The following is a 72,089-nucleotide window of genomic DNA, read 5'->3' on the forward strand; positions in this document are numbered from 1 at the left end:
TGATGGCAGGATATTTACCAGGTGCCGACTGGGTAGTCAGTAATTCCAGTAATCTTGGGGACTGGGAAGAGGGGCTTGTTTGGTGTGACCACAACCTCATAATTGCGGCAATCCACTCTGAGGTGTCATCCATTCTTTCCAGGCTTAAGAACAGGCTGACCTTGGCTGTTAAAAGGAGAAGCTCTGGTGATAATCACTTCTTCCTAATAGGTATGGTACAATAGTTTTAAATCGTGGAAAGCCAGGTTTCATTTAACTGGGTCTGATTACAGTAATTTAGCTGGGGGGGGGCTGGGGAAGGTTGGGGTATTTTCAAGAAATTTTGGAAGTGCCAAAGATTTCATTTAAAATTTTAATTCACGATTCATTGGTTCAGAACTTCTTTGTGTGGTGTAGGATATTTCAGGACAGTGTATTATGACCATGGGGAATTTAGGCCAGACAATAGTTTTCTGATGATTAGGGCAAGTCATACCCCTTTGCCTCCTGTTTTATATTGAGTAACTCCCCAAAGATGATCAAGGTATCTTGCTAAAACTTAGTGGGGGTCCCCAGGTATAACTCCAAGTTGAACGGTAGTATTGATTATTGGCATGAAGATTCCTAAATTAATACATTATAGTAGATGGCAAGATTAACTCAGAACCTATGTTGTAGAGGCCCAAAGGCCAGGCAGTGTATTTTTATCCTTTCTTTGTATAAATTCTTTTGCTGTATGTTGGGTTTCCAATTGGTCAAATTTTAGACCTTTGTTTCAATACTTTTTCTTTTGCTTCCTTCTCAGTCTTGGTTTTTTCCATCACTGGATGTACTTCAGGGGAGGAGGTGTCCTCTCTAATCCAGTATTGATACATTTCTTTCCTCCAAAACAGCGCCATCAGGGTTAGGAGCTTCCCCCATGACAACTGATTGCTCCATAGGGTTCAAGGATCCTGGACTTAAGTCACATTTGAACTAATTCCTTTGCTGTGCCACAGGGGGACTATAAATGTCGTCCCCTAAACTGGAGGCTGAGGCTCTTTGCTGTAGTAGAGGCAGGGGTAGCAACAGAGGGACCTAAGGGTCCTGGTGAGCCCTCTGGGGCCAGGGGTCTGGACTCAGCCCACCACCTGCTAGCTGCCTCTCACTCTCTCTTCTCTTTCTCTGATTAAATGGCTGCTCTCTCAGGAGTGACCACCTGATGGGCCCCTCTCTTGCACAGGTATAGTCCTCACCCCCAGGTGTGTCAGAGAAAACCAGCAAAGACATCAACCCAGGACCACTCTGAGAAGAGCTCCAGTCCTACCCTCATCACACTCCTACTCCCACATGCCTGGGAATTCTCCTAAGTGCCAACTCTGGAGGCTGAACACAGAACTGAGGCTTGGGAGGGTCACCAGTGTGACACGGGGCAGCACAGGTCACACCAGTAGCCCCCTACTACATGCTGCCATCAGGCATTAGAGCAGGTGAGCAAATCAGAGCAAGAGAAGTAGACCTACAGGTGGTGGTCACGTCTAGACATGCTGCTCATGGAGCCAATTATTATGGCCACCTGCAGATGGATGTATGGTTCCCACGTTAAGAATGACACCCATGTGGCACATATGCACACAGACAAACACACTCTGACAGAGTAGGGGAAAGCTTAGGACCAACATAATAGATAATAGATCTCTGGGGGAAGGAAGGGTGGGCCTCTCAAACAGCTCTGAAATGGCTTCAGAAAGCAAGGAGAGGGAGCCATCTGGTTGGGCTTTCGCTGTGGCTGGGAGGTTAGGCTGAAGCAGAAATTCTGCACACAGGCAGGGGTTTGTGTTTGAATCTGAAGTCAGTGCCAGAGGAAGGAGCTTGCAGACTTTCTTATCAGCCTTCCAGGCTGGGGGCACAGTTCAGAGGCAGAGGGCAGGCTTAAACTGTGTGCAAACAGCCAAAAATGTGAGTCCAACTGCTCATTACAAGGATAAACACAGATAAGAAAAAAATGCCTTTGCAATGGTTTGTTTTTATATAAGAAAATCATAACAGAAGGTTCAAGAAACGATCAACACTGTGTTTGAGTGGGGCTGGGATAACCATGCAGGAGGGGACTAGGATACGTGGCCAGCAAGTTTCTTAGCTTAGACTTTCCTACCTAACAGATTTATTTAAAATAGAGAAATTTATATATACCATAATTTACTATTTCCTTTTTCTTTACCTATAGCACTTGTACACTGGAAACTATTCTAAGATTGAATTTCTTTCAACACTAACATTTACAAAAGTGTACACCATACAAAAAAACATTTTCAAATCCCCAAGTAAAAGAACACATGGCATTGTAAGCAGACAGCTATGAGTCTCCAGCAAAAGAAAGAAAAGACACAGTTTTTATGACATGAAACAAATTATCTTAGGCCCCTCACTATCCTCTGCGATCTATGCTTTACCAGCCGTACTTGCCCTAGGACACCTCTGGCTGAACTTCTAGGAGGTGTTACAACAAAGAAATCCAAAGACTTCAGCAGTTAAGGGTTTTAAGGCAAGAGAAGGAATGCAAAAACTAACAGTCTCTACCCGGCCAGGAAATAGCCTGAGTTGGAGACAATAAATCAATGGTAAAACCAGTGCTGTTTCAAAAGTAGACTGACCTCATGCACATTTCTGAGTTGTTTTCACAGGATTCAAACTGTGCCCCATAGCATTAACGAGGGTAAAAGGGTCACCAGCAAGACCCCCTCTGAACCCCACTGCCTTCCTCAGAGGAAGGTTAACTTTATCTTTTAAGGCAAACAAGAGGAAGAGCTCCAGGGGCCTAGAGAATTTGCGATTGACACCTGGGCAGTTGGACCATGGAGTGTCCAACAATTACCTCTACTTCATTATAATGTTAAATCTCCACCCAAGGGGCACCTGGGTGGCTCAGTCCCTTAAGCGACCAACTCTTATGTTCAGCTCAGGTCTTGATTTCAGGCCTAAGTTCAAGCCCTGCTTTGGGCTCCATGCTGGGTGTGGAGCCTACTTAAAAAAAAAATTAAGAAACAATCCAGAAGGAGCACAAACCTCATTACCATACACTGTATGTACAATTGTGCTTCCTTAGGACGGATGTGTGGCCTTCAGGCACCTGGGTGGCTCAGTTGGTTAAGCAGTGGACTCTTGGTTTAAGCTTCAGTGATGATCTCAGGGTCCTGAGATGGAGTCCTGCATTGGGCTCAGTGGGGAATCTGCTGGAGGATTCTCTCCTTGCATTCGTGCCCCTGTCTCTAAAACAAATAAATAAATCTTTTAAAAAAGAGAGAGAGAGAGAGAGAGAGAGAGAGACGCATCCGAAACCTTATTCCCACTTCTCCATATGAGGAAAGAATTCCCCTTTCTGGATATACATCCTAACGCTAAAAAAAGGAACCCACTCACCCCTGCTCCAGTAGTCAAGGCTTTGGAAATTATTCCCTGTGATCTCCTTATTTACCACAAATAGTTTCCTTTGTGTGATAACTCCCCCCCACGCAGTCTCTACTGTAACTCATCAAGGAGCAAATTCCCATTAGTTCAGTTATAGCATCACTGATGAGAAAGTTAAAGGTAAGCTGAGGGCAAAACATGAGCTGACACCCCGAAACCACCCCCCTTAAGGCGAGATATACATATAACATTCCTCAGGCACCAAAACTGCCTAAGAACAAAGGCAGGGGAAAAATAAATGGTCAGCTGATAAAGATCGCAGTCAAGTAGGACCCAAAACACCAGTCTAGTTTGTAATTATCTTAATGATTTACCAGAAAAACACAATCTTAATAATAGGCTACCAGGAACCTATAGACTCAATTACCTGAAGCCCTAATATCACCTTCACCTCCATAGGATAGAAAACCCTATATGATCAGTCATTCCTCACAATCAAATGCAGCTCTCTGCCCATGGGTCCTGTCCCTGTGCCTTTTTGTTATAAAACGTCCCAAGAATTCTTTTTTTTTTTTTCCAAGAATTCTTTCTTGACCGTTGTGCTTGACAATCTCCCATCAACAGTTTGTCCTTTGCCTAACTCACACTTAGGATATTTCCAGGAATAAGTAGCATTTTCTAATGCTTTTAGGAGTTTGAGTGTAGCTCCTTCAATGCATTGGATTTTAAAAGATTTACAGAAGCTTTGGGCCATTTTCCTCCCATCAATTAAAATAGGAATTCCAGGGACACCTGGGTGGCTCAGCAGTTAAGTGCCTGTCTTTGGCTCAGGGCCTGATCCTGGAGTCTCAGGATGGAGTTCCGCATCAGGCTCCCTGCATGGAGCCTGCTTCTCCCTCTGCCTATGTCTCTGCCTCTTCCTCTCTCTCATGAATAAATAAATTTAAAAATCTTAATTAAAAAAATAGGAATTCCATTGCTTTAGCCTGTTGAATGTCAATGTTCTCTAGGGACACATACAAACAAAAACTGATCCAAAATGAAAAATGACCTGAGAGCTTAACCATGTTCATTTTACATCTTGAAGTTCACCCAACATATCACAGATTCTACTCGGTTTCCAGAATTTTCTAGCTTTCCTCACACCTTATCGTCAATCAACTTACAGTTTAGGAACCCAAGTACTGGGGGGAACCAGAGCCAAAGGGCTGCCCTCATCAATCAATAAAGAATCCAAAGGAAAGAAACCTTGGATGCAGCAGAGATGAGCAGCCTGCTTCCGGAACCCAGGATAGAAGAAAAGCCACATTCAGAAGGTTCCACATTCTAGACTCTCCTGGTGGAGACTGAAGTCCTGGAGTGGCTCAGTCCCTGGTGAAGGAGGGTAGGGACCTGAGCAGTCACAGGAATAACCTCTGGGATCCCCGCACACCCTCCCCTCCCTGGAGCATGATGGATCTGCTCCCTCCCTCCCTCAGGCTCCCGGTCTAATGGGTGAGGAAATTCTCAGCAGGATTCAATTCAAGGTAACCAAAAAACCCAAATAACCTCCCCCAGTCACTGACCCGAATCCAGGACACAGAACTTGACTTTCCCAGACTTTCTCAATGTAAACAGTTTACAGTCTGAATACACCTACACTGTGGATACAAAACTCCAATGTATGTTTAGAGCCCTTCCATCCCCAGCTTTCCAGGGCTCTGTACTTTCAGTGTAAAGGGCTCCTTCTCAGGTGTGTGTGTGAGTAGGAAAGATACCTGTAGGGGAAGTCCCACAGAAAGAACTTGGCCTTGAAGTACTTCGCAGTCTCCAAGTGGGGGCCTTTAAGATACTGAGAGCATACCTCTGACCCCACTAGAGTTGCTCTACACCACCACTGATATTTTAAGTAACACAAACTCCGTGTATGAACAATCCAACAAAATCCCTCAAACCTGGGGGACCTAAGTGGCTCCTCAGTTGAGCTTCTGACTCTTGATTACGTCTAGGGTCATGATCTCAGGTCGTGAGATTGAGCACCACCCCCCAATCTGGCTCTGCACTTAGTGGGGGCCTGCTTGTCCCTCGCCCTTTGCTCCTCCCCTTCTCTCTCTCTCTTTCTCTCTCATAAATAAATAAATAAATAAATAAATAAATAAATAAATAAATAAATAAATAAAATCTTAAAAAAAACATCAATCCCAGCAATTATGTAAAAGGAAGGAAGACAACTGTATTTTTTAACAAGAAAACACAAGTATCTCTTGTTTTCAGAAAATGATGTTAATTATTATCTGTATGGCAGGAAACTGTTTTATAAACAATCACACTTGAACACTCTGGTGTGGCAAGTCTAAGCTCTGGAATTTCATTTAACATCACCCAAAAGTAAGGAACAGATCTCGGAAACATACTCCCCATCCTGCCAGGGGAAGAAAAAGGGAAAAAAACTTTAACATATGCAATGTAATACTTTTTTTTTTTTTTGCCCCAAAATTCTCCTCTTTCTTGCCGCTTTGGAAATACACTGTTTTTTCAAGACCTATTGATTAAATACATTTTACATTTATTGCAAAACTGACTTTAAAAGAGTGAATACATGTTTTCAACGTGACAAACCCACGAAGGGGCAAGTGATCTCAGGACAGATCACTCAGGAAAGCTCCAAAGGATGTTCAAAGTTCCACAGGATGTCTGTGCCCAGGAAAGATCCTGGGGAGAGGGGCACAAGGATTTCACACAACCTTGTTCCAGGTGGTTATTCTCTGCTTCTTCTCATGTAAAATATCCACGAATAAAAAAAATAAGCCTTTTAAAACGAGCCATCCATTGACTGTGGATAAATGATACACAATTACAACGCTGTGTCTGTTTGAAATGCACCACGGAGGACAAATCATCAATGATGCTGTAAATCCGAGAGGGGAATCTGCGACTGAGGACGCGGGGCGGGATCTGGAAACAAGCATTTATTGCCAGTCCCAGGAAAGGACAGGCTGGGACACAGGGTCGTGGATTTGATCCTCTGCTTCCCAAACATCTGGAACACTCAGAGAAAACGGGCGTCCCCCAGGGAGTAAGGACGGACTGGGGCCCCGTGTTCACACCACCTCCTGCGCACGAACCCGGGAGACCGAGTCACGACTGTCCCCTGACGACCCTCCCCGTGGTCACGCGACGCGCCGGAGGGGACTGAGGTCCGAGCGGCGCCCCCGGGGACTCGGCGACTCGGAAGCTCCCGAGGAGGGTCGGGTCCCGCCACGGCGCGTCGCCAGCCCCTCCGCCCGTCCTGGCACCCCCGGCCCCGCACACTCACCGCTTCCCGGCTTCTGGGTCCGCGGGCGTCGTCCCCGCCGGCAGCAGGTGCATCAATCTGCGCGACTGATGCTCCAGCAGAACCACCTGAGACCGTTACGCGCAGGTGAGATGCGATCGCAAGGCCCCCGGCGTCCACGCGGCTGCCGAGCGTCGCCACGCCCACCCGCCCCTGCGGCGCCCCTGATTGGACAGCTCGCAGGGACCCGCCCCTCTGCTCCAGAGTGACAACAGGAGGTCCGATTGCTTAGTAGAACCCGTCTCTGCGGGTGTTGGTTCCTTGGACGTTTGAGCCAATTTTTAGACAAAATTTGGTCCAGGCCATAGAGGAACAAGTGGCGTCTTCCTGCAGCTCCTTCTAGATGTGGGGACACAGGTGTGCGCAGGGAGATCCAGAGTCGGTTCCAGTGGAGGGATGCTCTTGTTCAGAGCAAGAGGGGCACCTGACCAGGCTGGGGCAGCAGGGACCAGGGGGTGTTCTGGGGTTGGCACTAGTCTGCGAAGCCACTCAGGGAGCTATGATTCTTGTTTACAGACACACTTAAAATTTACCTCCTCCCGTGGTACCTGGGTGGCTCATTTGGTGGGATCCAGCCCCGCTTTGGGCTCCCTGCTCAGCGAGGAATCTGCTGCTCCCTTTCTCCCTCTCCTCCTCCCCACCGCTGGTCTCTCTGAAATAAAGTCTTAACAAAAATTTTACCTCACTGTATACAAAAAAGATTGGCTCCATATTGATCTTTAACTGTCATCAGCGTTGAGGCTCCACCCATCCCTTCTCCACCTGCAGGCACGTGGTACTTCAGCTAAAGACTTCCACGGCCTCCCAAGCACTTGGTTCTTGTGGAAGTTTGAACGCTGGAGCCTGAGCCTCAGCTCAGAGACCCTTCTCCCCCAACCATTAGCTGTGAGGTATATTCATCAAAACTCTTAGGTGCTGGAGCACCTGGGTGGCTCAGTGGTACAGCGTCCCCCTTTGACTCAAGTCTTGATCCCAGGATCCTGGGATCGAGTTCTCATCAGGCACCCCCAGGGAGCCTGCTTCTCCCCATGCTTATATCTCTGCCTCTTTCTGTGTCTCTTATGAATAAAATAAATAAAATCTTTTAAAAAAAACCCCACCTCTCAGGTGTCCATTTTACACTAGAAGGAAATCAGCTCTTGAGTGTGTGCCTAAATATTTAAAAATGTAAACTTTATGATATCCCTAGGGCAACTGAATTCCTACTTTCACCAATGCTAGAAAAAATAAAATGTTATGTAATGTGTGTCGTACTTGAAAACTCGTACTCTACTAAACACATTAGTTCAAAACTCAGAGCACTTATTTAATTGAGGTATTTAATTATTTTACTTTATTGAGATATACATGCTATACAACAGATTTCTTTAATGTGTACAACTCAATGGTTTTCAATATATTGACCAATACAGCCTATTAGCACCACAATTTTTGAACATGTAGCATAGGTCAGAATTTCCTTTTTTAAGGTTGAATAACATAACATACATGTATGTATGTACTACCCTTTGCTTATCCATTCATCATTTGATTTACATTGGGTTCACTTCCACCATTATTTGTTGTGAACATAGGTTTATATCTCTTTGAGACTCTGCTTTTAATCGTTTTGGGTATACATCCAGAAATTAAATTGCTGCACTATATGGTTATTCTGTTCTTAGTTTTTTTTTTAAGATTATTTATTTATTTATTCATAGAGATGCAGAGAGAGAGAGAGAGAGAGAGAGAGGCAGAGACACAGGCAGAGGGAGAAGCAGGCTCCATGCAGAGAGCCTGACATGGGACTCGATCCAGGGTCTCCAGGATCACGCCCCGGGCTGCAGGCGGCACTAAACTGCTGCGCCACCGGGGCTGCCCTGTTCTTAGTTTTTTGAAAAATCACTATACCTACAAAGGCAGGACTGTCTGTATCATGCCTACTGTTTACATTCAAACCTGAGCAATTCCTGAGACAGCGTTAGCTTAAGATGTAAGAGGTGGTGGAAATAGAAATGCTTCATGGTGACATCCTTAATCATTGAGGCCACTACCCTCCTAGAGAAGATGGACAACACACCCTTGGGTCCCATTATCTTATATACCATTGTGAACTTACCTTCAAAGCTCTTATTTCTAGCTTATAAACCAAGCCTTGGGGCACCTGGGAGGCTCAGCTGGTTGAACATCTGCCTTCGGCTCAGGTCATGATCCTCGTGTCCTGGGATAGAGCCCTGCATTGGGCTCTCTGCTCCCTGTGGAGCCTGCTTCTCCCTCTCCTCTGTCAGCTGATCCCCCTGCTTGTGTGCACTCTGTCAAATAAATGGATAAAATCTTAAAAACAAAACAAAAACCCAAGGCTTATCATTTGTTAAAGGTGTCTCTTTCCCCATAAAATTAAAAGCCACCAGGACTGTAAGAACTTTTTAATGTCTCTATCTCCAGAGCCTATCATGCCTTGATTCATTTTGTGCTTATTATGTATGTTTTGAGGCTAGATTGCCTGGTAGAGAGGGACACTCAAAAGTTAACATGAAAACACAGTTCCTCAGCAAGAAAGACCTACTTTGAATAGTGGTCCTGTCTTTGTCATTTTGTATTGAAAGATGCAGGCTTCAGTTGACTCATTAAATAAGTTAATATAATGAACAAGAATAATCCAGTTGATCTAAGCTCATTTTATTTTTATTTTTTTAATTTTTATTTATGATAGTCACAGATAGAGAGAGAGGCAGAGACACAGGCAGAGGGAGAAGCAGGCTCCATGCAGGGAGCCGGATGTGGGATTTGATTCCGGGTCTCCAGGATCGCGCCCTGGGCCAAAGGCAGGCGCCAAACCGCTGCGCCACCCAGGGATCCCTAAGCTCATTTTATTTCACACTTCATGAAGTGGGCAATCTCTATTCTAAAGAATCCAGAGAACTTCAAAGCAAGGAGCAGGGATGAACTATTATAGAGGAAAGCATTCAGTAATAAGGAAAGAGTATTTGGCTCCAGTTGATGGGCTGGGGTTGTATATCTGACTTTATTTAAAACAAGGAAAGCATTACAGGTAAATGACCAAACATTCCAAACAATTATGATTAGCAATCACAGTTACATTTACCTCCTCACAGTATCCAATAGAGAGCAACATGTTCCTTCACTATCATACAGATCACTAAACACAATTTGGTGTTCTAAACTATGGCGCAAATTCTAGAAGTACTTCTGGAGACTCTCATGATATACCCACAGTCCTTTGCAGTCCTGCTGATTACAAGTGCTCTGACTACAGGTATGTCCTGGTGGCTTCTGGCAAGATGTACTGACACAAACATGATTTAAGTATTTGGTATTATGAGTGGATGAAAAGTTTCAGGTTAGTAACAAAATTTTATTTTATTTATTTTTTTTTAATTTTTATTTATTTATTTTTTAATTACAAAATTTTAAAAACATAAGGGTAAAAATCAAATTTCCCTAAGAAGTAATTCCTGAACTTGCATGCATGGGCCAATACTGACTCAGAATGTATAATAATTAAATGGAAAAAGTAACAAAGTGGATCTGAATATCCATTATTGACAAGGGATATTTTAATATATGCTCTCAGGAAGTGAAAAGTAAAAGCAATAACATTTGTTAGTATACAAGTCATTTGAAAACAGAGCTAATAAGATATTTCTTTATTTTTAAGATTTTATTTATTTGAAAGAGAGAGAGCAAGAGAGAGAATGAGCAGGGGGAGGGGTAGAGGGAGAAGCAGATTCCCCACTGAGCAGGGAGCCTGATGTGGGGCTCCATCCCAGGACTCTGGGATCATGCCCTGAACCAAAGGATCATGCCCTGAGCCAAAGGCAGATGGTCAACTACTGAGCCAACCAGCTTCCCCTGAGATATTTCTGAGAAACATCCATGTAAGGGCGTTTTAACAAAAATACCCTGCACATTGTTGTTGTTTTTACAACAATATGAGAGCTTGATTATTCTCATGATTTGGAATTTTGCCCCAGGGTTTTATTTTTGTAGTTTATCTGTTTACAGTGTTCCAAGTATGAAGAAATACATTTTATTTTCAAATGTGGATGTAGAGAAGTTTGTCCCTAATGCTCTCAAATATAACATTTACCTGTTTTCTGCTTGAAATTCTCAAAGTTTGACTAATGACCAGGGACCTGGAGACTATGGAAAATACCCCAATGCTTATGGTTTATAGAAATACAAAACCAAAACAATACTTTCAACCAAGAATTGAAACCAGGGAATACAGAATTGGAGTTACTCTGCAAGTATCTGTGGCTGGGGTATTACCTGAGCTAGGAAAAGGGATGGGAGTGGACGCTTGATCTATCCCAGGAGGGTGGAGCCTGTCCTTGTACCCACCTAAGTAGTTGAGCAAGTCAATACCCCATTTCACAGTGGAAAAAAACCCAGACTTAAAGGCTAAATGAATCACCCAAGACTGTATTAATAATAAGCAGCAGAGGCAAGACTTAAATTCAGCTCTGACTCTCCATATTCTTCCTACTATATCATGATGGGTCAAAGTTCCTCGATCTACTTTCCATTCACTCTTTAAATTTTTTTTCAATTTACATTTTTATCAAAGTAATGTATTTCTTTAGTTCAAGAATCACATAATACCATAACATTTCTAGCAATAAAAAGTGTCTCAGGGGCACCTGGGTGACTGTCAGTTGGGTGTCCAAATTGTGATTTTGGCTCAGACCATGATCTCAGGGTCCTGAGATTGAGCCCTATGTCAGACTCCAGCCTCAGCGGGGAGTCTGCTTGGGATTCTCACTCTTCCTCTGTCCCTCCCCCCACTTTCTTTCTCTGTCTCTCAAATAAATTTTTAAAATTAAAAAAAAAATTTTAAGTGTTCATCCTCCCCAAAATAAAAATCTTTAAATTAAAAAGTGATCTCTTACTCTGCCTCCCTAATTCTAATTCCTATCCCCCAGAAGCAACTGATTTCAATTTTTCTAGTCATTGTTTAGAACTTATGTCCATAGGCTTTAATCGAATAATAGCACTACTATTTCTTTTTTTTAGTACTACTATTTCTTGATTTGTAAGTTTATTATCTTCTTTCTTATGTTTGTGAAAGTGGGGAATACATTTGACCAGTCTTTTTTCTAACTTCTTAAATTGAATGAAGTTATATTCACTTTCATGAGTAAAGAATGATTTGTTTTTTTTTTTGTTTGTTTTTTTTTTTAGTAAAGAATGATTTGAACCATTAAGTGCCTGTTTTTCTCATTTAACAAGCAGCCCAAAGGTAGGCAATTTGCTGGCTTAGATCCAGTTATTCAACAAATAGGGTTTCAATTGGCAGCTCTTTGATATTCTTAGTCATTGTTGTACCAGGATGCTGTTTCAGCTCTATTGTATTCAAACACATGGGAAGAAAGGAGAAAAAAGTGTTGTACCAAATGCATATGCATCATAGATGAAACATTATAGAAAAAAACAAAAATCTCTCTGGGGACTTATGGCTCATTGGCCAAACCATGTCTTAATGCAAGGGAAGTGATAATGAGTGTATTTCACATTCTAGTCTCCAGAGTGGAGTCAATGAAAGAAGGAGGCTGGAAGGGCACCTGAGTGGCTCAGTTGGTTAAGTGTCTGATTTTAGCTCAGGTCTTGATTTCAGGGTCCTGGGTTCTAGCCCGGTGTTGGGCTCTGCACTTGGCAGGGAGTCTGCTTGTTCCTCTGCCCCATCCCCACCTATACTATCTCTCAAATGAAAAAGAAAGGAGGAGGCTGGGAATAGGATTATTGTAGTCGGCCAGTAGGATCTGGCCACACTTCCTCATGTTGGATCTAGGCTCCACATACATCTCTCTCTTTTTTAAAAGATTTTATTTTATTTATTTTAGAGAGAGAAGTGGGGGAGGGGCAGAGAGAGGGAGAGAGAGAATATTAAGCAGGCTCCATGCACAGTGTGGAGCTGGATGTGGGGCTCCATTCCAGGACCTGAGCCAAAATCAAGGGTTGGTTGATAAACCAACTGAGCCACCCAGGTGCCCATCATGTTCACCATCTTTTTTTTTTAAAGATTCTATTTATTTATTCATGAGAGACACAGAGAGAGGCAGAGACACAGGCAGAGAGAGAAGTAGGCTCCACGCAGGGAGCCCCACGTGGGATGCAATCCCGGGTCCCCAGGATCCTGCCCCGGGCCAAAGGCAGGTGCCAAACTGCACCCTGGGCCAAAGGCAGGTGCCAAACTGCTGAGCCACCCAGGCATCCCTTCACCATCTTGAAACACAGAGTACACTGGTATTGAATACATTCATAATGTACAACCATCACCATCATCCATCTCTATGGCTCTTTCCATCTCATAAAACAAACTCTATGTTCATTAAATAAAAGTTACCAGACCCTGTGCCTCCAGCCTCTGGCAACCACCATTCTACATTCTATCCTTACAAACTGTATTACTCTGTACCTTATATAGGTGGAATGATGAAATATTTGTCCCTTTGTATCTAACTTCTTTCACTTAGCATAATGTCCTCCAGGTCCACATGTAACCTGTGTCAGGATTTCCTTCCTTTTTAAGGCTCAATAAAATATCCCATTATATGTATATATCACTTTTTGTTTATCAATTCATCAATTAATAGATACTTGGGTTGCTTCCACCTTTGACTATTGTGAAAAATACCACCATGAACATGGATATGCAAATAGCTCTATAACAATCTGCTTTCAATTCTTTTTAGTATAAAACTAGAGATGAAAATGCTGGATCATACAGTGATTTTATTAGAAACTGATATATGGGGGTACCTGGATGCATCTGCCTTCAGCTTAGGTCATGATCCCGGGGTCCTGGGATGGAGCCCTGCTTTGGGACTCCCTGCTCAGCAGGGAGCCTGCTTCTCTCTCTCCCTCTGCCCCTCCCCCTGCTCATGCTTTTTCTCTCTCAAATAAACAAAATATTTTTTTAAAGAAGCTAATATATGGTTTTCCATGGCAGATGCACCAATTTTCATTCCTACCACGGAGTCCAAGGATTCCGATTTGTCTAGGTTCTCACCAACCTTGTTATTTTGTTGTTTTTGATGGAATTCCTAAGGATTGTGAGGTCATTTCCTTTACTCCTTTAATCATGCTTTCCTTTAGTTGTGAATATACTTGTAATGTCTACTTTGACATATTTTCTGCTAACTCTGACATCTGTTAAAGCCTCATATGCATTTTCTGTTGCCTATTCTTTTTCATCCAGTGGATGAGTCATATCTTTCTGTTTCTCTGCATTTCTCATGATTTAGTTGCAACTGGACATTTTATTTTATTTTATTAAGATTTTATTTATTTATTCATGAGAGACACAGAGAGAGGCAGAGACACAGGCAGAGGGAGAAGCAGGCTCCATGCAGGGAGCCTGATGTGGGACTCGATCCCAGGACTCCAGGATCATGCCCTGGGCTGAAGGCAGGCGCTAAACCGCTGAGCCACCCAGGGATCCCCCAACAACTGGACATTTTAGATAATATATTGCACCTTCAGTGGGAATCCCGCACTCTTCCAGGCCTTGTTAGTGTTATCTATTTGTCTTTTGTTGTTTGATGACCTCCTGGATTATCTTGATGAAGTTTATTTCTGCCTAACAGCGTTAGGCCTCTGATGTTGCCATTTGGCAGAGAAGGGAGATACAGCTTTGATTATGTCCACCTTCATCTGGTACATTGGTTTTAGCAGGAAAATCTTCTACTCTTCTTGGACCACAGCCAGTTGATAAAATGGACTAATTGCTGACTGGTGGCTCTACTATTTTCAACAAAGTTCTTGGACAAATTTGCCCTAGAAACTAATCCAAACATATTGTGGATCCTTTATAGTAATACTGTCTGAAGATACAGTTTGACATTTGCTCTGAGCCTTAGCAGACTCCTCTTTGCAGTCTTATTCCCTGGTCCTCTCCTGTGAATGAGCTGGCCTATAGACCAAGCTGCATCTTCATTAAATCCACAAATCTGCCAATTGCCTTTTACATCTATTTCTTGTCTTGAGAGTGGAGTGCCCTCTGGCTTTTAACTCTCATAATGTAGTAACTAAAGTTAAGTCTTTGCCAGGAGATCAAGAACTATGTTTCACAGCTTGCTCTTCCCTCACCTTCAAGCAGAATTTCTCTGCTTAGGGTTCTGGAACATGGGTAGGGATAATGACAAGCTTCTGTCTGGATTACATTCTTTCTAGGAATTGACTACTCAGTGGAAGGGAGGGACAAGAGCTTGATGTTCTCTCTGCTTTTGTCTCTTGATGGCATGGAACCACAAACTTATGAGCTGAGGCAAGGGGGATCAGTATCCCAGTATTAGCATATCATGCCCATCGTAAAGCCTATGTAACATGAGCAGGGTCTGGGTGCAAAAAAGCGTGCTCCCACTTCTCAAGTATATTCATGTGCAATATAACCTCATGTAATGGGTAGCTAGAGACAGGTTGAGATATGGTGAATTCCTGTTATTCCTAGGGGGAAAAAGCCCTCCAAAAGGAATTTGGAACAGAAAACTTTGTATTTTTGGATACACTACCCCGGAGTGGAGTGTGAGTTGAGAGGGTGAAGGGAGGGGGCAGTCATGGTTTAAATACCACAGATTCATACCTTTTTTGTAGAATTTTCATAGAATCCCTTAAACTGATGTTCCTTGTTTCCTACTTACTGTTACAATCAATTCCAGAGACTCTGAATGATTGTTTTAAACATAATTTTTAAGACTTTCACTGTGCAGTATGTCAGCAGAGCTCCTCATGCTCATACTGCAACTTGATGCATTTAAAATGCTGTATGTATCAGAAAATGCTCTGTAATTTAAAACATGATGGCCCTACAAGCTATAATACTACTTGTCATTTATATACAAATACAATTGAGAAAATAAATTGAGGGTGTGCAAACCTATACTGGACACTTCATGAAAAATACTCCCTAGAAGATTAACACTTACACAAGTGACTTTCCATTAATTCGCTGATTTATAAACTATTAAAACTAAAATATGGATAACATAGGGACACCTTGGTGGCACAGTAGTTGAGCATCTGCCTTTGGCTCAGGGCTTGATCCTGGGGTCCTGAGATTGACTCCCTCATTGGGCTCCATAGACAGCCTGCTTCTCCCTCTGCCTATGTTTCTGCCTCTCTTTGTGTCTCTCACGAATAAATAAATAAAATCTTTAAAAAAATAAAAATAAAATATGGATAACAAACACTTTTTTGGTTTAGCATGAACTGAATATAGTGAATATCAAGTTTCAAAAACTCAGCCTGGGTGGCTCAGCAGTTGAGTGCCTGCCTTCTGCTCAGGGCATGATCCTAGGGTCCCAGGATCAAGTCCTTGCGTGGAGCCTGCTTCTCTCTCTGCCTGTGTCTCTGTGTCTCTAATGAATAAATAAATAAAATCTTCACAAAAAAAACCCCCCAAAACTCAGTCTATTTATAAGTCTGCTGGCTCACTCACTGCCAGCATGTTCTTTAGCATTTGTACTTTCTCAAATTCCCATACATTTCACTCGTTCCTTATTAGTCTACTCAGCACCTGTGTAAACAAATTATTTAAACTATACATTTTTCGGGATCCCTGGGTGGCACAGCGGTTTGGCGCCTGCCTTTGGCCCAGGGCGCGATCCTGGAGACCCGGGATCGAATCCCACATCGGGCTCCCGGTGCATGCAGCCTGCTTCTCCCTCCGCCTGTGTCTCTGCCTCTCTCTCTCTCTCTCTGTGACTATCATAAATAAAAAAAAATTTAAAAAAAATTATTAAAAAAAATAAAATAAACTATACATTTTTCTATTTTCCTTTTAATATACAAAGGTAATAGATTTATAGAAAGTATAGTACTATATACTTTTCATTTTTTGAAAAATAAACCCTGATGCTTGTTTTCATATCAATAGGTGGCTTTCTGGATTTTTATGAAGGAACATAAGATGATACGAATTTATGTAATCAGTTCTTTCTAAATTTAGGCACTGAACATGTTCCCGATCTTTGGCTACTCATTCCTTAGTCAAAATGAGTATCAAGGTAAATATCAATAGGCCCATTAAAGAAAGACTTGAAATTCCCTGCTGGGCTAAATGTGTAAAATCCAAATAAGGAGGTGGTTAGAAAATAATGCACAATATTTGAAAATATTTTTTAATGCCTCAACATCTCTTTGAAGTGAACAGATTATACTTATGAAAGACGTATAATTTATTTTTTTAAGGTTTTATTTATTTATTCATGAGAGACACAGAGAGAGAGGCAGAGACATAGGCAGAGGGAGAAGCAGGATCCATGCAGGGAGCCTAATGTGGGACTCGATCCCCAGGACTCTAGGATCACACCCTGAGCCAAAGGCAGATGCTTAACAACAGTAATAAATAGACTTCGGCAGTTCATAGCTGTCCTGTGCAGCTCCACCCTGACCATTGCTTCCTACCCCCCAAAGTAAGCACCATCCAGAGCTTTGTAGATGGTCTTTATAACTACTATTAATTTACATATATATTTTTTAAAGATATTATTTATTCATGAGAGACACAGAGGAGGCAGAGACATAGGCAAAGGGAGTAGCAGGCTCACTATGGGGAGCCTGATGTGGGACTTGATTCCAGGACCCCGGGATCACATGCTGAGCCAAAGGCAGACGCTCAACCAGAGTCACCCAGGTGTCCCAATTTACATATTTTAAATAAAATTGTATATATGTTAGGTGTACATGATCTGATATACACATATGTAGTGAAATTACAAGTCAACTAATTAATTATCCTTTTTTTTTTTTAATTGGCTCCATGCCCTGCCTGGAGCCTAACATCAGGCTGGAAGTCACAACTCTGAGGTCAGGGCTTGAGCTGAAATGAAGAGTCTGATGCTTAACTGACTGAGCCACTCTGATACCCCCTCCTCTCTGCTTCATGACTTTCTAGATTCCACATATAAGTGAGATCATTCATTTCACCTTGCATAATGTCCTACAAACTCATGCCTGTTGTCAAATGTCAGGATCTCCTTCTTTGCTAAGGCTGAATATTGTATACACATACCACACTTTCACAATCCATTCATCTGTTGACAAAACTTAGGTTGTTTCCATAACTTGTCTACTATGAATAATGCTGCAATGAACATGGGAATGCACATGTCTTACAGGTACTGAACTTATATTCTGTGGATGTATAATCAGAAGGTGGTTTGCTCAACTATATGGTTAGTTTCATTTTTAGTTTTTGGAGGAATCTCCATACTGTTTACCACAATGGCTATACCAACATACATTCCCACTGGCAGAGTACAAATGTTCATTTCCTCCATGTCCTTACCAACCAACACTTGTTTCCTGTTTTTTTTTAATATTTTAAAATATTATTAACTGATTTAGGAAAAAACACTACCTATAATCTTAAATGCTATTGTTGACAGACAACTCAGAATTCTCTCACTTTAAATTCATTTCTGAGAGTAATTAGTAGAAATTCACATTGCAACAATTTGCTTTCAGAATGAGGTTCAGTAAACACAACATATGTGCAACTTTATCTCTTTTGAGGATTTTCATTTATTTGACAGAGAGAGAGAGACAGATACAGCACAAGCAGGGGAAGCAGCAGAGGAAGAGGGAGAAGCAGACTCCCCATTGAGCAGGGAGCCTGACTTGGGGCTCGATCCCAGGACCCTAGGATCATGACCTGAGCCAAAGGCAGATGTTTAACTGATGAGGGACCCAGGTACCCCTATATGCAACTTTAATAACAACTCTTCCAGGGCAGCCCTGGTGGCTCAGTGGTTTAGCACCGCCTTCGGCCCAGGGCGTGATCCTGGAGACCTGGGATCGGGTCCCATGGAGACCTCGGATTGGGTCCCATATCAGGCTCCCTGTATGGAGCCAGCTTCTCCCTCTGCCTGTGTCTCTGCCTCTCTCTGTGTCTCTCATGAATAAATAAATAAAATATTTTTTAAAAAGCAACTCTTCCATGTTGAAAGTTTTCTGGAACACCATACATGAATTAATTCCTATCAAGGCTTTCTCATGTTACTTACATTTATATATATATTTTTAAAGATTTTATTTATTTTTTCATGAGAGACACAGAGAGAGACAGAAACACAGGCAGAGAGAGAAGCAGACTCCATGCAGGGAGCCTGATGTGGGACTCGATCCCGGGATCCCAGGATCGCGCCCTGGGCTGAAGGCAGATGCTCAACCGCTGAGCCACCCAGGTGTCCCGTACTTACATTTATATTTATTTTCAGTAAGAGTTTTCACATTTAGCCCAATGGAAAGCTTGATCTCACAACCCTGAGATCAAGACCTGAACAGATATCAAGAGTTGGACACTTAACTGATTGAGCCACCTGGGTGTCTCTTGTGATCTCTTTCATGTTTTTGGAAACCTAGATGAGAAATGAAACCTTTACCACAGTTCTTACATTCATATGGTTTCTCTCCTGTGTGAGTCCTTTCATGGGTTCTCAAAGAAGTGAAACTACTTAAAGCTTTCCCACATTCCTTACATTTATAAGGAGAATCTCTCATGTGTGTTATCATGTGTTCTTGAAAGCTTGTGGACCACGTAAAGGTTTTTCCATATATTCATAGGGTTTTTATCCAGTGCGAACTCTTTTGTGACTTTTAAATGATCCATGAAAATAGAAGGCTTTCCACATTTCTTACATTCATAGCTTTGCTCTCCATTGTGATTTCTTTCATGTTTTTAAAAAACTGGGTAGAACTGAAGGCTTTACCACATTCCTTACACTTGTATGGCTTCTCTCCATATTTCTGGTACTTCTCTGGCTTGTGTCCAGTATGACATCTGATGTGCCTATTAAGGGATGAATGATACATGAAGACTTTTCCACATGCACTGCATTCATATGGTTTCCCTCCACTAGGTTTCTTGTTCAGATTGAGATTTGGAATAAAGCTGAACTTGTCTCCACAGTGACCAGCCTCTTTACCTGTACAGAATCTCTCTACCATAAAACTTCTGTAAAAAAAAAAACAACAAAAAAAACAAAAACAAAAAACAAAAAACAAGAAGCACATTATTAATGATTGCTTTATTAACAAATTTCGTATTTGTTAATAGGAAGTATTTGAACAACATTTTTACGATTTATACCTCAAGTGTAGGTTATCCTCCTTGTCAAAACTGTTTCAAGTTGAACAGAAGGAATGCTCTGCAAGAGGACCTCCCCCATGCTATTATCAAAACAGTGATATTGGGGCACCTGGTTGGCTCAGCTAGTTGAGCATCTGACTTCAGCTCAGGTCATGATCTCAGGGTCCTGGGATGGAGCCCGTTGGGCTCCCTGCTCAGTGGGGAGCCTGCTTCTCCCTCTCTCTCTGACACATCCCCTGTTTATGCATGCATGCTCTCTCTTTCTCTGTCAAATAAAATTAAAACAACAACAACAAAAAAAACAAAACAGTGATATTCACAGGTAGAGATTGATACAGTTTCCAAATGAACTATCTTGCAAACACTGAACAACTATGCACACATAAAAATATTTGGGGTGAAAATTTTGTAAGAATCACCAAATTTGAAGCAGAGGTTGCTATGTTTCTTTCCTTTAAATTTTTATAACATACTAGCATTCTCACAGGAAACATTGCTTGCTATTACCTTAGTTTTCTCCCCTGGTTATTATACTAATCTTCAATGTCATGATCTTCCTTTTTTCCCTCTTAAATGCAAAGCCAAGACAAAGAATTCCAAAATACTATAAATTTTAGAAAAATTATTAGATTCTCTAGCATATGTTAGCTGTGACCATGCTTAGTTTATTTACCAGTGTCCTCCCTTCCCACATTCCACATCTTAGAGCAATATTGTTGTTTTTTTTTAAGATTTTACTTATTTATTTGAGACAGAAAGAGGAAGAGAGCACAAGCGGGGGGGGGGGGGGGGGGGGGGGTGAGGGGGGAGTAGGCAGTGAGAGAGGGAGAAGCAGACTCCCCTGCTGAGTAGGAAGACTGACATGGGGCTAGATCTCATGACCCTTTGACCTGAGCCAAAGGCAGATGCTTAACCAACTGAGCCACCCAGCCACCCCTCTTAAAGCAATGCTGAAGGGCAAGAAACGCTTGTCCTCTGATTAACAAGGTGAAGGTAAGCCACCATCCTTAGCTACCACAGCCAGGTTCCTGAAGGTTTCCTGCATCACATCTCTGTAGAGTTTCTTTTGTGAAAGATCCAGTAAAGCCCATTCCTCCAGGGTGAAGTTCATTGCCACATCTTCAATATGTGTTCAGTAGGATGTGTAAAACTGACAACACTGGAGAACTAGAGTCCATTTCTAGGAAGGTTATAAATGATTCTTTCTTCTCCAAACATTTATTTCATTACTTGATCATCAGAAACTTACTCTCTCTGCACACGTCCTCATAAATCTAACAGCATTATGAATACGTGGAAGTTGTATGCACGCTTTCCCTGTGATCACATTCTGCCTTGTTTCTCTCCAATGGCAGGGTCCACAGGTTGCTGGGAAATGACCGAAATGCAATGCAAATGAACCAAATATTATCATCTTAAGATCATCATTCTTTGTGAGAAAACTTCTTTCACCTTATTACTCATAATTTACAGCACTCAATGAGACAGAGGGCCAAATCTGCAGGAGGTTTTAAAGAATAAAAACACAATGCAGAGCAGCACAGCACACAGGAGCAGCTCCCCAGCAAGGAGCAGTTCACAGGGTGGGAGCCCCCAAGGCTTTCTTATCTGCCTGTCCAGATAAGGAGCACTAGGGGAAAAGGGAGGAGTGACCCTCAAATTTTCAGTAGTCAAACATCCAACATATGGACCCCAACCACTCATGACAAGAGCAAACACATGTAAGGAAAATAGACATTCACGCAGGCTTGTTTTTATATAAAGAAGCACCAGTCAGATGATGGCATAGTCATCAAAACTGGTTATTTGACGGTATGGCTAGAGTAAAGGCAGAGGAATGAAGCAGGAAATGTGGGCAGGAGTCTTCTTTGCTATTATTGTTGTTTTTAAGATATTTATTTATTTATATGAGACAGAGGCAGGGGAGCAGAGAGCACAAGCACAGGGCTTGGGGGGGGAGGGAAGGGGAAGGGAGGAGGGAGTGGAAAGGGAGGGGGAAGCGGGGAGGGCTGAGGTATGGGGGGAGGGAGAAGCAGAATCCCCTGCTCAGTGAGGAGCCAGAGGTGGGGCTGATCCCAGGACCCTGGGATCATCACCTGAGCAGAAATTAGATGCTTAAGTGACCCACCCAGGCACCCCATAAAGTCACCCAAAAATAAAGAGCAGACCTCAGCACCTTAATACACATACTCAAAGGAAGAAAGACCGATTCCAAAATTCTTAACAAATGGAATGTAATGCTGAAATATTTTGTATTTTCAGAAATTCACCTCTTTTTTGCTGGTTTGAATTCTATACTGCCTTTTGAGTTCTATTAATTTCTATTAATGAAATATATTTTACAGGGCAGCCCGGGTGACTCAGCGGTTTAGCCCTGCCTGCAGCCCAGGGTGTGATGCTGGAGACCCAGGATCCCACCTCGGGCTCCCTGCATGGAGCCTGCTTCTCCCTCTGCCTGTGTCTCTCCCTCTCTCTCTTTCTCTGTCTCTGTCTCTCTCTCTCTGTCTCTCATGAATTAATAAATAAAATCTTAAAAAAAAAAAAAAAAAAGGAAATGTCCTGAAGACACCTCAGCCCCTCTGGCCAACTTAAATACTAGTCTTTAAACTTTAACAAATGCCCTTAGCCCTTGTGATTGATTAATCTTTCTTTTTTTTTAGTTATTTTTTTTTAATTTTTATTTATTATTTATGATAGTCACAGAGAGAGAGAGAGGCAGAGACACAGGCGGAGGGAGAAGCAGGCTCCATGCACCGGGAGCCTGATGTGGGATTCGATCCCGGGTCTCCAGGATCGCGCCCTGGGCCAAAGGCAGGCGCCAAACCGCTGCGCCACCCAGGGATCCCTAATCTTTCTTTATATATCTATAGAACTACATTCTTTCCTAGAAAGTTCAGGGCAGGGGAGCCTGGGTGGCTTTGTCTGTTAGGTGACAGACTCTTGGTTTCTCTCAGGTCAGGAGATCAGGGTCTTGAGATGGATCCCCAGGCTGGGCTCTGTGCCCCGCTCACCGCAGAGTCTGCTTTTCCCTCTCCCTCACAAATAAATAATACCAAGGAAGGAAGGGAGAACAGGGCACTCCCACAGGTCGGGAAACCAGACCCCCTTTCACAATCCCCCCTCCATAAGGAACTACCCTCTGAACACTGAGAAAACATCTGTAGCTGGCACTATTGCTTCTGCACCTAATTAAGAAATGTTAGGGACTACTGCACTCCCTCAACTGCCTAAACTCCTTAAAAAATTCCTATGCCGGGCAGAAACCTCCAGGGAAGGCTTTGGACAACAGTCAGGCCTTCTCTGCAGGTGGCTGGCCTGAATAAAGCTCAAATTCCTTTCCAATCTCTTTTCTCTTGAGTATTGGCCTTTTGAGTTACAGGCAGCAGAACTTGGGGGTTTCTTTTTTTTAAAGATTTTATTTATTGGGATCCCTGGGTGGCGCAGCGGTTTGGCGCCTGCCTTTGGCCCAGGGCGCGATCCTGGAGAGCCAGGATCTAATCCCACGTCGGGCTCCCGGTGCATGGAGCCTGCTTCTCCCTCTGCCTGTGTCTCTGCTTCTCTCTCTCTCTCTCTCTGTGTGACTATCATAAATAAATAAATAAATAAATAAATAAATAAATATTAAAAAAAAAAGATTTTATTTATTTACTCATGAGAGACACAGAGAGAAAGAGAAGCAGAGACACAGGCAGAAGGAGAAGCAGGCTCCCCACCCGATGCGGGACTCTATCCCAGGACCCTGGGATCATGACCGGAGCCAAAGGGAGACACTCAACCGCTGAGCCACCCAGGTGTCCCTAAACAGAACTTTTTCTGAACTGGCACTGACTCCATTGTCTTTCTGTGGATGCTCCTGAATGCGTGGTTACAGGTGTGCACAGGGAATTGCTGATTCAGTTTCTAGCTGAAGGTAGTACAGGTAAGAGGATGGTTCAGGTCAGGACAGACTAAACTAGAGGTCTTTTTTTTTTTTTTTTTTTTAAACTAGAGGTCTTATATCCTCCAGGAGTCAACAGTTTGGTGCATAAGGCTACGAGGCCACTCATGGGACTCTGACCCTTGTTTAGAAATGCACACTTATATGTGACCTAATGATATGTAACTGTCACTAACTAGACCTCAAGACCTGACCTTTACTGCTCACCTGCTTGTGCTCACCAACCTTTGTCCCATATTTTTCCTTAAGCTCTTTCCAGTTTCTCTCAATTCAGGCAAATAGAAAGGGAACCACCCCTCAAGCAATATCGACTGCCCTGTCAAGACCTCCAGCCAGCCTAGCCCACCCAGACCAGTTTGAGGGTAATCCTCCAATGGTGCCTACACACGATGGACCACGGAGCGCCCTCTAGAATGACAGACAACCACCTTTACCTCATTGTAACACTAAAATCTCCACCCAAGGAGGACCAAGAAACTGGTTTACATGACGTACAGCATCTGTCTAGGCATGTTTTCTGAAGGTGCACACACAGCACCTCTACATACAATGACAAGGTTTTCCTATGTAATATTCATCCTAACCCTAAATTAAAGGAACCCACTCACTGTTGCTCAGGGAATTGTGGCTTTGGAAGTTAATCCCCAGGATCTCCTCAGTTGCTGCAAATAAAGTTTTCTTGATGCAGCAACTCACTTAGTGTAATTTCTATCGGTGACTCACCAAGCGGGGAACTCAGGTCATCAGGTCAGTTGGGTTGCATAATGAAGAGTCTGGATCCATTTTATCTTTCCTCCTTGCTCGTGTTGAGCCTTCCAGCCATCCCTTCCCGGCCCCCACTCATTTCGTCCTTAAGAGAAAGAATCCCAAGGGCACTTGGTTCAGTGAGAAGCCTGGACCCTGTAGCTGTAGCTGGGCTCGGGGGCTCTTTTCAGTCTGACGTGGGAAACAAAGGCAGAAGGAAATGTAGATAAAATTAAACGCCCTTAAAACCTGCAGCCCATTGACAAAGACTTGAGGCAGGCAGAGTAAAACAGCTCCCAACTGTTTAACGTTAATGCCCTGCTAGAGGGAAAAAGAGCCTTAGGTTGGCAACAGTGAGGCCTCAAGTATCCTGCGAGTCTGCTTTAGTTTATGAAAGTCCTTTTGTTTTTTGTTTTAAAGGTTTTATTTATTTATTCATGGAGACAGAGAGAGAGAGAGAGAGGAGAGAGAGAGAGGCAGAGACACAGGCAGAGGGAGAAGCAGGCTCCATGCAAGGAGCTCGACGTGGGACTCCATCCAGTGCCTCCAGGATCACGCCCTGGGCTGCAGGTGGCGCTAAACCGCTGCGCCACCGGGGCTGCCCAGTCCTTTTGGAACCTACCTTATCTTTACTTCCCCCAACCTTTTTTTTTTTTTTTTTTTAAGATTTTTTATTTATTTATTGAGACACACACACAGAGAGAGGCAGAGACACGGGCAGAGGAGAAGCAGGCTCCATGCAGGGAGCCTGACTTGGGACTCGATTCAGGGTCTCCAGGATCACACCCTGGGCTGCAGGGGGCGCTAAACTGCTGCACCATCGGGGCTGCCCTGCTTCCCCCAACCTTAAAGTATGTAATCAGTTCCCCTCACAATCCCAGGGTAACAGTTCTTTCCACCCACAGGTCCTGTCCCCTGTGTTTTAATAAAATCACCCTCTTGCACCAAAGATGTCTCTGGAATTCTTTCACAACATAACATTCCAAAACTACATTAAGTCTAACCATGATCTGTGAGATGTGTTCATTAAATGATCAGGTTTATTTTATTTTATTTGTTTTGTTTATTTTTTAAAGATTTTATTTATTCATGAGAAACACACAGAGAGAGGCAGAAATAGGGAGAGGGAGAAGCAGGCTCCCTGCAGGGATCCTGATGCAGGACTCCCAGTGATGCAGGAATGAGTTAGGGACAGACGGGGCTAGGCAGGAAAAGATAAGGGAAAGGCCCAGAGTTGGGCTCCCACAAATCCCAAGGACACCAAATAGTCCAGAGACAGGCTCCTACCCTTCCCAAGAAAACAGAGATAAGACAACAAAAACAGAGAAGAAAATAAATTAGGCTCCCTAACTCCAAAGTATCTCCCTTTGACGTTTTCCAAACAATCCCAAAGATTCAACAGACCCCAAAACAGTCATATGTCAATCACTTGAGACAGCACAAAGAAGTCTCAAGGCCTTGGGTTCCCTGGTTAGGTTCCCAATAACAGGCCAGTCAAAAAGCCCTCAGTGGCAACCCTGTTGGGACCCCTCTCACTTCTGAGAACTTTCTCTGTACCTTTGCTTAATAAACTTCTATTGCTTTACTCACTCTCCTCTGTCCAAAAGATTCATTCTTCAACTCCGTGAGACAAGAACCAAGCTCTCTTGTATCACCAGGACTCCGGGATCATGATCTGAGCTGAAGGCAAATGCTCAACCACTGAGGCACCCAGGTGATTTTATTAAAAGAAATTTCTAAAGGAATTTTTATATGTCAAAGTAGACTTACAGGATTCTGGGCATAGGGCTAAGATTGCCTTTTGCCCTTAGCAAAGTATTAACTTCGGGGCAGTTGAGTCCTTAGAAAAATGTCACTCCACTTGTTTCAAGATCTTGTCAATGATCTTGAAATTTAATAATTTTTCTTCTGCCTTTGTTTCCCACATCACAGGGACAGGACCCATGGGCAGAAAGAACTGCACTGGGGTCATGAGGAGTGGCCCATTATATATGTTTAAGTTGGGAGGGGGTTAGGGATAGCCTAAGTCTCTAAGGAATTTGGAACCAAGGTCTCCAGGACCTTCAGGGGCTAACTATTGTTGGGAAAAGAGAATTTATTACCATCTAATAAAACCTTAGTCATGAGACCCTTCAGATGTATATCGGTGGGCCATATGCTTGGGGGTTGATTGTCAACATATATGCCAATATATATCTATCAGCAGAAGGGGAGTATAGAGATAAAGGAAGTGTCCAAAGGAATTTTTATATGTCAAAGTAGATTTACAGGATCCTGGGGGTTGGACTAAAAGTGCCTTTTGCCCTTAGCAAAGTATTAACATCCAGGCAGTTGAGTCCCTAGAGGAATGTCACCCTGCCTGTTTCAAGGACTGGTCAATGGGCTGTAGGTAGTGAGGAAATTTAATAATTTCGCTTTTGCCTTTGTTTCCCCCATCAGATCTTAAGCCCCACCACACACACAGTTAAAAAGAAACTGCAGGCGTATGATGTAGTCACTTAAGGCCCCAAATCAACAAACTACTTAATACCTGACTTACCTACAGTTTCAAATCCCCCCCGCCCCCGCCTCCCATAAAACCTTTAATCAGTCAACATGGAATTTCCCTGGCCATACTATGAAATTTATTGCTACACCCCCTTCTGCTCCCCTTAGGAAAGTGGCCTTGTCTAAACAATGCATTCCTTGCTAATAAATTCCTTTCTTTGTGCCCTTTCTTTGCCTTTAAAAACTTCCCTTTCATTTAACTCAGCAGAAAACCCCCGCTTCTTGCTATTTGGGATGCTGCCAGAGTTACAAATCACTTAATAAAGCCAATTAGATCTTCAATTTACTCCTTTTGTTGTGGGAAACAAAGCTGGAAGGAAAGTAGATAAAATGTCCTTATAACCTGCATCCCATTGACAAATACTTGATGTAGACAGATTATAACATTCCGCTTGGAAGCACCCAACTGCCTTGCTAGAGGGAAAAAACAACTTTAGTTTGACAATAGCAAGACCAAAGTCCTTTTGGAACTTCCTTTTGTCTTTACCTCTCCAACTCCAAAGTATATAATCGGTTCCCCTCACAATTCTGGGTTAGCAGCTCTTTCTGCCCAGAGGTCCTGTCCCTGTACTTTAAAAAATTACCTTTTTGCACCATAAGACATCTCAAGAATTCTTCCTTGGCTGTTCACTCCAGACCCCAACAACAACCCTACTCCAAAAAACTATCTCAATTTGAACTTTGTTTTTTTACAACACACACACACACACACACACACACACACCATGAGGTGATGTAGCATTCATTAATTAACCTGGAAATCCATGTATGCCTTAAAGCCTGGATTGCAGTACTCTTTCCCATTACAAAACTCTTGATGCACTTCTTTATTTGAATAGCTTTATTGAGATGTAAGGCACATGCTGCACACCCCCCCCATTAAAGTGTAGACTTCAGTAGTTCTAAAAAAAATTCGCAGTTCTATGCAATCACCACAGTTTTGAACATTTTCATCACCTCAAAAAAACTCTCCTGTCAGTTTGTTTTTCATACCATCAACGATTTTATATTCTCAGCAATAGTGCCACAAGGGCTTCAAAGTGCGTTTTCACTTTCTTGATGGCATCCTTCAATGCCCAAACGTCACTGATTTGATGAAGTCCAAATTACCTATTTTTTTCCCATTCTTGCTCTTGGTGTCTTAGCTACCAATTCTTTGCCAAATACAAGTCAAGAATTGTTCTCTATGTTTAACTAAGTGTTATAATTTACTCTTATGTTTAAGTGTTTATCCTTTCTGGTAAATCCATTGTATGTGGTACCCTGTAAGGATAAACCTCTCTCTTTAGCATATGGCTATTCAGTTGGCCTAGTAGAAATTTATGAAAAGAACATTCTTGCACTATTCTTGGCTTTTTTTTTCTTTCAAAAAAATCAATTGAGGGGTGCCTGGGTTAGCAGCTCTTTCTGCCCAGTGTCTGTCTTCCTCGTATAAGGGTCATGATCTCAGGGTCCTGGGATCCAGCCTGAGTCAGGCTCCCGGCTCAGCAGGGTCTGCTTCTCCCTCTCCCTCTGCCCCTCCCCCTGCTTGTGCTCTTTTCCTCTCTCTCCCCCTCAAATTAATAAATAAATTCTTTTTTAAAAAATCAGTTGACTATAGATGTATGGGTTTATTTCTCAAATCTCAATCTATTCCTCAGACCTATAGGTCTGCCCTTATGCCAGTACCACACTCTCTTGATTACCACTGCATATTTCAAAGAGGAGAAATCAAGAAATGCAAGTCCTACCACTTTGTTTTTCTTTTTCAAGAGTACTTTGGCTATTCTGGTTCACTTGCAATTCCATATAATTCTTAAAAATATCTTGCCAGTTTCTATAAAGGAATAAGCTGGGATCATGATAGGTATTGTGTTGAGTCTCTAGATCATTTAAGGGGTTAGAGCCATTTCAACAATATTAAGTCTTTTGATCCATTTTCCTATTTATTTACACATTTATTAATTTATTTTGCTAATGTTTTATATTGTTCTGAGTATTCATTTTGTACTTCTTTTGCTAAGTTATCCCCAAATGTTTTATTCATTTTGATTATATTATAAATTCATTTCTTAATTCCATTATTATTGTTCCTTACAAGTATACAGAAATACAATTGATTTTTTAAAAATATTTTATTATTTATTTATTCATAGAGACAGAGAGAGAGAGAGAGAGGCAGAGACACAGACAGAGGGAGAAGCAGGCTCCACGCAGGGAGCCCGACGTGGGACTCGATCCCGGGTCTTCAGGATCACACCCCGGGCTGCAGGGGGCGCCAAATCTCTGCCCACCGGGGCTGCCCACAATTGATTTTTTTAGAAAAGATTTTACTTACTTATTTGACAGTGAGTGCAAGCACAAGCAGGGGGAGAGGCAGAGGGAGAGAGGAAGGGAAAAATAGGCTCTCCACTGAGCAAGGAGCCTGATGCGGGGCTCCATCTCATGTCCCTGTGATCATGACCTAAGTGGAAGGCAGATGCTTAACCACCTGAGCACCCAGGTGCCTCTACAATCGATCTTTACATATTGATATTGTATCCAACCAACTTGCTGATCAATTATCCGTGCTAAGAGGTTTTTTTATCTTAATGGATTCCTTAGAGTTTTCTAACAACAAGCCGTCTCACTAGGAAGAGATTGTTTTACTCTTCCTAATCAATATAAATGCATTTAGTTTCTTTTTTATCGATAATAGTTTGGCTAAAATAGCCAATACATCCCCAAATATAAGTGGCAAGAGCAGATGGCCTTGTTTTGTTCCTTACTTTCAGGAGGAAGCATCCAGTCTTTCATTACTAAAACTATTAGTTTGGGCTTTCCATAGATGTTCATAATGAAGATGTTTGTTCTTTTGTTTTGTTTTTTATGTTCCACATATAAGTGAAATCATATGAGATTTGTCTTTCTCTGACTTAGCATAATGCCCTCTAGATCCATCCATGTCGTCATGAATGGCACGACTTCATTCTTTTTTATGGCTGAGTATTATGTCATTGTGTACATATACCACATTTTTTTAAAGATTTTATTTATTTATTCATGAGAGACAGAGAGAGATTGAGAGGCAGAGACACAGGCAGAAGGAGAAGCAGGCTCCATGACGGGAGCCCCATATGGGACTCGATCCCAGGACTCCAGGATTACGCCCTGGGCCAAAGGCAGGTGCTGAACCTGGGTGCCATCCCACCCAGGGATCCCCCATATACCACATCTTTATCCATTCACCTATCGAAGGACACTTAAGTTGTTTCCGTATCTTGACTATTGTAAATAGCGCTTCACTGAACATAGGGGTGCATATATCTTTTTGAATTAGTATTTTTGTTTTCCCTGGGTAACTACCTAGAAGTAAAATTATGGGATCATATGGTACCTCTATTCCATATGGGATCATATGGTACCTTTTTAATTTTTGGGGGGAGCCTCCACACTATTTTCCATAGTGGCTTCACCAATTTCCATTCTGAACAACATTCACCAAGATTCACTTTTTCCATTGCCAAAACGTTATTTCTTGTCCTCTGGGTAATAGCCATTGTGATTGTTGTGAGATATCACACTGTAGTTTTGATTTGCATTTTCCTTCTAATGAGTGATGCTGGATATCTTTTCATATGTCTGTTGGCCATGTGTATGTCTTCCTTGGAAAAATGTCTATTCAGATCCTCTGCCTATTTTTCATTTGGATTATTTGGGGATTTTTAGTGTTGAGTTGTATGAATTCTTGATATATCTTGAATATTAATGCTGTACCTGATATATCATTTACACATACCCTCTTGCATTAAATAGGCTATCTTTATGTTTTGTTGGTTTTCCATTTTAATTCTTTTTTTTTTAAAGCTTTTATTTATTTATTCATGAGAGACACAGAGGGAAAAGCAGAGACATAGGCAGAGAGAGAAGCAGAGCTTGATGCAGGACTCAATCTCAAGACCCTAGGATCACGCCCTGAGCCAAAGGCAGACACCCAACCACTGAGCCACCCAGTTGTCCCTTCATTTTGATTCTTAAAAGGATTGGTGTTAAAAACCCTTTGGAGGGATCCCTGGGTGGCTCAGCGGTCTAGCGCCTGCCTTTGGCTCAGGGCACGATCCTGGAGTCCCGGGATGGAGCCTGCCTCTCTCTCTCTATGTCTATCATGAGTAAATAAATAAAATCTTTAAAAAAACAAACAAAAAAACCCTTTGGAATATTTTGGAGAATTCTGTGTTGAAGCCACCTGGGCCTAGCCTTAATTTGTGGTGGTTCTTTATTTATTAATTCAACCCTTTTCTTGTTATGGAGGTGTTCAGATTTCTATTTATTCTTTTTTAAGTTTATTTATTTAAGTAATCTCTACTCCCCAGTGTGGGGTTCAAACTCGTGACTGTGAGATCAAGAGTTGCACACTCTTCAGACTGAGCCACCAGGCACCCCCTCTATTTATTCTATTATAGTTTCAGTTGTTTGTTCTCTTAAGGAATCTGTCCATTTCATCTGAGTTATCTAATTTGTTGTCATACATAAAATTGTTCATTAAACTCTTTCATTATCCTATTGTTTCTGTAATGTCCATAGCAATGTCCCTCTTTCTTTTTCATTGCACGAATTTGAATCTTTTCTCTTTTGTTCTAGATCAATAAGTCAATAAATGTAACCTATAAGGGATGTTTTTAGGGTTTTTTAGATTTTATTTATTTATTTGACACAGAGAGAGAGCACAAGCAGGGGGAGCAGCAGGCAGAGGGAGAGGGAGAACAGAATCCCTGCTGAGCAGGAGCCCAATGTGGAACTCGATCCCAGGATCCTGGGATCATAATCTGAGCTGAAGGCAGTTGCTTAACTGGCTGAGCCACCCAGGCACCTCTTAAGTGATCTTTAAATCAATATGCATAATATGAACAAATACGCAGGGCCCAATGCAATGAGGAGTTATATAACAGTGGCCATACTCATAATTAACTAGCACAGGCTCTAAACTTTTAACCATGGCAAAAACAAAGACAAACCATGTCTATACCTTTATCTTTATGAGGAAATATTGCTGTTAATTCTAAAAATGCAGGATTGGGGATCACAATGCCAGATTTCAGGTTGTACTACAAAGCTGTGGTCATCAAGACAGTGTGGTACTGGCACAAAAACAGACACATAGATCAATGGAACAGAATAGAGAACCCAGAAGTGGACCCTGAACTTTATGGTCAACTAATATTCGATAAAGGAGGAAAGACTATCCATTGGAAGAAAGACAGTCTCTTCAATAAATGGTGCTGGGAAAATTGGACATCCACATGCAAAAGAATGAAACTGGACCACTCTCTTTCACTATACACAAAGATAAACTCAAAATGGATGAAAGATCTAAATGTTAGACAAAAGTCCATCAAAATCATAGAAGAGAACACAGGCAACACCCTTTTTGAACTCGGCCACAGTAACTTCTTGCAAGATACATCCACAAAGGCAAAAGAAACAAAAGCAAAAATGAACTATTGGGACTTCATCAAGATAAGAAGCTTTTGCACAGCAAAGGATACAGTCAACAAAACTAAAAGACAACCTACAGAATGGGAGAAGGTATTTGCAAATGACATATCAGATAAAGGGCTAGTTTCCAAAATCTATAAAGAACTTATTAAACTCAACACCAAAGAAACAAACAATCCAATCATGAAATGGGCAAAAGACATGAAGAGAAATCTCACAGAGGAAGACATGGACATAGCCAACATGCACATGAGAAAATGCTCTGCATCACTTGCCATCAGGGAAATACAAATCAAAACCACAATGAGATACCATAATGAGATAATGGAAAATTAATAAGGCAGGAAACAACAAATGTTGGAGAGGATGCGGAGAAAAGGGAACCCTCTTACACTGTTGGTGGGAATGTGAACTGGTGCAGCCACTCTAGAAAACTGTGTGGAGGTTCCTCAAAGAGTTAAAAATAGACCTGCCCTACGACCCAGCAATTGCACTGTTGGGGATTTACCCCAAAGATTCAGATGCATTGAAACGTCGGGACACCTGCACCCCGATGTTTCTATCAGCAATGGCCACAATAGCCAAACTGTGGAAGGAGCCTCGGTGTCCATCGAAAGATGAATGGATAAAGAAGATGTGGTTTATGTATACAATGGAATATTACTCAGCAATTAGAAACGACAAATACCCACCATTTGCTTCAACGTGGATGGAACTGGAGGGTATTATGCTGAGTGAAATAAGTCAATCGGAGAAGGACAAACAGTGTATGTTCTCATTCATTTGGGGAATATGAATAATAGTGAAAGGGAATATAAAGGAAGGGAAAAGAAATGTTGGGAAATATCAGGAAGGGAGACAGAACATAAAGACTCCTAACTGGGGGAAATGAACTAGGGGTGGTGGAAGGGGAGGAGGGCGGGTGTTGGAGGGGAATGGGTGACGGGCACTGAGGTGGACACTTGATGGGATGAGCACTGGGTGTTTTTCTGTATGTTGGTAAATTGAACACCAATAAAAATTAATTAAAAAAATAAAATTAAATTAAATTAAAAAAAATAAAATGTAAAGCATAAAAAAAATTAAAAATGCAGGATTTTCAGTATTGCTATCCATTGTTTGCATGTACACCCAAGCAGTTCCTCAAACAGCATTTAAGATTTATTAGATGGTGGGGGAGAATGATCAATGACAATATCTTCACTCACTGAGGTCCCTGCCCTCCATAGAAGACATCAACCAACATACAACTCACCTCCCAGCTTCCCTCACTTGTCATTTCCTTTCCTTTAATGCATTTATTTTCTACCTAGAAAGTAAAACTTTATTTAACCATCTCACTTATTCCACAAAAACATAAGCACCAGGAGTGCAAGAACTTCTTTCTTTCATGCATATATGTCCACAGCGTAGACTGCCTTCAATATTTGTGCTAAACTGGCTACTTTTCAGTCTACACTGTCTGGCATATGAGGTATCTTGAAAAATTAGTAGTAAGACCATAGTCCCGAAGCAAGGAAGTCTTTATTGGAAAAGGGATCCTGACTTTGTCTCCTGCTTGGTTTGTGTTCTTTGACAACTTATCTAAACTTATAAGCTTCATTTGACTTATAAAGGATATAACAAAAGTCATAGTTTGCTAAGGCATACATGATTTAAAATACATGCATTTTGAGGGGCCTGAGTGGCTCAGTCAGTTTAGTGTCTGACTCTTGATCTCAGGGCCATAAGATCAAGCCCTGCATCAGGCTCCATGTCCAGAATGGAACCTGCTTAAGATTGTCTCCCACTCCCTCTGCCCCTTGTGCCTTCTCTCTACCTCTCCAAAACAACAAAACAAAAACAAAAAACAACCATGCGTTTTAACTGACATACTTTATTGAAAGTGTCCAGTACACTGGACAAAATATTTCCACATCTAAACGACAAAAAAGCAAAATTGTTCCAGAGGATTGGGAGTTGAGCTTGCACTCCCTACAAGGTCTAGATATACCTTATTGAAGAGAAAAATGTCATACATGTCCATCATCAGACAAAGCTACTCTGTGACCATGATGGATCAAGACAGAATTGCTTTCTGTAATCATGTCTCTATAAATAGTAAAAGAGAACACATTCCAAACAGTAATAATGACCCAAATTTCCAGCTTCTGATACGATTGGTGCTTCTTATAAATCAGGTTTAGCATCATACCATTCTTTCTGCCTTCTAGATAAGAATGATTATGATTACTTATGATAATATGATTAATCTCACTTCCTTACGGCATCCAACATACACACAAAAATGTCCTGCTCCCATGAGTAGAAATGAAATAATCTAAAACAAGTGAAAATCCTTTTACAAGGACTTTTCAGTGTGCACTGGTATTGTTACAACCCACTGTCATTTACAGTGTGGTCATTCTTTTTTTTTCTTTTTTTTTTTTTCTTTTTTTCTTTTTTTTAATTTATTTTTATTTATTTATTTATTTATTTATTTATTTTTATTTATTTTTAAACAAGGCGGAGTAGCCTCTGGTTCTTTTTTTTTTAATTTATTTTTAATTTTTATTTATTTATGATAGTCACAGAGAGAGAGAGAGAGGCAGAGATACAGGCAGAGGGAGAAGCAGGCTCCATGCACCGGGAGCCTGACGTGGGATTCGATCCCGGGTCTCCAGGATCGCGCCCTGGGCCAAAGGCAGGCGCCAAACTGCTGCGCCACCCAGGGATCCCCTAGTGTGGTCATTCTTACAACTAGAATTCATATACCTTTTTTTTTTTTTTTAAGATTTTATTTATCCATTCATGAGAGACACACAGAGAGAGGCAGACACATAGGCAGAGGGAGAAGCAGGCTCGTTGTGGGGCCCGATGTGGGACTTGATCCTAGGACTCCAGGATCACACTCTGAGCCAAAGGCAGATGCTCAATTGCTGAGCCACCCAGGCCTCGCTAGAATTCATATACCCTTGTCTTTACTCCACTTGTGCTCCCAGTGGTCACTGGCAGGAGGGGACTGAAAATACTGTGATGTAAGCTTTTGGTATTATGAATAAATGAGAAACTACTTTCATAATAAGTATGAAAGAATAAAAAATGCAATTTTCCTGAGGGAAAAAATACCTCAACTTGTATGCACAATAATATTGACTCAGAATATGTGATAATTAAAATTGATCTAAAAATCCATAATTACAATAGGATTTTAATAGTCCAGAGGGCTTTTTCTATTTTTTCTTACACCTATCATGCCATGAATTATTAGGGAATAGGTTCCAACAGCTCAGGTTCCTTTCCATTGGCTCTCATAAAGTGTGCTTTTCTGGGTGTACAGACTGGCGCTTCAGTTGAACCCAAGTACCTTTCTCTTTGGCTTTGTTCTTCTGTTCTTTCTTTCCTTACTTAAGTAGGCTCCACATCCAGCATGGAGCCCAACACAGGGCTTGAACTGACAACCCTGAGATCAAGACCTGAGCTGAGATCAAAAGTCAGATACTTAATCGCCTGAACTGCCAAGGTACCCCAGCTCCTTCTTTTTCCCATAATTTTCCTTCACATGCTTCAGGAAAGCATCTTGGCTCTTAGAGGGCTTAACATGCTCAATATGTACATTAATCCTTTCAGCAAAAACTCTGCTCTAAACCTGTGTGTCTACAATAGTGTCAATAGTGTGCTGGGTCAGAACATTGTAGACTCTTCCAGATTTGCTATGGTGACATTTGTGGGGCATTCTTTTTCAAACAGTGCCCATTCCTTTCATGTCTACAATAGCACCTCTCTTGTAGATTCACATGTATGTGGCTAAAGGAATAATTCCATGTGTTCTAAAAGGCCTAAAGAACATATGGCAGGTGCCTCTCTTCTTTCTCTTTGTATTGGTCATTTTGGCAAATTACTGGAAGATGGTGGTTCTGGGCCAAAAGGCCATAATGGGATGTTTTACTAAATATTTCAAGGGAAAAATCACAGAAGCATTCATTAGAGGATAAAAATGCACATACTTTTATTGATGTAGAATCAAACTTAACTGAAAACATACTAAGTGATTTTGCTCAGCTACAAATAATGTGAAACACCCAGGATCTGCCTGATGTGAGGAAGATGTCAGTTCTCAGAGGTAAGTACAGGGTCACAGCCGTCACTGCACAGTGCAGAATAACTCCCATACAGTTCTTTTGGACTGCACCAGTGTAGGAATCAGGAACACACAGTCACTAGAGGTATTAACAGAACAAGGTATTAACAGAACAATCTACACAGATTATGCCCTTATATGAATATGATCTAGAGAAATTGGCAGTAGCACTTCAGAGAATATTCTCAAACATGACAGTAAAAATCTGCTTCCTGGTGTACACGTTAGAGCTTCCAGGAAAATCTAAACTGCATTGGATCTTCAATGTTAAACTTTGGGGGAGGGGTGCCTGGGTGGCTCAGTTGATTAAGCATATGCTTTTGGCTCAGGTCATTATCTCAGGGTCCTGAAATGGAGCCCTGCATCAGGCTCCCTGCTCAGTGGAAGCCTGCATCCCCCTCTGCCTCTGTAGCTCTCCCTGTTTGTGCTCTCTCTCTGTGAAATAAATAAATTAATTAATTAATTAATTAAATTTTTTAAGAAGGTAGAATATATATTATATGTGTCATAAATAATGAGCAATATAGATTATATAAAGTATATAATATATAATAATTATATAATTTAAAGCATATATATATAATGGATAAGGCATATGCAGTACTTGCCACAGGAAGATGGTAGGAAAAGAATCAACAAATACCAAGTGTCATTTTTCAATGTTCCATTTCTTTTTTTTTTTTTTAAGATTTTATTTATTTATTCATGAGAGACACAGAGACAGAGAGAGGCAGAGACACAGGCAGAGTGAGAAGCAGGCTCCATGCAGGGAGTCCGATGTGGGACTGGATCCTGGGACTCCAGGATCACACCCTGGGCCGAAGGCAGGCGCTAAAACGCTGAGCCACCCAGGGATCCCTCAATGTTCCTCTTCTTACAGAAAAATTCATGATTAAAAATTAAACCTGCTTATTAGAATTACACGTCAATTTTTTCATGGGTCCAACAAACTTCAAAAATAGAAATACAAACATTTTAAAAACTAAAGGGGAAAATTACCTATTAATTTTAGGAACTGTGGCTTAATGAGCACTTACAAAATGACCACACATCCATGTTTACTTTCAAAATGAAATAGAAATCCATATTACAGAGAATCACTTTAAGAATGAGCCACTGAAAAAAAAAAAATAAATAAATAAAAAAAAAAAAAAAAAAAAAAAAGAATGAGCCACTGAGAGATGCCTGGGTGGCTCAGTGCTTGAGTGCTTGCCTTCAGCTCAGGGCATGATCCCAGGGTCCTGGGATTGAGTCCTCCATCAGGCTCCCCATAGGGAGCCTGCTTCTCCCTCTGCCTATATGTCTGCCTCTCTATTTGTGTGTCTCTCATGAATAAATAAATAAACAAAATCTTTAAAAAAAAAAAAAAAAAGGAGCCACTTGGTGGCTCAGCTGGCCCACACTGGGCTCCACACTGGGTGTAGAGCCTACTTTAAAAGAAAAAAAAAAAAAGGAATAAACCATTGTAACTGTTTCACAACATATATATATCAAACCACCATGCTGTATGTCTTAAACTTATACAGTGATACATGTCAATTATTTCTCAATAAAACTGGAAAAAAAGAATAAACCATTGATAAAGGCAATATATGTAGAACATTAATAATTTTTTTCAGGGGATCCCTGGGTGGCGCAGCAGTTTAGCACCTGCCTTTGGCCCAGGGCGCGATCCTGGAGACCTGGGATCAAGTCCCATGTCAGGCTCCGGGTGCATGGAGCCTGCTTCTCCCTCTGCCTGTGTCTCTGCCTCTCTCTCTCTCTCTCTCTCTGTGTGACTATCATAAAAAAAAAATAATAATAATAATAATAATTTTTTCAGGTTGTGAATTTGGGGGAATATTATACACTAATTAATTTACACCAGAATAATATGATTTCTTTCCAGTGCAATTTTCACATGACTTTGAAAATATTTGTTAAAATCAAAAAGTTTCCTATGTTGTTCATTTACAAGGTATCTATCTTATAAATTAAAAATTATGTCCTTGTAAGGATGTGGGGGCAAGTGAATTTTCCTACAATGTTTACATTCAATACAATTCTCCCAGTGTGAGTTCTTCAGTGGCTTCTGAAGGAAATGCACTGATGGCTTTCTCACATTCCTTATGTTAATGTGGTTTCTCTCCATGTGCCTTCTTGTATACTTCAGAAGGTCATTCAAGAGACACCTGGGTGGCTCTGTGGTTGAGCACCTGCCTTTGGCTCAGGGTGTGATCTGAGGGTCCCAGGATCGAGTCCCACATTGGGCTTCCGGCATGGAGCCTGCTTCTCCCTCTGCCTATATCTCTGCCTCTCTCTGTGTGTGTCTATCATGAAAAAATAAATAAAATATTTTTTAAAAAAGTCATTTAATAAATAAAGGCTTTTCTGAAATGCCTCAGATTCATAGAGTTTCTCTAATATGAGGCCTTTTATGTATATGACCATAATAAGACTTTACCATACAGTTTTCATTCATGCGGTTTCCCTGCAGGGTGAGTTTTTCAAGTATTCAGAATGAACTGAAACAACTGAAGGTTTGCCCACTTTCCTTGCATTCACATGGCTACTCTCCATTGAATTCTTTCACGGTTTTGAAAGAACTGGAACAGGGCACCTGGCTGGCTCAGTCAGAAGAGTGTGTGACTCTTGATTGTGGGGTCGTGAGTTCAAGCCCGATGTTAGGTGTAGAGATTACTAAAAAGAAAAAGAGAGAAAGATTACTTAAAAAAAAAAAAAAAAAAAAAGAACTGAACTAACAGCTTTACTACAATGTTTACACTGATAGGGTTTCTCCCCAGTGTGAGTACATTCATGGGTTCACAATGAACTAGGACAACTGAAGGCCTGCCCACACTCCTTGCATTTACAAAGTCCATCTCCAGTGTGCTTGATCATGTGCTTTTGAATGTTTGAGAAACAAATGAAGACTTTCCCACACTGCTTACTTACATATATAGGGTTTATCCTCAGTATGTCTTCTTTCATGGTTTTGAAGGAAACGAGGAAAACCGAAGGCTTTACCACATTCCTTATATTCAGGAGGGTTTTTTCTAGTAGGAGTTCTTTCATGATTTTGACAGGACCAGGAAGAACTAAAGACTTTGCCACATTCCTTACATTCATACAGCTTTTCTTCACTGTGTGTCTTTTCATGACATCCAAAGTAATTGGGACAATTGAAGACTTTCCCACATTCCTTACATTCTTGAGGCTTCTCTCCTATGTGATTTCTTTCCTGTTTTTGAAAGGAATTTGGAAAACCGAAGGCTTTATCACATTGTTTATATTCATATGGTTTCTCTCCAGTGTGAGTTCTTTCATGAATTCAAAGTAACTGAGGCAACTAGAGACTTTCCTACAGTGCTTACATCTCTATAGGGCTGCTCTCCAGTGGGAGTTTGCTCAGGCTTTTGAAAGTTTTTTAGGGATCCCTGGGTGGCGCAGCGGTTTGGCGCCTGCCTTTGGCCCAGGGCGCGATCCTGGAGGCCCGGGATCGAATCCCACGTCGGGCTCCCAGTGCATGGAGCCTGCTTCTCCCTCTGCCTGTGTCTCTGCCTCTCTCTCTATCTCTCTGTGACTATCATAAATAAATAAAAAAAATTTTTTTTAAAGTTTTTTAAAGTTATGGTGATGTTTTTGAAAGTTGTGGCAATATCTGAAAGTCTCTCCACACTGTTTACATTAAGAGGGTTTCTCTCCAATGTGAATCCTTTCATGGACTTGAATAAACTGGCGATGCTTGAAGGATTTCCCACAGTACTTACTTTTATAAGGCTTCCTTCATATTCCTGATACTCATGTGGTTTGTGTCCAGTGTGAGATCTCATATGCTTGGTAAAGGATGGATGATGCATGAACACTTGTCCACACAAACTGAATTCGCATAATTTTATCCCAGTAGGAGTCTTCTTTTTCTGATTGTGATTTACAACCTGGCTGAAAGTCTCTCCACACTGACAAACTTCTTTACTTTTACAGAGTCCCTCTATCACATGCCTGCTACAAGAAATGAAAAGCATATCACTAACAGCTCCTTATTAATGACTTCATATTTATTAATGGTTATTACAATGCTTTTAAAACTTAACCATTTTCAAAAATGTGTATATTTTTGCACTTTCTGATTAGAAGTGAATATGCTAAATGCTCTTCAAGCTATTATCAAAAGTGATATTTATTTCAAACATTGAACATCTAGGCCTGTGAGGAAAAAATTTTGATGAAAATATTCTAAAATAAATTTGAAAATGAGCTTATTTCTTTGCATGTTTTTAAAAGTTCATGACAATGGGATCCCTGGGTGGCGCAGCGGTTTGGCGCCTGCCTTTGGCCCAGGGCGCGATCCTGGAGACCCAGGATTGAATCCCACGTCGGGCTCCCGGTGCATGGAGCCTGTTTCTCCCTCTGCCTCTCTCTCTCTCTCTCTCTCTCTCTCTCTCTCTCTGTGACTATCATAAATAAATAAAAATTAAAAAATAAATAAATAAATAAATAAAATAAAAGTTCATGACAAACCTTAATTTTCTCTCAGAACATTTTGTTCTCATGTGAGTAGGATTTGTCCTTAGATTTGTCTCGTGATTTTCTTTTTTGTCATATTCTTCACATTTTTCTCCTAAAATTCAGATATGGGAAAACATTATAAGTTATGAAAGGTTATAGAAAAATTGCTAGAGTCTAGGTCCATGATGAGATGTGACCATGCCTGGTTTATTTAACAACTGATGAGCAAGTAACACTGGATCTCTAGCTGACCAAGTAAGTAAGAATGTTGTCATCTATAGGGATAGGTGAGATGGACAGCACCTATGGTGGTCTATACTCATTTCATAAGAAATTCACATAGGACTTTGATTTCTCAACATTTATTCTATGACTTGGTCATCGGACGCTTCCTCTCCAGCCACACTCACTTTATGAATTTAACAGCATCATGAACACAGGAATTCACTGCAACATTTTTATGGTGATCACTTCAAGTCTCCATTGCTATCCATTGTTAGGGAACAGAACATCCTGGAGAAATGCTATACAAATGAAAGAATACTTCCATCTTAAGACCATCAATTCTTAAAAAAAAAAAAAAAAAAAAAAAGACCATCAATTCTTTGTGAGAAAAACTTTCATCTTCTTTTTTTAAAGATTTTATTTATTTATATATTTATTTTTTTAGAGCATAAGCAGGGGGAGGGGCAAAAGGAAGACAGGGAGAGAGTATCTTTTATTTTTTATTTTATTTTTTTAAAGATTTTATTTATTCATGAGAGAGAGAGAGGCAGAAGGAGAAGCAGGCTCCATGCAGGGAGCCCGATGTGGGACTCGATCCAGGGATTCCAGGACCACACCCTGGGCCGAAGGCAGGCACCACCCAGGGATCCCCCGGGAAGAGAGTATCTTAAGCAGACTCTGTGCTGAGCATAGAGCCCAGTGCAGGGCCCAACCCTACAACCCTGAGATCACAATGAAATCAACAGTTAGATACTCAACCAACTAAGCCACCCAGGTGCTCCACAACTCTTTCTTAAATACCCACTATACCACACAGTACATGAAGCACAGGGTCACAAGTGCATATTATTTTATGAACAAACACAGGGAAAAAAATGGTAGTTTTTTCTTCTATTCCCATCCCCAAACATGAGAGGCCAGGAGAATCCAAACTGTTACAATACCCAGCTGGCCAGAATGTCTTGAAGTCCCCCAGACCATTACAATCATATCCAGCTGGATGAACAAGATTATTCTTACAGGGAGTATACTTATAATATATTATCATTATAATTTGTATAATATTTATCACTGATTCATTTTTACCTTTTCTGTCTCATTTCATAGACTAGGAAGATAGTCAGAATATATAACTCAGATATGAGAAAAAGGCATGACAACTTAAACATCTCCCAAGTCCATATACTCATGAGTCTCAAAGTTGCCTCCTGCTAATTTACAGGATACAAAGGCACACATAGTGAGATGCTAAGATACCAGAAGAGATTTTCCAACAGAATCTTATCACTCTAACCAAGGCCTTGGTGACCTTGAGAAACATGTTAGACATGGAATTTGCAAGGGACTTCACTGAATTCTGTGAATTTGATAATATGAAACATAGAGTTCAACAGTGCTTTCCTCCAAAAACCTCACCAAATCCCCTTTTTCCATTTCTGTTGCAAGTGGTCTCCAACCAGCCACTCTAGAGGCTTTCCTCCCAACTTCACTCATTTCTGAGTTCTTTCGCTGGGAAGGCAGCAGGATAGCCCATCCCAAGCACAGGAATCCCTCAATGGATTAGTTCCTCTAAATGCTGGTCCCTCAAAGAGATCAGTAACCCAATGATGTCCATGTCAAAGGAACAGAGAAATTCTAGTACTAGCAATTCTATTCTAGCAATTCAGCCCAGCATTTCTAATGCTAAGATTGACTTATTCTGTAGAGTGACAGCAAACTAGAAACCTCTCTTGTGGACCCAGGGAATAATGAGCTGACTGGGTCAGTTCTAACAACTCTTTCCACATGGGAACTGCAGAGCATGCTCACAAACAGTTCTATTATCTAGTGTGAGGTAGAGAGTGAACATTAGCAGCCCTGAGATTGCTTACCCTTAGAAATCCTGGATGACAAAGTTCATCCTTTGCTGGTGTCTGGGAAACGGGATTTCGGGAGTGACCTCACCAACCGTATCAATGAGTGTCTCAGTGTGTCTAAAACATTTATGCAAACATGGTACATGGTAAATTCCTGTCTTCCTTTTTGAGAATCTGTTATTGTTACACCTTAAGCAGAGGGGCTGATATGATCAGCCACCCCAAAATCACTCTGGACACCGAGTCTCTACAAAGCTTCCCTGGTAGACATTTCGCTTGTGTACTCACAACTTGTTGCTTGAAGAATTGAGCCTATCCTCTGTGATTACACTGAGACTACATTTGAAAGCTTGCTCCTGGTTTCTTCCACAGCAATTTTTTTTAAGATTCTATTTATTAAAAAAAAAAAGATTCTATTTATTTTTTAAAAGATTTATTTATTTATTCATGAGAGACACACAGAGAGAGGCAGAGACATAGGCAGAGGGAGAAGCAGCCTCCCTGCAGGGAGCCCAATGTGGGACTTGATCCTGGATCCTGGGATCACGCCCTGAGCAGAAGGCAGATGCTCAACCCCTGAGCCACTCAGGCATCCCAACGATTTTATTTATTTATTCATGAGAGACACACAAAGAGAGAGGCAGAGACACAGACATAGAGACAAGCAGGCTCCTCACAGGGAGCCCAATGCAGGACTTGATCCCTGGACTAGGATCACGCCCTGAGCCGAAGGCAGATACTCGACCACTGAGCCACCCAGGTGTCCCTTCCATAGCAAATTTTAATTCAGTGCCAAACAAAACTAATAAAAAAATATAATAAATTTCCATTGAATGCCTTGTTTGAGAGCCCAACACTGTATATTCTGGGAAATGAAATGACTCCCTTTATTACTCTGAGTTGTGTCTGGAACTCTGACATACATGAGGAGTGTCCTGGTGAGGCTATAGTATATGTAGAGAAAAGAGCCACTTTGATAATGAGGGTAACTATGGCAACGCTTCCCAGTTACCCAAAGATGCAACTCAGAGTAGCAAATAGGTGAGTGCTATTGGTACTACTGGTGAGTGTAAAAATGAATATTGTGTGGTCACTTGTGATGACCCTTGGGCCTATTCCTTCATAAAACATCCTACTTAAGACATGAAAAGCAACATCTTTGCCTGAGCTCCATCATGTACTAGTGTGGTGATGTTATACCTAATGTCTATGAATTTCCATTGCTTTTCCCTCAAGTAATCCTATGGGAGGACCTCCTCCAGTACTAGGGCATCTCACAAGAGGAAAGGGAGGGAGACCCTCTCCCTCAGGAGGAATATCATAGAGGGCAAACATCTGCTCTACCATGTCTCAAGTGGGTCTATGTACTGAGTCCTTGGGGTGCTGTTTCCAGATTCCAAGGCAAAATAGACCACTGGATAGGTGGTCATATACTCAAAGCTATCTACTAAAGACAACCCCTTAAGCAGAAGTAACTGCAGCCCTACTGACATATAGTGTGAGGCCTATGGCAAGTTCTTGCATCAGATACCTATAGACAACTTAAAGCAGCACAAGTAACTCCAGGAAACATAAGATGAAGTCAATGAAGTCTCTAGTGAGGGAGTCTGTGGGTCCTAGGAGTGCCAATTACATGATGATTTGAAGAGCCTCCACCCATTTGTGGTACAGGAGTCCATTAGAGCGGAGCCAATTTGCAATTAATAAGCATAAATGGGTTCAAGTAAGATTTGTAAACAAGGAATATGTTACCTCTGGAACAAAAAAATGTAGCAGATGTTGTGGGTGCTGGGGGGAGGGCAGCTATTTTGTCATGCTATCATGGAAGCATAGGGTTCAGATTATCAATAAGTTCCAGAAATTTAGGGGGGTCCCTTGGTGGCTCAGTGGTTTGGCGCCTGCCTTCGGCCCAGGGCGTGATCCTGGAGTCCTGGGATCGAGTCCCACATCGGGTTCCCTGCACGGAGCCTGCTTCTCCCTCTGTCTGTGTTTCTGGTCTCTCTCTCTCTCTCTCTCTCTCTCTGTCTCTCCTGAATAAATAAATTTTTTTTTTAAAGTTCCAGAAATTTAACAAAGTTGGCAGTGCTCACTTTATATGCATGACAATGTTCTACTTTTTGCTAGCCACTCTTTTTGGTATTTGAATTTCCTATAAGTCCTTGGAGGAGGAGGAAGTCATTAATGTAATGTGGCACCTGTGTTCTTGGAGCACTTAGGACACAGTTCAGATCTTGCCTGCAATGACTGTGTGGGATGGCAAAGGTGTTCAAGATCTGTCAGGAAAACTCATTAAAGGTATATTCTGTTCCTTCAAAGTGAAGGCTGTTGAGACAGAACAGAACCCACTGAATCTGTGGTGGCAGGATAGCTGCCTGTTGGTCCTAAGTGGGAGTCAGTAATTTCCATAAAGCTGGGGACTGGGCATAGAGGTCTATTGGGTGCAACCACAGCTACAAGGTGGTGGTAATCCACTGGGAGGTATCATTTGTTCATTCCAGATTTAACACACAAAATTCAGCTGTTCATAGGAGAGGCACTGGGAATAATCAACCCTAAGCAGACTTTGTATATGCTTTCAATACTTCTAGGGCCTGTGCAATTTCCACTGGGCCATATCAAGCACTCTATTTGAAGGATAAGGTTCATGGGGTCCCATTTTTTCAAGATCATTTGTAAGTGGCAATGGCTTTCTTTAATTTTAGTCTACGAATCATTTGTTCAGAGCTTCCCAGCTCACTATGGGATATTTTAGGACAGTACGTACTATGACCATGGGCGTTTAGACAGGATCATACTTCTGATGGCCAAGGAGAATAGCTGTTCTATTTGTCCCCTACAGTTACAGCCCTGAGATCCTCGGGGGCACCCTGCTTAAATGTAGTGAGATCCCAGGTAGATCTGTAATTTGAGACCTAGTATTGATTAACTGCTTGAAGGTTTCTGGGTTAGTGCATTACATCACACAGAAAAATCAATCTGAAAAAAAAATTAATCTGGAATTTATGTTGTAGAGGCTGAAAAGCCAATCAGTGGACCTTTATCTGCTTTGTTATGTCAGTTCTTTTTGTATATTTTGGATTTCCAAATGGGTCAAGTCATAAACCTTTGTTTCAGTATTATTTTCTTTTGTTCCCTCCTTCCTGTCTTCCTCTGTTTTTTTTTTTTTAAGATTTTATTTATTTATTTATTCATGAGAAACAGAGAGAGAGAGGCAGTGATACATGCAGAGGGAGAAGCAGGCCCCATGCAGGGAGCCCAACGTGGGACTCCATTCCCAGTATCCAGGATTATGCCCAGGGCTGAAGGCGGCGCTAAACCGCTGAGCCACCCAGGCTGCCCTCTGGTTTTTTTTTTGTTGTTGTTGTTATTGTTGTTGTTGACTGGATGTACTTTGGGGGAAGGGAGTGTCCTCTCTAGATTGGAATATATATATATATATATATATATATATATATATATATATATATATAAAGTTTCTTTCTTTCCTCAGAGACCCTCAAAGCAGTGCCATCAGGATTAGGAGACTCCCTGATGACAACTGGTTGCCTTATAGGATTTAAGGACCCTGGACTTAAGTTAGGTTTGAATTAATCCCTTTGCTGTGCCACAGGGGGACCTGTGTTGTCCCCTATACCTAGAGGCTCAGGATCTTTGCAATAGTAGAGACCTCATCTACAGAGGGAAACTCTAAAGAGAAATAAGAATGAAGAGTGGGTGATGGAATGTGAGTGGCGGCAGCAGCAGCAGCAGAGGGATTTAAGGGTCCTGGTGAACCCTCTAGGGTTAAGGGTCTGGACTCAGCTTGTATTCTAATGGCCACCTTTCTCCTTTCTCATCTTTATCTCTCTCTTTTTAAAAAGATTTTCTTAAAAAAAAAAAAAAAATAAGGGCAGCCCCGGTGGCTCAGCAGTTTAGCGCCGCCTTCAGCCCGGGGTGTGATCCTGGAGACCCAGGATCGAGTCCCACATCGGGCTCCCTGCATGGAGCCTGCTTCTCCCTCTGCCTGTGTCTCTGCTTCTCTCTCTCCTCTCTGTGTATTCTCATGAATAAATAAATAAAATCTTTAAAATAAAATAAATAAATAAATAAATAAAAAGATTTTCTTTATTTATTTGAGAGAGGGAGAGAAAGCATGAGCAGAGTGTAGGAGCAGAGGGAGAGGAAGAAATAGACTCCCCACTGAGCAGGGAGCCCAATGTGGGACTCTATCCCAGGACCCTGGGATCATAACCTTAGCTAAAAGCAAACACTTAACTGACTGATCCACTCTTGTCTCTTTTTAAATGACAGATGTTTCAGGACACCTAGGTAGCTCAGCAGCTGAGCTTCTCTGCCTTTGGCTCAGGGCATGATCCTGGGATCAAGTCCCGCATCGGGCTTCCTGTGGGGAGACTGCTTCTTCCTCTGCCTATGTCTCTGCCTCTCTCTGTGTGTCTCTCATGAATAAATAAATAAAATCTTTAAAATAAAATAAAATAAATGACAGTTGTTTTAGGAGCAATCCCCATTCGGCCCTCCTCTTCCACAGGGTATACTCTCCTCTGCCACTCCCATTCCCCTGGTATATCTAGACCAACTCAGCTCCTGTCATAGTTTCATTCTAAAACATAGGTAGACACTGGCAAAGACCCTAAACCAGGACCACATTGAGGAGAGCCCTGAACCTATACTCCTGTTCCCAAATGCCTAGGAAGGGCAGCTTAGGTGGCTCAGCGGTTTAGTGCCTGCCTTCAGCCCAAGGCGTGATCCTGGAGATCCGGGATCCAGTCCCATGTCGGGCTCCCTGCATGAAGCCTGCTTCTCCCTCTGCCTGTGTCTCTGCCTCTCTCTCTCTCCCTCTCTCTCTCTCTCTCTATCTCTCTCTCTCTGAGTGTGTGTGTGTCTCTCGTGAATAAATAAATAAAAACTTTAAAAAAATGCCTAGGAAATCTCCAAACTGCCAACTCAGATAAACCTAATCTAGACCTAACGCTTGATGGGGTCACGAATGCAGCACAGGCCAGCACAGGTCACAGCATAAGCTCCCCCAGCACCCTGCAGCTCACAGTATATGACCTCATCAAACAGCAGAGCAGATGAGCAAGTCAGAGCAAGAGAAGACAGAACCATGGGTCATGGTCATGTATGGACGCTGCTCAGAGCATCAACTGTTATGGTCACCTGCAGATGTGCGATTCAGACAGAGAGCAGTGTCCCACATGTGGGCTCACCTGTACAGATAAGAGAAGAAAAAGCTTATGACTCCCAAAATAAAGAGCTCAGCTCTGAAATGGCATCAGAAAGCGAGGAAATGAGCCTGGCCTGGGTTTTCACTGCAGTTGTGCAAGAGTTCTGTACACAAGCAGGAACTTTTCTGGTTGGAATATCCCACCTGCTCTAGAGGAGAGACCACCTAGGCTTTTTCATTCACTCATCCAGCAGGGAGCACAAGGGGCAGAGGGCAGAGGGCAGGGTGAGGCTTAATTAAGCTCTTAGCTTAAGAGCCTGAAGACTTGTTCCAAGAATAAATAAACATAAAGAAAATAGGAATTTGTAATTGCTTGTTTTAATATTAAGAAACCCTCCCCAAATCAAATAATCCAATCAGGAAATGGGCGGAACACATGAACAGACATTTCTCCAAAGAAGACATACAAATGGTCAACAGACACATGAAAAAATGCTCAACATCACTCAGCATCAGGGAAATACAAATCAAAACCACAATGAGATATCACTTCACACCAGTCACAATGGCTAAAATGAATAAGTCAGGAAACAAATGTTGGCAAGGATGCAGAGAAAGGGGAACCCTCTTACACTGCTGGTGGGAATGCAAGCTGGCCCAGCCACCCTGGAAAACAGTATGAAGGTTCCCCAAAAAGTTAAAAATAGAGCTACCTTACGATATAGCAAGTGCACTACTACATATTTACCCCAAAGATACAAATGTAGTGCTCTAAAGGGGCACCTGCATCCCAATGTTTATAGCAGCCATGTCCACAAGAACCAATAAAGAAAATGTGTATATATATATATATATTAGCCATCAAAAAAATGAAATATTGCCTTTTGCAATGACATGAACGGAACTAGAGGGGATTATGCTTAGCAAAATAAGTCAATCAAAGAGACAAATATATGACTTCACTCATGTGGAATTGAAGAAATAAAACAGAGGATCATGGGGAAGGCAGGGGAAAATAAAACAAGATGAAATCAGAGAGGGAGACAAACCATAAGAGACTCTTAATCATAGGAAACAAAATGAGGTTTGCTAGAAGGGAGGTGGGGGGATGGGGTAACTGGGTGACAAGCATTAAGGAGGACATGTAATATAATGAGCACTGGGTGTGATATACAACTGAGGAATCACTGAACTCTACCTCTGAAACTAACAATACATTATATATTAATAAATTGAATTTAAATTAAGAAAAAGGAAACCTTAACAGGAGGCTCAAGAAATGGTCTAGAGGGATCTAGGATTTATGAGCATTGAGTCTTCTTAAGTTAGACTTCCTGTCTTACAGATTTCCTTATAATAAAGACATATTTATATTCTTTATTTTTAACTTTCATATATGAGAAGCCATTCTAAGGGGTGTCTAGGTGGTTCAGTCAGTTAAACTACTGAGTCTTGATTGCAGCTCAGGTCAAGATCGTGTGGTCACAGGATCAAGCCCCAGGATTGAACTGAGGTGCAAGACAGGCTCCGCGCTCAGTACTGAGTCCACTCCAGATTCTTTCTCCCTCTGGCCCTCCCCCATCCTCTTAAATAAACTAACTGAATCTTTTTTAAAAAGCCATTCTAAGATTTAATTCCTTATAACACTAACAGATACAAAAGTGTAAACCACACAAAATAAAAATTCTCAAGTCTCTTTTCCCTCCTCAAGTCTCTTTCAAACACAACATGGAGCAGTGTAGTTTGTCCTTCCTCTATATCACCACTTGGGATATTTTCTATTTTCAGGATTAAGTAGCATATAGAGGTTTGAGTGTAGCTCCTTAAATGCATTGGATTTTCAAAGATTAATATAAGCTTTGAGCAGTTTTCCTCACATCAATTAAAACAGGAATTTAGGGGCGCCTGGTGGCTCAAAGTCTGTTGAGCATCTGACGGTGTCTCAGATCATGATCTCAGGGTCCTGGATCAAGCCCCATGAGGAGCTCCTCACTGAGAGGTAGTCTGTTTCTCCCTCTCCTTCTGTCCCTGCCTCTACTTCTGTGTGTGTGCATGCTCATGCATACACTCTCTCAAATAAATAAAATCTTAATTAAAAAAAAAATGAATTCAATTGCTTTTAGCCTGTTGAGTGTCAATGTTCTCTAGGGACACACAAACAAAAACTGATCCTAAAATGAAAAGTGACCTGAGAACTTAAATGAATGCTACTTAAATAAATTCTACTTGGTTTCCAGAATTTTCTAGCTTTCCTCACACCCTATCTCTCAATCAACTTACAGTTTAGGAGCCCAAGCACTGGGGGAAACCAGAGTCAAAGGGCTGCCCTCATCAATCAATAAAAGAATCCAAAGGAAAGAAACACTGGACTCAGCACAGATGAGCAGCCTGCTTCCCCCAGGACAGAAGGAAAGCCACATTCAGAAGGTTCCACATTCTAGACTGTCCCGGTGGAGACAGAAGCCCTGGAGTGGCTCAGTCTTTGGTGAGGGAGGGTAGGGACACCTGAGCAGTCACAGGAATGACCTCTGGGTGCCCCACACACCCTCCCCTCCCTGGAGCATGATGGATCCGCTCCCTCCCTCAGGCTTCCATTCTCACAGGTGTGGAAACTCTCAGCAGAATTCAACTCAAGGTTCTGACCCAAAATAACTGCCCCAGTCACTGACTCTAATCCAGAACACAGAATTTGATTTTCCCAGACTTTCTCAATGTAAACAATTCACACTCTGAGGTGCACCTATGTTATGGATGCAAAACTCCAATTTATATCTAGAAAAGGCCCAAGGAGTCAGCCCGGGTGGCTCAGCGGTTTAGCGCCACCTTCAGCTCAGGGCGTGATCATGGAGATCCAGGATCCAGTCCCACGTCGGGCTCCCTGCATGGAGCCTGCTTCTCCCTCTGCCTGTGTCTCTGCCTCTCTCTCTCTCTCTGTCTCTCATAAATGAATAAATAAATAAAATCTTAAATAAAAATAGAAAAGGCCCAAAGGAACAGCAGTTACAACCTCAAAAAGGTTCCCATTACCACTTTGCTCTAACACACCCAACTTCACACATGCAACCCCAGATTTCCAGGCCTCTGTAAACTTCTCAACATAAAGAGCTCCTTCCTTGGTGCCTAAGAGCAGGCAGGACTCCAGCAGGGGGAAGATTCCCCAAGGCCAAGTAGGCCTTCAACTACTTCCCTTTTCAAGCTGGGAGGTGGGGCGGGGAGCTTATTTTAGAAACGCAAGCCTCTGCTTCCCCTGGAGGTACTTTGGATCACCACTGATATTTTAAGTGACACAAACTCATTGTTTGAACAATCCAGCAAAATTACTCAAACCTGGCATTTCTATAAGGAGGGAAGAAAACTGTAAGGCGCTTCGATTGCTCAATATGAAACCCCCCCTAAGTGGGATGCCTGGGAGGTCAGCCGTTTTGTGTCTGTCTGCCATTGGCTGGGGCATGATCCCGGAGTCCGGGATTAAGTCCCACATCAGGCTCCCTGCATGGAGCCTGCTTCTCCCTCTGCCTATGTCTCTACCTCTCTCTCTCTCTCTCTCTCTGTGTCTCTTGTAAAGAAAGAAAGAAAGAAAGAAAGAAAGAAAGAAAGAAAGAAAGAAAGAAAGAAAGAAAGAAAGAAAGAAAAGAAACCCCACAAGTAATTATTAGATTCAAAAAAAGATTAAGGGTGCCTGGTTGGCCCAGTCAATTAAGTTTTGACTTAGGCTCAGGGGACAATCTCAGGTTCCTGGGATTGAGGCCCCAGTAGGGCTCCTTGATTAGCAGGGAATCTGCTTGTCCCTCTCCTTCTGCTCCTCCCCCTTTTTGTGCTCTATCTCCCAAATAAATAAATAAAATCTTTAAAAAACAAATAAAATTCAATGAAAAATGTTAATTATTTTTTAAAGCTAATTATTATTTCCAGGGCAAGAAAAAGTTTTATAAACTCTTTTTAAAAAAAAAAAAAACTCTTAATTATACTTGAACACTTCTGGTCTGCACATATAAGCCCTGGAAATCCATTGAACAAACCAAAATTAAAAAAAAAAAAAAAGATTTAAGAATGTTACTCACCCATGGTATGAGGAGAAAAGGTGAGCAAGAATTTTTAATACAAGCAGGGGGACCAGGGATCCCTGGGTGGCGCAGCGGTTTGGCGCCTGCCTTTGGCCCAGGGCGCGATCCTGGAGACCCGGGATCGAATCCCACGTCGGGCTCCCTGCATGGGGCCTGCTTCTCCCTCTGCCTGTGTCTCTGCCTCTCTCTCTCTCTCTCTCTCTGTGACTATCATAAATAGATAAAAATTAAAAAAAAAAAAAAAAGCAAGCAGGGGGACCTGGCTGCCTCAGGCTGGAGAGCATGCAACCTTTCCTCTTGAGGATTCTGAGTTCAAACCCCACATTGGGTGTAGAGCTTACATAAATACAGAAGACCTATTTTTAAAAATATAAAAACTAAATAATTAAAATTATACTTAAAAGAATAGTTTTTATTTATTTTTAAAGAATTTTTTTAAAAGATGTATTTATTTATTTGAGAGGGCAGAAGGAGAGAGAGAGATTCCTGAAGCAGAGTCCTCACTGAGCCCCGAGCTGGTCGCAGGGCTCCAGCACACCACCCTTACTTGACCTGAACCAAAAACCAAGAGTCCGCTGCTTAACCCACTGAACCACCCAGGTGCCTGCACCCAATAAAGAACCTGGGAGTAAAAACACAAGATTTTCACAAACGTGGGCAGCCGGGGTGGCCCAGGGCATGATCCTGGAGACCCGGGATCGAATCCCACGTCGGGCTCCCTGCATGGAGCCTGCTTCTCCCTCTGTCCCTGTCTCTGCCTCTGTGTGTGTGTGTCTCATGAATGAATGAATAAAATCTTAAAAAAAAAAATTCACAAACGTAATTCCAAGTAGTTATTCTCTGCTATCTTCAGATGTAAATATCCACAGACAAAAAAATAAACCATTTAAAATGAGCCATCCGTTCACTGTGAGAAAATGATGAACAATTAAAATATTGGGACTGTTAGAACTGCACCACAGAGAAAAAATAAGTTGGTCATGACGCTGTAAATGGAAGATGGGAATCTCACGTTTTGGCAGGCGGGGATGTACCTGAAGTTCAGGCATTTACTCCGAGCCGTAAGGAGGGCTTGGCTGGCAAACAGTCGTGGATTCCAGACCTTGCTTCCCAAACATCTGGAACGCGCAGGAGGAAACGGGCCGCCGATGGGGACCAAGGAGGGTGTGGGGACCCCACTGACCACAGCTCCTCCCACGCAGGAACGAGAACGAGTCACGATGGTCCTCTGACGACCCTCCCGCGGTCACCGCACAGTCGGACACGCTGCCGCGGGCGAAGTCGGGGTGCGCAGGAATGGGGTCCCCGCTCTCGGACCTGCCGGCACGCCACGCGCCGGAGGGGATCGGGGTCTGAGCGGCGCCACCTGGGCCTCGAGTCCGCAGACGCGCGGGAGATGAGCGCGGGGAGGCCAGTCGGGCCACCGCGGATTCGCGCCTGCTGAGAGCGACACGTCGTCACCCGACACCACGGGCGCACCACCCTTTGTACGTTTCCTGGGTTACCCAATGGCTTCCCTTTACTCCCGCGGACGAAGGAATCACAGCGGAACAGAAGCGAGGCCAGGGCAACGTGGGCCCTAAAGGCAAGTGACCTGGGGTACCCAGCGAGGCTGAAAAGAGCAGACCTCCGCCTCGGTGGCGCAGCAACGCCCCACCCACCGCCCCGCCGCCGCCTCTGATTGGACAGTTCGCAAGGCCTTCCCCCCCACACCTGAGTGACAGCCGGGTCGGAGGTTAGGTGTCTGAGCCTAACACCTGCTATTAAGTTTTTTTTTTTTTTTAATTTATGATAGTCACACACACAGAGAGAGAGAGAGAGAGAGAGAGAGAGAGAGAGAGAGAGGCAGAGACACAGGCAGAGGGAGAAGCAGGCTCCATGCACCGGGAGCCCGACGTGGGACTCGATCCCGGGGCTCCAGGATCGCGCCCCGGGCCAAAGGCAGGCGCTAAACCGCTGCGCCACCCAGGGATCCCAACACCTGCTATTAAGACGCCGGGTCCGCGGACCTGTGCGTGGTAACGTACTGCTTGCTGCCAGTCCACTCCTGGAAGTCTGATCCTTCTTCGCAAACACAGACACTTAAAAATCACTTCTCCAGACTCAATAGTCTAGCTCTGACCGTGCACCATAGCGTTCAGGTGGTTGAAACTACCAGGAAATTTAAAGCTTGTTTTTTGGAAAACTTTTACCCCCTTATCAGCTATTGTGTCTCTTCAGACCTCAGTAAAAAAAAAAAAAAAAAAAAAACACCACTGATCACTGCAGAAGCCAGGACTCAAGGTCATCTAGTATAGTTCCAGCCTATGAACAGGAAAGGGCCTACATTCCTTATCAATTAATCCAGCCTAAGACCCTATCCAGTTTTTACAGGGTCTCAGAGCATGTCCAAAGCGCCTTCCTATCCTAAAAGAACCTCTTTTATTTTTTTTTTTTCTAAGAGAACCTCTTAACCTCAGGAGTGGAATTTTGCCTCTTCCTGGTGGTGTCTCCACCTTAATGTCTGTTCAATGTGCATGCTCCATTTTTCCTCATGCACACCCTTTTCATATAAATATGTGTTATCACACCCCTGATTATAAAAACAACAACAACAACAACAACAACTTTCTCCCTCTTCAGGGAGGTGAATTTGAGGCTTGTCCTTATGTCCTTGTATCTCTTCCTTTGGCTGCCAAACAATCTTTCCTTGCTGCAAACCTGTTGTCTCCGTAATTAGCTTTGTTGTGCATCCGGGAGAGACTTGGGTTTGGTTACAGCTCCATTTTAGTCTTTGATTCTTGACAGCTGGACTCTGTCGTGGTTTTGCCAAAAATGTGCACAGGCACAGTGCCAGGAATGCATTAGGTGGGCATCCTTCCAGAACCTCACAGTCAGAAAAAGAACACTGGAACCAAAACAAACCAGCACTTCAGAAGAAAAATTACTTCTCGGTATTTATAATGGTTAACTTTAGAAAATGCTTCTGACATGAAAATGCAGATACCATGTGAAAATACAAACAGGACTCTTTCTCACCAGTCATCCAATCACTCCCAGTGGTCATAATCCATCCCTCTCTTGTGATTAAATTAACAAACCTGCTGATTGATGAGACTAGGATAACAGAGAATAGCATTCATTCTAACAACGATGGAATCACATTGAGAGATTACTACCTTGCAATTATTTGAGAAAATGGTCACTGTTAAGATCACCTGAGTCGAATTGAACCACCTAAATCCTCCCAGACTGCAGCAATGACCATTCCAACCAATATCCACCATGACCAAGAATTAAGAAGCATCCCTGGAGACATCTACAGGTGGCAACGGAAAGGGAGAGCTAAAGAACCATAACTAATCTCAATGAAAGGAGACAAAAAGGGCCAGTTGTCAACGAGGGCTCCTCACACAAAGGGGACACTGCAGGCAGTAGCATCATAAACCGGTCCCCCATAAAACAGAAGAGTTCTGTGGATATTCAGCTTCAAGAATCAGGAGATGGAGAAGATACTTTAATTTCAGTATCTGTTTTTCATTTGTCCATTCCAGAACTGACTTGAAAACAACAGCTAGAGAGCAGATTCCCAGGAAATCACTGATTTCCTAAAGTCAGGAACACCTCTGGATGTTTTTGTTTTATCTCCTAACTCATCTCCACCTCATATAAAACACCCACCATACTAAGAATATGCATTCACCAGAGAAGATGCCTAAGTCTAGCTCCCTGCTCTCACACTATTGAGCTGCAGGAATATGGTGCTGAAAAAGCTACATTCCATCTCTGCATTTCCCACCTTACTTTCATTTACACCTGTGGGGATTGTACAGTTCCAGTAGTGGCCCCATCTAGACAGAAAATGCTGATGTGCTTCCTGCACAGATAGTCATGAATTGTTCTGCTTCTTGGGGTGTCTGGATGGCTCAGTTGGTTAACTATCTGACACTTGAAATCACCTCAGGTCTTGATCTCAGCGTCATGATTTCAAACCACATTTTGGGCTCCATGCCAAGCATGAAGCCTACTTAAAAAATACATATACTGAATTGTTCTGCTCAGTAACAATAGGGATAGTCTGGTCCTGTCCTGAGGTCACATCATGGTGCTCTCAAAAGCCCTTTTATCGCTGTGGTTGACACACTCGACATGTTAAATCCTGAGGTTGTGTTTCTCATAAGAGCAGGTGGTTTTTGACCTCTAATCATGGCAACATGTGGGCCAGAATGTACTTAGAGTGTTGGTACATCCTGCCCTGAGGAGAGCATGTGAAAACTCAAGGCCCATCCTAAAAGATGGTCTCCTAAGCCAAACACAAAGCTCCACTTACAGAACTCAGGATTCTTTGTACATATGGAGATATTTCTCCCATGATGTTGAACTATGTATGCCCCTAATGGAATGAGTTACCCAAGGTTCAAGAAGTTGCTCTCAGCTCTGAATAAAAGACAAGGTAGCAACCGATCCATCTTGTGGTGGAAAGCATGAACTATCTGTAAATAGAACATCAAGATATGGGTTTGTATTTTGGAATATGTGGGTGGCTCAGTTGGTTAGCAGCCAACTCTTGATTTCAGTTCAGGTCATGATCTCGGAGTCCTGGGATCAAGCCCTGAGTCGGGCTCTATGCTCCATGGGAAATTGGCTTGAGGATTCTCTCTCCCTCTGCCCCTCCTACCCCAACACGCTCTCTGTTTTTATTTTTTATTTTTTTAAGATTTTAAAAAATCTATTTGTTCATGAGAGACACAGAGAGAGACAGATAGGTAGAGACACAGGCAGAGGGAGAATTAGGCTCCATGCAGGGAAGCCCAACGTGGGACTCGATCCTGGGTCTCCAGGATCATGCCCTGAGCGGAAGGCAGTGTGAAACCGCTGAGCCACCCAGGCTGTCCTTTTTCTTTTTTCTTTTGCTCTGTTTTTAAAATATTTTATTTGATAGATATATAGAGAGAACACAAGTAGGGGGAGTGGCACAGGAAGAGGGAGAAGCAGAATCCCCACTGAACAGAGAGAGCCTGATGCAGGCAGGACTTGATCCCAGGACCCTGGGATTATGACTTAAACCAAAGGCAGATGCTTAATGCACTAATCCACCCAGGTTCCCCTCTGTTTATTAAAATAAACAATCTTAAAAAATACATCTATGTTTGGATATATATATATATATATATATATATATATATATACATACATACATAGGCTCTATGCCAAATGTGGGGCTTGAACTCACAACTTTGGGATCAAGAGTTGCATGATCTAGTGACTGAGTCAAACAGATGCCCCTATTTGTATTTTTTAATTTTTTCTTCATGGTTTGATTGAAATATTGACATGGTGTTTTAGGTAGTAACAGGAGGAAGGATCAACCAAACTGTTCTATCTGGTAGAGAAGGCATGAATTACCAAAAGTGAGTAACCACAGCATTTACTTAGTGAAGATTTCAAAGTATGGGAAAGTACCACCCAAATAAATAAAAATAGTCATCACAGAATGTCATTATGAACATCACTTCTCAGTTTTACAGTCAAGTGTACTATTACATTTTTAGGGACATTGATTCATCTGCAGTGTAAAATATCCTAGACACCACTGGGAGAAGTTTTACTTCCTAATCCTAAATCTTTCTAGAGATGATGAAGACCATGACAATGAGAGTAGTAACAGGAATGCTAACACCAATATTAGATACTTTACGGAGATTTACTAAGGGTTAGGCACTCCACTCAGTACTACAGTTGGATCAGCTCTTTACTCATTAGCTTCACAGACTTCTTAGCAAGGAAGTACTAATATGATCCCATTTGATGAGAGAGGAAATGGAGGTGTAGCAGGACAGAGTGACCTGTTTCACATTACAAAGGCCATCAGTAGGGGCGCTCAGATTCAGCACCAGGCTGCCTGACTCAGACCAACCTTTGCCACTCAATAGACTTCACGTCTCATTAGGAAATTGGGACAAATGGTTCATTGCCTAGAGTGGACTCCTTTGTGTGACTCAGAAACATCTTTATTATTCTCCTCTAGCCTTATTAAAATCCCTCCTACAGGGGCACCTGGTGGCCCAGTAAGTTAAGTATCCCACTCTTGGTTTTGGCTCAGGCTGTGATCTCAGGGCTGTGAGATTGTGCTCTGCATCAGGCTCTGTACTCAGCAGAGTCTGCTTCAGATTATCTCTCTCTCCCTCTGTCCCTCTTGCTTATGTTCTCTCTAGAATCAATAAGTATTTTAAAAGTAAAATAAAATAAAATCCCCACTATGGAATCGATTTCACTGGCCCCTGGTTGAAATCTAAGGGATGTCTGGGTGGCTCAGTTGTTGAGGATCTGCCTTTGGATCAGATCATGATCCTAGGGTCCTGGGATCGAGTCCTACATCAGGCTCCCTGCAGAAGCCTTTATCTCCCTCTGCCTATGTCTCTGCCTCTCTGTGTGTGTCACTCATGAATAAATATATAAAATCTTGAAAGAAAGAAATCTGAGAAGGGTGCCATAGTAGTGTTAGCCACTTTTTAGTGCTCAGCTCTTGGGACCAGTGTGTGAGGAGCCTCCCATTGAAAGGAGGAATCAAATCAAAATCCAAAGAAGTTTATCCACACTCCAATTACTTACCTTGCTTTCATTTCTAACTTCGTGTCAGAAAACACAATGACCAATATGAAGAATAGGATGGAAGAAGCAAATATTATTATTGGAGGGGACAGCATTGTTTACTTAGCAAATTAAAGATGAAACAACTGGAAAACTACTACCACTGATAGAGTTGATTAGTCAAACATTGTGTAAATACATACCATACACATAACATGTATTATCGGACTAAAAACACATCTTGCAAAATATATATAAAGTGTGGAGGTGGCAGTCTAATGCCATGTGTGGGATCTACATGGAGGGAAGTCTAGTGGTTTCTGATGAAGGACAGAAGCATTGCCTCCACCGTAATGTAATTGATTTTGGTGCACAGAAGAGTCCTGAACTCTTGATGCAGATCTCCCTACAAATTTTCAATCAAATTTGCCTCAGGATCTTCTCTTCTGCCCCATCATGACATAATTCTAAATAATAGGTCTGCAAATAACTCCAAAGGGTCAGGAAATTAGTGCAAATAAAGAATAAAGCTCAAGTTTCCCCAGAGGTACCCATTACAAAAATAATGAGAAGTGATCATTTCATGGTCTGTTGCCACCACAGGAACTGACCAGTTGGTTGTCATGGGGCAGAGAGGGGATTTGCCACTCAGGAATATTTGGCAATACCCGGAGACACCTTTGGGTGTCATGATGCAGGGAGGTGGTAGTGCTGCTATTGCAGACATCTAGGGATCCTCTAAGACACAACATTGTGTGTCCTCTGACAGAACATGGATAAAAAAAGAAGTCAGTATTGTCAATGTTGCAAAACTGTGAGCTACTCAGATGATCCCTTGAAGGTCTACAAACACATATATAAGGATTTAACAAAATATATGATAAATTGTGCCAATCTCTAATTCTGCTATCTACTATATCTAAATAAATTCTAGGGGAGCCTGGGTGGCTCAGTCGGTTAAGAGTCTGTCTTCTGGGGAAGTCATGATTCCAGGGTCCTGGGATTAAGCCCCCTGTCGGGCTCAGGAGGGAATCTGCTTCTCCCTCTCCGACTCCCCCTGCTTGTGCTCTTCCTGTCAAATAAATAAATCTTTAAAAACAAAAAATAAAAAACAAATTCTATACATATTAAAGAGTTAAGTGTTAAAAATGATAAACATACCAAAAGAGAACATCGGAAAGCATTTCTGTATATTGAGGCAATAAATCATGGCATCTGCATATTTACTTATTTCCTACTCATCACAAGAACCATACTGCTCACATATATTTATTTTAAACTTTGGGTTATATAAAGCAACACTATTTCTTCTTTTTTTTTAAAGACTTTATTTATTCATAGACACACACACACACAGAGAGAGAGAGAGAGAGAGAGAGAGAGAGAGAGAGAGAGAGAGAGAAGCAGGCACTATGCAGAGAGCCTGACATGGGACTCGATCCCGAGTCTCCAGGATCACACCCTGGGTTGCAGGCGGCGCTAAACCGCTGCGCCACCGGGGCTGCCCTATTTCTTCTTTTGCTCGAATTGATGCAGCTCTGACATTTGGATATATATATTTTTTAATTTTATTTATTTATGATAGGCACACAGTGAGAGAGAAAGAGAGGCAGAGACACAGGCAGAGGGAGAAGCAGGCTCCATGCACCGGGAGCCCGACGTGGGATTCGATCCTGGGTCTCCAGGATCGCGCCCTGGGCCAAAGGCAGGCGCCAAACCGCTGCTCCACCCAGGGATCCCAGCTCTGACATTTGGGATCTCAGTTGGTTCTGTGTCCCTTTGGTATACCATCCCAATTGTGGTTTATTTAATACTTCCCAATTTTACAAGATGCTCCAGGCTCATCTATTATATTTTCTTACCAGTCATAGTCAGCAATTTTCCCAAGTAGATACATAAGTATCTACACACAGTCATACACACCAAGAACCATGTCTATATTTTCATCTTTATGGGGAACCATCGTTGTTAATCCCAGGATGCAGGACTTTAGGCATTGCTTCCCACTGTTTACATCTACATACAAGCAGTTTCTCATACAGTGTTTAATTTATATTAGTGGGAAGAAAATGATCAAAGATATTCTCACTCACTGAGGCCCCGATCCTTCCACAGACAAGAGACACATTGTACCTACTTCCCTATCTTACCTAGCATCGCCTTTCCTTCAATGCCTTTAATTTTCTACCTAGAAAGTAAAGCTTTCTCATTTACTATTTCCCTTATCCAACAAAAACATAAGCACTAACACTACAAAAACTTCTTTCTTGGGCACCTGGGTGACTCAGTTGTTTGAACATCTAACTCTTGATCTCAGCCCAGGCCATTATCTCAGGGTCATGAGACTGATATCCATGTTGGGCTCTCTGCTCAGCAGGGAGTCTGCTTCTCTCCCTTTGCCTATCCCCTGACTCTCTCATGCTCTCTCCCTTCCTAAATATTTTAAATAAATAGATCATTAAACAAACAAAAACTTACCTTCATACCATTATATCCACAGCCTGGAGTGCTTTCTGTTTTATTGTTTTTAAGATTTTATTTATTTATTCATGAGAGACACAGAGAGAGAGAGAGGCAGAGACACAGGCAGAGGAAGAAGCATGCTCCACACTGGGAGCCTGATGTGGGACTCAATCCCGGTCTCCCGGATCATGCCCTGGGCTGAAGCTGGCGCTAAACCGCTGAGCCACCCAGGCTGCCCGCCTGGAGTGCTCTGAATATTTGTCCTAAACTGGCTATTTTTTCAGTTCAGACTGTTTAGCATATGAGGTATCTTGAAAAATTACTACCAGGACCATAGTCCCTAAAGCAAGAAAATCTTTATTGGAAAAGAGATCCTGACTTTCTCTCTTGCTTGGTTTGTGTTCTTTGGCAATTTGCCTAAATTTATAACCCTCACTTGACTCATAAAAGAGGTAACTAAAGTCATATACTTTGCTAAGAAATGTGTGATTAGAAATACATGCATTTTGATGGAGCTACATTATAGAAACCATCCAATACACTGTATGAAATTATTTCAGTACCTAGATAACAAAAGCAAAATTGTTCCAGAGGACTAGGAACTGACCTTTGCACTGCCAACAAGGCCTAGATATACCCTGAAGAGATAAATATCACACATGTCCATTATCAGAAAAAGCTACTCTTTGACCACAATCAAGACAAATGCTTTCTGTAACCATGTCTCTATAAATGATAACATTCCAAAGACTTAAAATGACCAAAATTCTTTTCTAATGTAAATGGTGCTTCTTTTTATTTTTAAAGATTTTATTCATTTATTCATGAGAGACACAGAGAGAGAGAGAGAGGCAGAGACACAGGCAGAGGGAGAAGCAGGCTCCACGTAAGGAGCCTGACATGGGACTCCATCCCAGGACTCCAGGATCAAGCCCCAGGCCAAAGGCAGGTGCCAAATCACTGAGCCACCCAGGGATCCCCCAAATGGTGCTTCTTCCAAATTAGGTTTAGCATCAAGCCATTCCTTCTGCCTTCTAGATAAAAACTACCATAATTTCCCAAGATAGAATTAATCTCACTTCCTTAGGGTATCCAATACAAAAAAAAAAAAAATCTTGCTTCTTTAAACAAGCATTCATCTAACACAAACAAAATCCAATTAAGAAGTCCTTTGAGTGCACTGTTACTGTTACACCACACAGTTTTTTACACTTTTTTGTCACTCTTAAAATTAGAAAATATATCACTCACATTAATAATAGATGTGATACTGGTGGTCTTTGGGAAGAGGGCACTGAAAAAAATGAATTAAGTTTTTGGTATTATGAATAAATGAGAAACTAGTCTCATGACAAAAATGAGTATAAAGAATTAAAAATAGGGGCACCAGAGCACCTGGTGGCTCAGTCAGTTAAGCAGCTGCCTTCAGCTCAGGTCATGATCCCAGCCCCATGTCAGGCTCTCTTGGAGCCCCTCTCCCTCTGCCTGCCACTCCTCCTGCTTATGCTGTCAATAAATTAATAAAATCTTAAAAATAAAAAAATAGGGGCACCAAGGTGGCTCAGTTGGTTAAGCATCTGCCTTTGGCTCAGGTCATGATCCCAGGGTCCTGGCCCACATTGGGCTCCCGGCCCACATTGGCCCTACTCAGCAGGGAGCCTTCTTCCTCTCCCTCTGCCAGTCCCTCTGTTTGTGCTTGCTCTCCCCATCCCTCTCTCCAAGTCAAATACATAAAATATTTGAAAAATAAAATAAAATTTACCTGAGGAAAAAAAAATACCTGAACTTGTATCCCAAAGTTGATTCAGAATATATAGTAGTTGTATGCAGAAAATGACAAAGTTGATCTGAAAAATCCCTAAATCAAAGGGATAATTTAATAAAATATTTCTAAGAAAAAATTACAAACACTCATTAGAGAAAAAAATGCAGATACTTTTAATCACACAGAATCCAACTTAACTGAAAAAATACTGACGGATTACACTTAGCTATGAGTCATAACACAAAACACCCAGAATCTGCTCATTATGAGAAAAAGGTGTCGATTCCCACAGGTTAAGGACTGGGTCACAGCAGTTACTGCACGGTGCAGAAGAAAACTCTCACATAGTTCTTTTGGACTGCACCATGTAGCTCTCATAGTGAAATCAGGAATACACAGTCACTAGGGGTATTAACAGAACAAGGTTTTTACCATACAAATTAGACCTTATCTAAAAATAAGCATGAGAAGAGGGGAGTAGAGCTTCAGAAAACATTCTCAACCATGATTGTATAAATCTGTTTCCTGGTGAATGCATGACAACTTGCAGGAAATCCAAACTGCACTGGATCTTCAAAGTTGAACTGTGGAGACAACTGTAGATCCCTACTGCTCGGATCAAATGGAAGTCTAACAGGCAATGGTGGTTTGGAGGATATACTTGATTGGCAGCGCAAGGAATAAGGAATACAGGTTGGAAGCACATGTTTGCAATGGCCCTATGCTTCTATCTCCTTCTACAAAGTTGGCTCCAAAACCTGACTAAATCCTAGTTCACTTCTGCATCCTAAGATTCATGTGTGTGAGGCTTTGGTGGATTTTTGTTTGTTTGTTTGTTTTGTTTTTTGCTTTGGTGGATTTTAAAACAAAATCATGATTCTAGAAATTACAGTTCCCAACATTACTCATTCTGACATAGTCAAGAAGAGTCATTCCTAGCTCTAGATTTTATTGTCCTTGCATAGGTCTCTATTCTTAATTCACAATCTGTAGTTCAAATCCCAAAAAGAAAAGACAACTGAAAGAGAAAAGATTAAATATTTACATGCGACTATACTCTATGAACAACTTTGCATACTTACAAATATATGGTAAACATTTACTGGCAAAGAAAACAGAGCCATTTACTGGCTCTTCAGGCCAATGAAAACGTTTTTGATGAAAAAAGGTAAAGTGTAGGGGCACCTGGTTGGCTGAGTTGGTAGAGTATGCAACTCTTGACCTTGAGGTTGTAAGTTTGAGTCCTACACTGGGTGTGGAGATTACTTAAAAATAAAATATTTAAAAAAGAAAAAGATAAGGGCACCTGAGTGGCTCAGTGGTTGAGCATCTACCATTGGCTCAGGTAGTGATCTCAGGGTGCTGGGATTGAGTTCCACTTAAGGCTCCCCACAGGGAGCCTGTTTCTACGTCTATGTCTCTGCCTCTCTGTGTGCCTCTCATAAATAAAGAAATAAAATCTTAAAAAAAAAAAAAGATAAAGTGTATATTCAAAACAAGTAAGGCCTATCTAGTACTTGATACCATAATACAACAGGAAAAAAATAAATAACAAAGTTTCTGTGAAAATTAGTACAAAGAAATCTCCTTGAGAATGGAGTCAGGGGGCAGCCCAGGTGGCTCAGCGGTTTAGTACACCCTTCAGCCCAGGGCCTGATCCTGGAGACCCTATATCGAGTCCCACGTCGGACTTCCTGCGTGGAGCCTGCTTCTCCCTCGCCTGTGTCTCTGCCTCTCTCTGTGTCTCTCCTGAATAAATAAATAAAATATTTTAAAAAAAAGAGAGAGAATGGAGTCAGGAGGCCAACAGGGGGAGCTCTCACACCACTCACTGACTATAGCACCCCCAACAGGAAGAGACACAACTATTTTAGTTACTACTTAATTACCCTAAGAGGATTTTATCCTCCCCTGACAACAGCCCAGCCAATGAGACTCACAATTCTGCCAATAAAAGTTCACTAGGCTTCAACCTCCTGTTTCCTTTTTTTTTTTTTTTTTTAAGATTTTATCTATTTATTCTTGAGACACACAAAGAGAGAGGCAGAGACACAGGCAGAGGGAGAAGCAGGCTCCATGCAGGGAGCCTGACGTGGGACCCGATCCTGGGACCCAAGGATCACACCCTGGGTGGAAGGTAGGTGCCAAACCGCTGAGCCACCCAAGCATCCCTCCCATTTCCTTTTATTTTTTTCTTGTTTTCCATTTCCTTTATAAAAGGAGTATTCCTCTCCTTTGTTCTCCAGACTTGCCTATGGTTTTGCCAGAGCTTGCTTCTCCTGAATCTGCTACTCTCAAATAAATCCTTTTTTGCTGGTAAAATAAATGGCTGGTTAATATCATTTGGTGTCAGAAGTGGGATCCTGAGACAACCCCCAACTCAGGATGGTGTACAAATGTGCCAGTACTCACAGAGGTAACAGAGCTCACTGCTTTCTTGCTATCCCTGGAGTTTGAAGCTATGGTTTCAGTTCAAGGACTGAGCTCTCTGGGCTTTGTTCAGGACATGGCCTTTCTGTGAGTACCTTTTTGGCCTTCGGTTCCTCTCTTGTTTGGAATTGGACTTAAGACTGTGTTATTAACTTTGAACTGATTCATTTTCAGAACTGGATAGTCCCTACTGAAACTGTATGACCTCTGGTCTAATTCCTTTAGAACTGGGCTGTCCTGTTCCAACTGTGTATGCTTTGTACCAATTCTTTCTGGAACCAGGCTGTTCCTATTGAAACTATGTTATTTTTTTCTCTCTGCTCTGAAGAAAAAAAAAAACTCTCAGAAATAGGATCCCAGTAATGAAAATGCTTTGAGAGTGTCAAGGCCTCCTGGGTGTGGAACAAATTTATGTTTTAAAAAAACAATGGTCTCTCCTCATATGCATTTCTAACTAAGTGGATGGACTCAATCTAAAGTAATTTTGAACCTCAATGGGCATTGTGGAGAACTTTTATTCTTTCCAACTTTATTCATTCATTCATTCATTCATTCATGAGAGACAGAGACAGAGAGAGGTAGAGGGAGAAACATGCAGAGGGAGAAGCAGGCTCCATGCAGGGAGCCTGACATGGGACTCGATCCCAGGTCTCCAGGACCACGCCCTAGACTGAAGGCGACGCTAAACCATTGAGCCACCTGGGCTGCCCTATTCTCCCCAAATTTAAACATTTCTCTCAAAATTAAACATGGCCCAGAATAAATAGTATGTCTGTTTTATTATATTATTTTTATTATTATATTTAGTAGCTTGCCTCTCAGCAAAATTCTCCTAAATTAACTTGAGGCAAACAACTGAAAAAAGTTTAAATGGCTTCTGTGGCCTCTTTTTACCCTCTTGCATCTTCTTTATAACCAAACACGTGGAAGCCATTTTGTGCCCAGTCTCCTACTCCGGCACCATTTTCCTCTATTCAATCTAAACATTTTTTTCCCTCTAACTCCCCACTCCCACTTCTCCAGAACCTATTTAAAATACCCCTTTAAAGTTAAGTCTTCTGGGGGATCCCTGGGTGGCGCAGTGGTTCGGCGCCTGCCTTTGGCCCAGGGCACGATGCTGGAGACCTGGGATCGAATCCCGCATGGGGCTCCCGGTGCATGGAGCCTGCTTCTCCCTCTACCTGTGTCTCTGCCTCTCTCGCTCTCTCTGTGACTATCATAAATAAATAATTTTTAAAAAAAATTTAAAGTTAAGTCTTCTGACTATCTAAATAGACCCCAAATTTCATATGTTCCCTAAAGGTAAGTTACAAGCCATAGTTAAAAATGTTTCCTAAAATGGCTGAGGTCCTTGATAGATTTCCTGAAGGGTTTAATAAAGTCATTCAACCTTACAAGCCTGGTTTCCCAGACTCATATCAATGAGGCCAGGGACACGTGGGTGGCTAAGCGGTTGAGCATCTGCCTTCAGCTCAGGGCATGATCCCAGGGTCTGGGGATCAAGTCCCACATCGGGCTTCCTGTGAGAAGCCTGCTTCTCCCTCTGCCTATGTCTCTGCCTCCTGTCTGTGTGTGGGTCTCTCATGAATAAAATCTTTTTTAAAAAATCAGTCTACATGCTTCACGAGGGCCAGGCCAGACAATGAATGAAACTAGCCTAAACAAAACCTCATGAAAAGGATCTAGAGGGCAGCCCTGGTGGCGCAGCGGTTTAGCGCCGCCTGCAACCCAGGGTGTGATCCTGGAGACCCTGGATCGAGTCCCACATCAGGCTCTCTGCATGGAGCCTGCTTCTCCCTCTGCCTGTGTCTCTGCCTCTCTCTCTCTCTGTCTCTATTAATAAATAAAATCTTTTAAAAAATTATTTTAAAAAAAAAAGGATCTAGAGAGGGACACCTGGGTGGCTCAGAAGTTAAGCATCTGCCTTCGGCTCAGGGTGTGATCCTACAGTCCCGGGATTGAGTCCCACATCAGGCTTGCTGCATGGAGCACGCTTTTTCCTCTGGCTATGTCTCTGCCTCTCTCTCTGTCTCTAATGAATAAATAAATAAAATCTTAAAAAAAAAAAAAGAGGGGATCTCTGGGTGGCTCAGCAGTTTAGTGCCTGCCTTTGGCCCAGGGCATGATCCTGGAGTCCAGGGATCGAGTCCCACGTCAGGCTCCCTGCATGGAGCCTGCCTCTCCTTCTGGCTGTGTCTCTGCCTCTCTCTCCCTGCGACTCTCATGAATATATAAAAATCTTTTTTAAAAAATCTAGAGAAACAAACCTGTATCTTTTAGCAAAACTCTAGAACTCTCACTGGAAATCTACACTAAGCAAATACAGCAGCTTTTCCCTAATCCTGTTGACTCAAACAAAACTGAGGCTTCTACACAAAAATCTGATGAATCTGATTCATGACCATTACAGCCAATTCCAAACTCTTCTGAAAAAGTCCTGGTCTTAGGGTTCATAATGGTCTGTCGGTTGAGCATGATTTTTAACCTTTTATTTATTCTTAAATAATTTATTTATTTATTCATGAGAGACACAAGGAGACAGAGACATAGGCAGAGGAAGAAACAGGCTCCCTGAAGGGAGTCTGATGCAGGACTCAATCCCAGGACCCCGGAATCACAACCTGAGCCAAAGGCAGATGCTCGGGATCCCTGGGTGGCGCAGCGGTTTGGCGCCTGCCTTTGGCCCAGGGCGCGACCCTGGAGATCCTGGATCGAATCCCACGTCGGGCTCCCGGTGCATGGACCCTGCTTCTCCCTCTGCCTATGTCTCTGCCTCTCTCTCTCTCTCTCTGTGACTATCATAAATAAATAAAAATTAAAAAAAAAAAAAGGATTCAAAGGCAGATGCTCAATCATACTAAGCCACCCAAGTATCCCAAGGTTTTATTTATTTTTTAGAGAGAGAAAGTGAGAGAATATGAGTGGGGGAGGGGTAGAGGGAGAGGAAGAAGCAGACTCCCCACTGAGCAAGAACCCTGATGTGGGGCTCAAACTCACGACCCCAGGATCATGACCTGAGCCAAAGGCAGACGCTTAACCAGCTGAGTCACCTAGGTGCCCCAAGATCTGACTTTTGATTTAGGCTCAGGTCTGATCTCAGGGTTGTGAGATCGAGCCTGTGTTGGTCCCTGCACTGGGCGTGGAGCCTGCTTAAGATTCTCCCCCTGTCCCTCCCTCTCATGTGTGCACAAACACTCTCTTTAAAAAAAAAAAAGCCCTGGTCTTTAAACATTGAATCCACTAGGGTAGTACTTAACTCTGTCAACCAGAATCTTTCTCCTTTAGTTAAAAGGACCAAGATGGGCAGTCCGGGTGGCTAAGCAGTTTAGTGCTGCCTTCAGCCCAGGGTGTGATCCTGGAGACCCGGGATCTAGTCTCAAGTCGGGCTCTCTACATGGACCCTGCTTCTCCCTCTGCCTGTGTCTCTGCGTCTCTCTCTCTTTCATGAATAAATAAATAAAATCTTTAAAAAAATAAAAGGACCAAGATGGAATGAGAAACTATATCCACTCCAGATCTGACAAATCGGCTAGGCTCACTTGCTTGCTACCTAGTCACCTACAAGACCATAAAATTCTCAATGTTCAGGATCCCTGGGTGGCGCAGCGGTTTAGCATCTGCCTTTGTCCCAGGGCACGATCCTGGAAACCCAGGATCGAATCCCACGTCGAGCTCCCGGTGCATGGAGCCTGCTTCTCCTTCTGCCTATGTCTCTGCCTCTCTCTCTCTCTCTCTCTCTCTCTCTCTCTGTGTGTGTGTGTGTGTGTGTGTGTGTGACTATCATAAATAAATAAAATTTTTTTTAAAATGTCAATGTTCGGGATCCCTGGGTGGCGCAGCAGTTTGGCGCCTGCCTTTGGCCTAGGGCTCGATCCTGGAGACCCGGGATCGAATCCCATGTCGGGCTCCCGGTGCTTGGAGCCTGCTTCTCCCTCTGCCTCTCTCTCTCTCTCTCTGACTATCATAAATAAATAAAAAAAAATTTAAAAAAAAAAATAAAAAAATAAAATGTCAATGTTCAACTCCACGAAATTAAGATCTCTAAATAAAATTAAAAACCTAGTTTCTTCTATCATTGCAAACAGCCCAGTAACCGGAAAAAAGACCATTACAAATTTAAGTCCTCCAGGTGCCCTTAGCCCACTAGTCAGTGTTTCCAACGTCTTTCCAAATTCTCAATGACAGGGCTCTGAAATTATTAAGGTTCTTCACAATCATTTCTTCTAAATAACTTGGAGAAAGACCTGGCATAATGGAGCTATACATTCAATACTCAACCCTGCCTCAGACTATTAAAATAGTGTGTGTAATAAATGCTAGTAGGTTCCTGTCTCTGAATTCCCTTTTCTATAGCCCTTTGAGATGCACATGCTTTTCTCCTGAGTTCCTGGCTCCCATTTGTATGCTGTGCCAAAATTTCTTACAAAAGCATCACCTGGAATTTCTTTCTCCCAGATGGCATATAATCCTAAAACTTGACTTAGAGTAATCAAAATAGCTAAACTGGTGAGTTAAAAGACCTTTAAACACCTTTTATTTACTCCCTCTCTGAAGACACCATATCTAAGTCTGGAAACACTCATCACTTTTCCCTATTAGAACTGCTATCGTTTTTTTTTTTTAATGGGCACATCTTCAACTGATACTGGTAGAATCCACAGTATACCTACCATCATGATCCAGCTCCAGATCCTTCAAAACCTCTCTCCAGAATTAATCAATAACCTACAAATAAGCCTTTCAAGGGGTCACACCCAAAAGAATCACAGGGCACAGGGCCTCATTATCCCCTACACTAGTCCCTGTAATATTCCTATTATACCTATGAATAAAAGCAATGGGCAGAGTGAGGGTTTGTACAGGACCTCCAAGCAATAACATTGTTATTCCCCAGCACCCCCCTACATTGTTCTAACTCCCATACAGTCCAACCCACTGAAAGCTAATTCTTCACTAGAATTCATCTGTGCAGTGCATTTTTAGTATTTCTGGTGATACAGATACCCAGTATCTTTTATGCTTTCACTTGAGGACTGAAATACACCTGGACAGTAGTCATGCTTCAGGTTTCAGACAGTATTTCGAAACCTTTCACAAATCTTATAAGCTGATTGGGAGGATATAGTTTTCTGCAGGTTCTACTTTCTTACAGATGTAGACAATTAGCTTCTCTGCCTCCCTTTCACAGGAGACAGTATCCATCTGTTAAAACTTTTGGCCTTCAAGAGATAAAGTGCCCAAAAAACTTGCACTTTGTTCATTCAAGTTTGATAGTAAGGGCATCTGATCTCAAAACAAGAACTATATATGGATCCACACAAAATCCCTCATAACTGCTTAATGCTGAAAAATTACCTTTTTTGATTCCTCAGGGAAATGTATAGCAAATTCCTCTAACTAATGCAGGTTTTTTAATGGTTTACTGATCATTCCTATTGAAAAGATAAAAACTATTGTGCTGGGTATGCTATTACAACTCCTTCTGAAGTCAATGAGACAGCACCATTATCTCTGGCTATCTCAGCCAAATAGGCTATGTTATAGAAGCCTGTATTTCACATTATACATTATCCACGGGCAAAAACACAAACGCTTAGACTGAGCTACTTGTGGTTGCTCCTGACCTCACACTATTATGGGAACAAGGTGTCCTTATCTCCAATAAAAAAATTTAAATGTCTCTTATGCTCAAAATTCATTATGTCATTTATTACCCAGCCTGACTATTCTTAAAGGCATTCCATACTGAATTCCCTCAAGGCAAAAGGAAACCACCTCACTAATATTTCCACAAAATATGCCATTCAAGGAAATCAATAGCCAAACCTCCATCAAGTTCCAAAGGGATAGTCTCCCAAATGATAATCAGAAAAATTAGACACCCAACACTGGCCCCAGGAAATAAAGGATATTAGAAATCTAATAATCATTGGTCTGATTAAAAGAACACTGGTTTGGGTCAAATAACTCAGTCCTACCAAAACTTGTAGAAATTCTCCCTCTGCCTGTGTCTCTGCCTCTCTGCCTCTCTCTCCCTCATGAATAAATAAAATCTTTAAAAAAAAAAAAAAAACAACCAACAACAACTTGTTAAAAAAAATTTTGTTAGAGAAGATTATCCCTACCTAAGGATCCCCTCTTGGACTGCATAGCAATCAAGGAACCAAGTTAACAGGTGCTTCCACAACTCTGTGTTGTCTGATTTTACAATGGTCATCATGCATATCGCCCTCAAACCTGAGAATTAGCTGAACGCACTGACACTATTAAGACTCATTAGGCAAAATCTGTAGACCTTTCAAATACCTTAGCAATAACATTGCCATTAGTCCGAAATCCCAGAATCATCCTCTTTGAAACTCACAGATTCTCACTCTTTGAGAGTAACAAGACATCCAATGCACTTGCCCCGCCTCCTCTGACTCCCAGTTAATAGAAGGAAATATACTTCAATAGTGCAAAGGCCTAATTGCTTCTATTAAAAATA

The 72,089-nt window shown here is 42.1% G+C and overlaps 1 protein-coding gene across 1 annotated transcript; it reads right to left on the minus strand.

Annotated features, from left to right (window-relative positions):
• Positions 1-37,432: 37,432 nt before the first annotated feature.
• LOC121494856 (zinc finger protein 14-like) lies at positions 37,433-53,615 on the minus strand. The gene is made up of 5 exons (XM_041761855.1): positions 53,409-53,615; positions 40,324-40,558; positions 39,509-39,794; positions 39,018-39,253; positions 37,433-37,479 (listed from the first exon to the last, which is right to left on the minus strand). The coding sequence occupies exons 2-4, from the start codon at positions 40,411-40,413 to the stop codon at positions 39,183-39,185; spliced, it is 447 nt and encodes a 148-aa protein (XP_041617789.1). The 5' UTR covers positions 40,414-40,558; positions 53,409-53,615; the 3' UTR covers positions 37,433-37,479; positions 39,018-39,182.
• Between the last annotated feature and the right edge of the window lie 18,474 nt (positions 53,616-72,089).

This window comes from Vulpes lagopus, chromosome 7 (assembly GCF_018345385.1).
Source record: "Vulpes lagopus strain Blue_001 chromosome 7, ASM1834538v1, whole genome shotgun sequence".
NCBI classification, from domain to species: domain Eukaryota; kingdom Metazoa; phylum Chordata; class Mammalia; order Carnivora; family Canidae; genus Vulpes; species Vulpes lagopus.

Excerpts from the sequence above, each read along its gene's own strand:
- LOC121494856 (XM_041761855.1), bottom strand. The coding sequence starts at position 40,413 with ATGCATCATCCATCCTTTACCAAGCATATGAGATCTCACACTGGACAC. Across the intron at positions 39,795-40,323 it reads ATGAAGGAAGCCTTATAAAA|GAAAGAAATCACATAGGAGA; the intron begins GTAAGTACTGTG and ends TTTCAAAAACAG. Across the intron at positions 39,254-39,508 it reads TGAGGATAAACCCTATATAT|TAATCTCTACACCTAACATC; the intron begins GTAAGTAAGCAG and ends TTTTCTTTTTAG.